Source organism: Rutidosis leptorrhynchoides, chromosome 3 (genome assembly GCF_046630445.1).
Source record: "Rutidosis leptorrhynchoides isolate AG116_Rl617_1_P2 chromosome 3, CSIRO_AGI_Rlap_v1, whole genome shotgun sequence".
Taxonomy (NCBI): domain Eukaryota; kingdom Viridiplantae; phylum Streptophyta; class Magnoliopsida; order Asterales; family Asteraceae; genus Rutidosis; species Rutidosis leptorrhynchoides.
This window is the reverse complement of record NC_092335.1, coordinates 511,748,475-511,820,563: the sequence shown is the minus strand read 5'-3', so window position 1 is coordinate 511,820,563 and position 72,089 is coordinate 511,748,475. Positions and strand designations below refer to the sequence as shown.

General features: G+C 34.4%; 1 protein-coding gene across 1 annotated transcript; it reads right to left on the bottom strand.

The window, feature by feature from the left end:
* Window positions 1–49,831: 49,831 nt before the first annotated feature.
* On the bottom strand, window positions 49,832–56,299 carry LOC139898288 (adagio protein 1-like). Its single transcript, XM_071881020.1, has 2 exons — window positions 55,805–56,299; window positions 49,832–51,971 (listed from the first exon to the last, which is right to left on the bottom strand). Exons 1-2 carry the CDS (start codon window positions 56,026–56,028, stop codon window positions 50,363–50,365), a joined length of 1,833 nt encoding a protein of 610 aa, XP_071737121.1. The 5' UTR covers window positions 56,029–56,299; the 3' UTR covers window positions 49,832–50,362.
* Between the last annotated feature and the right edge of the window lie 15,790 nt (window positions 56,300–72,089).

The window sequence follows — 72,089 nt, the reverse complement described above, 5'->3', positions numbered from 1 at the left end:
AACAGATAGGAGATCTGCACTTTCTACCGTAAAGTGCTTCAAATGGTGCTGCGTTGATGCTCGTATGATAGCTGTTATTGTATGAAAATTCTGCCAACGGTAAGTGTCGATCCCAACTGGTTCCAAAGTCAATCACGCATGCCCGTAACATGTCTTCCAATGTTTGTATTGTTCTTTCACTTTGACCATCTGTCTGTGGGTGATAAGCGGTGCTCATATCTAATCGAGTTCCCAATGCTTTTTGTAATGACTGCCAGAAACGTGATGTGAATCGGGTGTCGCGATCAGATATGATAGAGATGGGTACACCATGCCTGGAAACTACTTCCTTCAAATATAGGCGTGCTAATTTCTCCATACTGTCTGTCTCCTTTATTGGTAGAAAGTGAGCTGATTTAGTTAGACGATCAACTATCACCCAAATAGTATCATGCCTACTTGCAGTCCTTGGCAATTTCGTAATGAAATCCATGGTTATTCTTTCCCATTTCCACTGCGGAATTTCTAGTTGTTGCAGTAATCCTGACGGCTTTTGGTGCTCAGCTTTAACCTTTGCACACGTCAAACATTTGGTTACATAAGTAGCAATTTCTGTCTTCATATTAGACCACCAATAGAACTTCTTGATATCGTGGTACATTTTCCCATTTCCTGGGTGAATTGAGTACCTCGTTTTGTGTGCTTCATCTAGTACTAGTTGCCTTAGGTTACCATGTCTTGGTACCCATATCCTACCAGCAAAATACAGGGTTCCATCGGCTTTTACTTCAAGTTGTTTTTCTAACCCTTTGCTCATTTCACCTTTTTCGTTTTCTTCTTTTAAAGCTTCTAACTGTGCTGCTTGAATTTGCTTTGTGAGATCAGTACGAATTGTAATATTCAAAGCTCGGACCCTAAGAGGTTTTACTCTTTCTTTTCGACTTAGGGCATCAGCTACAACATTAGCTTTTCCGGGGTGGTAACGGATTTCACAATCGTAATCGTTTAACAACTCTACCCAGCGACGTTGCCTCATATTGAGTTGTTTTTGATCAAAAATATGCTGAAGACTCTTATGGTCGGTGTACACTGTACACTTGGTGCCATATAGATAGTGTCTCCATATTTTGAGTGCAAAAACTACTGCTCCAAGTTCCAAATCGTGCGTCGTATAGTTCTTTTCATGAATTTTTAGTTGTCGTGAGGCATATGCGATGACTTTTGTGCGTTGCATTAATACACATCCTAAACCTTGGCGTGAAGCATCACAATAGATCACGAAATCATCATTTCCTTCCGGTAATGACAAAATGGGTGCAGACGTTAACTTCTTCTTTAATAACTGGAATGAGGATTCCTGTTCCGTGGACCAATCATACTTCTTTCCCTTTTGAGTCAATGCAGTTAAGGGTTTGGCGATTCTAGAGAAATCTTGAATGAATCTTCGGTAGTAACCAGCAAGACCTAAGAATTGGCGAATTTGTGTTGGAGTCTTCGGGGTTTCCCATTTACTAATGGCTTCGATCTTGGCGGGGTCAACTTTAATTCCATGTTTACTGACAACATGGCCCAAAAATTGTACTTCTTGTAACCAGAAATCACACTTCGAAAATTTTGCGTACAATTCTTCTTTCTTGAGTATCTCCAGTACCAGTCTTAAGTGTTGCTCATGTTCTTCCTTGTTCTTCGAGTAAATCAATATGTCGTCGATAAAAACAATGACAAATTTATCTAAATACGGTCTACAGATGCGATTCATTAGATCCATGAATACTGCTGGAGCATTAGTTAATCCAAAAGGCATGACTAGAAACTCATAGTGACCGTAACGGGTTCTGAACGCGGTTTTAGGAACATCTTCTTCCTTCACTCTCAGTTGATGATATCCGGAGCGTAGATCAATCTTAGAATAAACACTTGATCCTTGCAATTGATCAAACAAATCATCAATCCTCGGTAATGGGTACCGATTCTTGATCGTTAATTTATTTAATTCTCGGTAATCTATGCACATTCTCATAGATCCATCCTTCTTCTTGACGAACAGAATAGGAGCACCCCAAGGTGAAAAACTAGGACGAATAAATCCACGGTCCGATAATTCTTGCAACTGGTCTTGTAATTCTTGCATTTCTGAAGGTGCAAGTCTATATGGAGATCGGGCTACAGGTGTAGCAAAATACGGTTTCACTGTAGCAAATAGTGTTTTACCGTAGCAAATTGTGTTTTACTGTAGCAGAGTAATTTTTACTGTAGCAAATAGGGTTTTACTGTAGGAAAGTCGTTTTTACTTGTATATATATATACATACATATAATTGTTCATGAATCGTCGAGAGTAGTCATAGGTAATTGTATATATGAAACAGTTCTAAAATTTTGAGACTCAATCTAACAGACTTTGTTTAACGTGTTAAAATAATAAATCGTATAGAGAATTGGTTTAAATAAGTCAAAAATTTTCGGGTCATCACAATTAGGGTATCCTATGTCGACATCCACCAATTCCAGTGTTATCAAAACCTGTCGACTACTTGAATTAGTTAACTCACTTAATTATTTCATCACCACACCCGTAACATTATCCATGAAAATCTCACTTTGAACTATCTCTTTCTCTTAATCTTCTTACACACATATAAACTTTACCAGCTTCATGAACAAACACACCATCATCTAGTTTTATCAAACCACCAAAGACCACCCTCTTCCTTCTCCATCTGTCACCTGCACCACCTCCCTACAGCAACCACCATCGAGCATCCACCATCAACACCATTAAATTACTCGAACTATCCCTGACTTCTGTTTTAAATTCTGTCCGAGCCGAACACCATTCACATTCCTATCATTATATTTTTTTTTCTTGTTACTTTGATCGAACCCAACTCAAGAACCCACCATCAATTATATGCCGCCACTCCATCGGTTTTTCTGTTTTCATTCACCATCGACAATCATAATATACCACCACCAAAAGCGACACAAAACACCACCCAGTTAAGAGACGAACAATTCTTTAACCACCGAACATCACCTTTTAATCATCAATCCTCAACATCAATGTGCACTAACACAATACCTCTAACACCATCTTCAACAAGATCACTGAAATGTCCCGTTCTTATTGATTAAAAACGTTCCATATTAATTGATTTCGTTGCGAGGTTTTGACCTCTATATGAGACGTTTTTCAAAGACTGCATTCATTTTAAAACAAACCATAACCTTTATTTCATCAATAAAGGTTTAAAAAGCTTTACGTAGATTATCAAATAATGATAATCTAAAATATCCTTTTTAAACACGACCATTACATAATGGTTTACAATACAAATATGTTACAACAAAATAAGTTTCTTGAATGCAGTTTTTACACAATATCATACAAGCATGGACTCCAAATCTCGTCCTTATTTAAGTATGCGATAGCGGAAGCTCTTAATAATCACCTGAGAATAAACATGCTTAAAACGTTAACAAAAATGTTGGTGAGTTATAGGTTTAACCTATATATATCAAATCATAATAATAGACCACAAGATTTCATATTTCAATACACATCCCATACATAGAGATAAAAATCATTCATATGGTGAACACCTGGTAACCGACATTAACAAGATGCATATATAAGAATATCCCCATCATTCCGGGACACCCTTCGGATATGATATAAATTTCAAAGTACTAAAGCATCCGGTACTTTGGATGGGGCTTGTTGGGCCCGATAGATCTATCTTTAGGATTCGCGTCAATTAGGGTGTCTGTTCCCTAATTCTTAGATTACCAGACTTAATAAAAAGGGGCATATTCGATTTCGATAATTCAACCATAGAATGTAGTTTCACGTACTTGTGTCTATTTTGTAAATCATTTATAAAAACTGCATGTATTCTCATCCCAAAAATATTAGATTTTAAAAGTGGGACTATAACTCACTTTCAAAGATTTTTACTTCATCGGGAAGTAAGACTTGGCCACTGGTTGATTCACGAACCTATAACAATATATACATATATATCAAAGTATGTTCAAAATATATTTACAACACTTTTAATATATTTTGATGTTTTAAGTTTATTAAGTCAGCTGTCCTCGTTAGTAACCTACAACTAGTTGTCCACAGTTAGATGTACAGAAATAAATCGATAAATATTATCTTGAATCAATCCACGACCCAGTGTATACGTATCTCAGTATTGATCACAACTCAAACTATATATATTTTGGAATCAACCTCAACCCTGTATAGCTAACTCCAACATTCACATATAGAGTGTCTATGGTTGTTCCGAAATATATATAGATGTGTCGACATGATAGGTCGAAACATTGTATACGTGTCTATGGTATCTCAAGATTTCATAATATACAATACAAGTTGATTAAGTTATGGTTGGAATAAATTTGTTACCAATTTTCACGTAGCTAAAATGAGAAAAATTATCCAATCTTGTTTTACCCATAACTTCTTCATTTTAAATCCGTTTTGAGTGAATCAAATTGCTATGGTTTCATATTGAACTCTATTTTATGAATCTAAACAGAAAAAGTATAGGTTTATAGTCAGAAAAATAAGTTACAAGTCGTTTTTGTAAAGGTAGTCATTTCAGTCGAAAGAACGACGTCTAGATGACCATTTTAGAAAACTTACTTCCACTTTGAGTTTAACCATAATTTTTGGATATAGTTTCATGTTCATAATAAAAATCATTTTCTCAGAATAACAACTTTTAAATCAAAGTTTATCATAGTTTTTAATTAACTAACCCAAAACATCCCGCGGTGTTACTACGACGGCGTAAATCCGGTTTTACGGTGTTTTTCGTGTTTCCAGGTTTTAAATCATTAAGTTAGCATATCATACAGATATAGAACATGTGTTTAGTTGATTTTAAAAGTCAAGTTAGAAGGATTAACTTTTGTTTGCGAACAAGTTTAGAATTAACTAAACTATGTTCTAGTGATTACAAGTTTAAACCTTCGAATAAGATAGCTTTATATGTATGAATCGAATGATGTTATGAACATCATTACTACCTTAAGTTCCTTGGATAAACCTACTGGAAAAGAGAAAATGGATCTAGCTTCAATGGATCCTTGGATGGCTCGAAGTTCTTGAAGCAGAATCATGACACGAAAACAAGTTCAAGTAAGATCATCACTTGAAATAAGATTGTTATAGTTATAGAAATTGAACCAAAGTTTGAATATGATTATTACCTTGTATTAGAATGATAACCTACTGTAAGAAACAAAGATTTCTTGAGGTTGGATGATCACCTTACAAGATTGGAAGTGAGCTAGCAAACTTGAAAGTATTCTTGATTTTATGAAACTAGAACTTTTGGAATTTATGAAGAACACTTAGAACTTGAAGATAGAACTTGAGAGAAATTAATTAGATGAATAAAATTGGAGAATGAAAGTGTTTGTAGGTGTTTTTGGTCGTTGGTTTATGGATTAGATATAAAGGATATGTAATTTTGTTTTCATGTAAATAAGTCATGAATGATTACTCATATTTTTGTAATTTTATGAGATATTTCATGCTAGTTGCCAAATGATGATTCCCACATGTGTTAGGTGACTCACATGGGCTGCTAAGAGCTGATCATTGGAGTGTATATACCAATAGTACATACATCTAAAAGCTGTGTATTGTACGAATACGAATACGGGTGCATACGAGTAGAATTGTTGATGAAAATGAACGAGGATGTAATTGTAAGCATTTTTGTTAAGTAGAAGTATTTTGATAAGTGTCTTGAAGTCTTTCAAAAGTGTATGAATACATATTAAAACACTACATGTATATACATTTTAACTGAGTCGTTAAGTCATCGTTAGTCGTTACATGTAAATGTTGTTTTGAAACCTTTAAGTTAACGATCTTGTTAAATGTTGTTAACCCAATGTTTATAATATCAAAAGAGATTTTAAATTATTATATTATCATGATATTATGATGTACGAATATCTCTTAATATGATATATATACATTAAATGTCGTTACAACGATAATCGTTACAAATATGTCTCGTTTCAAAATCATTAAGTTAGTAGTCTTGTTTTTACATATGTAGTTCATTGTTAATATACTTAATGATATGTTTACTTATCATAATATCATGTTAACTATATATATAACCATATATATGTCATCATATAGTTTTTACAATTTTTAACGTTCGTGAATCACCGGTCAACTTGGGTGGTCAATTGTCTATATGAAACCTATTTCAATTAATCAAGTCTTAACAAGTTTGATTGCTTAACATGTTGGAAACATTTAATCATGTAAATATCAATCTCAATTAATATATATAAACATGGAAAAGTTCGGGTCACTACAGTACCTACCCGTTAAATAAATTTCGTCCTGAAATTTTAAGCTATTGAAGGTGTTGACGAATCTTCTGGAAATAGATGCGGGTATTTCTTCTTCATCTGATCTTCATGATCCCAGGTGAACTCGGGTCCTCTACGAGCATTCCATCGAACCTTAACAATTGGTATCTTGTTTTGCTTAAGTCTTTTAACCTCACGATCCATTATTTTGACGGGTTCTTCGATGAATTGAAGTTTTTCGTTGATTTGGATTTCATCTAACGGAATAGTGAGATCTTCTTTAGCAAAACATTTCTTCAAATTCGAGACGTGGAAAGTGTTATGTACAGCCGCGAGTTGTTGAGGTAACTCAAGTCGGTAAGCTACTGGTCCGACACGATCAATAATCTTGAATGGTCCAATATACCTTGGATTTAATTTCCCTCATTTACCAAATCGAACAACGCCTTTCCAAGGTGCAACTTTAAGCATGACCATCTCTCCAATTTCAAATTCTATATCTTTTCTTTTAATGTCAGCGTAGCTCTTTTGTCGACTTTGGGCGGTTTTCAACTATTGTTGAATTTGGATGATCTTCTCGGTAGTTTCTTGTATAATCTCCGGACCCGTAATCTGTCTATCCCCCACTTCACTCCAACAAATCGGAGACCTGCACTTTCTACCATAAAGTGCTTCAAACGGCGCCATCTCAATGCTTGAATGGTAGCTGTTGTTGTAGGAAAATTCCGCTAACGGTAGATGTCGATCCCAACTGTTTCCGAAATCAATAACACATGCTCGTAGCATGTCTTCAAGTGTTTGTATCGTCCTTTTGCTCTGCCCATCAGTTTGTGGATGATAGGCAGTACTCATGTCTAGACGAGTTCCTAATGCTTGCAGTAATGTCTGCCAGAATCTTGAAATAAATCTGCCATCCCTATCAGAGATAATAGAGATTGGTATTCCATGTCTGGAGATGACTTCCTTCAAATACAGTCGTGCTAACTTCTCCATCTTGTCATCTTCTCTTATTGGCAGAAAGTGTGCTGATTTGGTGAGACGATCAACTATTACCCAAATAGTATCAAAACCACTTGCAGTCCTTGGCAATTTAGTGATGAAATCCATGGTAATGTTTTCCCATTTCCATTCCGGGATTTTGGGTTGTTGAAGTAGACCTGATGGTTTCTGATGCTCAGCTTTGACCTTAGAACACGTCAAACATTCTCCTACGTATTTAGCAACATCGGCTTTCATACCCGGCCACCAAAAATGTTTCTTGAGATCCTTGTACATCTTCCCCGTTCCAGGATGTATTGAGTATCTGGTTTTATGAGCTTCTCTAAGTACCATTTCTCTCATATCTCCAAATTTTGGTACCCAAATCCTTTCAGCCCTATACCGGGTTCCGTCTTCCCGAATATTAAGATGCTTCTCCGATCCTTTGGGTATTTCATCCTTTAAATTTCCCTCTTTTAAAACTCCTTGTTGCGCCTCCTTTATTTGAGTAGTAAGGTTATTATGAATCATTATATTCATAGATTTTACTCGAATGGGTTCTCTGTCCTTCCTGCTCAAGGCATCGGCTACCACATTTGCCTTCCCCAGGTGGTAATGAATCTCAAAGTCGTAATCATTCAATAATTCAATCCACCTACGCTGCCTCATATTCAGTTGTTTCTGATTAAATATGTGTTGAAGATTTTTGTGGTCGGTATATATAATAATTTTGACCCCATATAAGTAGTGCCTCCAAGTCTTTAATGCAAAAACAACCGCGCCTAATTCCAAATCATGCGTCATATAATTTTGTTCTTGAATCTTCAATTGTCTAGACGCATAAGCAATCACCTTCGTTCGTTGCATTAATACACAATCGAGACCTTGCTTTGATGCGTCACAATAAATCACAAAATCATCATTCCCTTCAGGCAATGACAATATAGGTGCCGTAGTTAGCTTTTTCTTCAATAACTGAAACGCTTTCTCTTGTTCATCATTCCATTCAAATTTCTTCCCTTTATGCGTTAATGCAGTCAAGGGTTTTGCTATTCTGGAAAAGTCTTGGATGAACCTTCTGTAGTAACCAGCTAGTCCTAAAAACTGGCGTATGTGTTTCGGAGTTTTCGGGGTTTCCCACTTTTCAACAGTTTCTATCTTTGCCGGATCCACCTTAATACCTTCTTTGTTCACTAGACCGAGGAATTGAACTTCTTCCAACCAAAATGCACACTTTGAAAACTTAGCGTACAATTCTTCCTTCCTCAATACTTCTAACACCTTTCTCAAATGTTCACCGTGTTCTTGGTCATTCTTTGAGTAAATAAGTATGTCATCAATGAAAACAATGAAAAACTTGTCAAGGTATGGTCCACACACTCGGTTCATAAGGTCCATGAACACAGCTGGTGCATTAGTTAAACCAAACGGCATGACCATAAACTTGTAATGACCGTAACGTGTTCTGAAAGCAGTCTTTGGAATATCATCTTCTTTCACCCGCATTTGATGATACCCGGAATGTAAGTCAATCTTTGAATAAACAGACGAGCCTTGTAGTTGATCAAATAAGTCGTCGATTCTCGGAAGTTGGTAGCGATTCTTGATGGTAAGTTTGTTCAACTCTCGGTAGTCGATACACAACCTGAATGTACCATCTTTCTTCTTAACAAACAAAACAGGAGCTCCCCACGGTGATGTGCTTGGTCGAATGAAACCACGCTCTAAAAGTTCTTGTAATTGGCTTTGCAGTTCTTTCATCTCGCTGGGTGCGAGTCTGTAAGGAGCACGAGCTATTGGTGCAGCTCCTGGTAAAAGATCTATTTGAAATTCAACGGATCGATGTGGGGGTAATCCCGGTAATTCTTTCGGAAATACATCGGGAAATTCTTTTGCGACGGGAACATCATTGATGCTCTTTTCTTCAGTTTGTACTTTCTCGACGTGTGCTAGAATAGCATAGCAACCTTTTCTTATTAGTTTTTGTGCCTTCAAATTACTAATAAGATGTAGCTTCGTGTTGCCCGTTTCTCCGTACACCATTAAGGGTTTTCCTTTTTCTCGTATAATGCGAATTTCATTTTTGTAACAAACGATCTCTGCTTTCACTTCTTTCAACCAGTCCATACCGATTATCACATCAAAACTCCCTAACTCTACTGGTATCAAATCAATCTTACATGTTTCGCTAACCAGTTTAATTTCTCGATTCCGACATATATTATCTGCTGAAATTAATTTACCATTTGCTAATTCGAGTAAAAATTTACTATCCAAAGGCGTCAATGGACAACTTAATTTAGCACAAAAATCTCTACTCATATAGCTTCTATCCGCACCCGAATCAAATAAAACGTAAGCAGATTTATTGTTAATAAGAAACGTACCCGTAACAAGCTCCGGGTCTTCCTATGCCTCTACCGCATTAATATTGAAAACTCTTCCGCGGCCTTGTCCATTCGTGTTCTCCTGGTTCAGGCAATTTCTAATAATGTGGCCCGGTTTTCCACATTTATAACAAACTACATTGGCATAACTTGCTCCGACACTACTTGCTCCACCATTACTCGTTCCGACTCCATTTGTTCCTTTCGTTCTATTAACCCCTGGTCCGTAAACCTCACACTTCGCCGCGCTATGACCATTTATTTTACACTTGTTGCAAAATTTGGTACAGAACCCCGAGTGATACTTTTCACACCTTTGGCATAGCTGCTTCTGATTGTTGTTGTTGTTGCGGTTATTATTGTTGTTGGGATGATTGTTGTAGTTGCTGTTGTTGTTGTTGTTGTTGTTGTTGGGCCGTTTGTTGTAGTTGCGATTAATGTTGCGATTGTTGGGATAATTGTTGCGATTATTGTTGTAATTGCTGTTGTTGTTGTATTGGTGATTCTTATCACCGTTTTCCTCCCACTTTCTTTTGACTTGCTTCACATTGGCCTCTTCAGCAGTCTGTTCTTTAATTCTTTCTTCAATCTGGTTCACTAGTTTGTGAGCCATTCTACATGCCTGTTGTATGGAGGCGGGCTCGTGTGAACTTATATCTTCTTGGATTCTTTCCGGTAATCCTTTCACAAACGCGTCGATCTTCTCTTCCTCATCTTCGAACGCTCCCGAACACAATAGGCATAATTCTGTGAATCGTCTTTCGTACGTGGTAATATCAAATCCTTGGGTTCGTAACCCTCTAAGTTCTGTCTTGAGCTTATTGACCTCAGTTCTGGGACGGTACTTCTCGTTCATTAAGTGCTTGAATGCTGACCACGGTAGTGCGTAAGCATCATCTTGTCCCACTTGCTCTAGATAGGTATTCCACCATGTTAACGCAGAACCTGTGAAGGTATGTGTCGCGTACTTCACTTTGTCCTCTTCAGTACACTTACTTATGGCAAACACCGATTCGACCTTCTCGGTCCACCGTTTCAATCCGATCGGTCCTTCGGTTCCATCAAATTCCAAAGGTTTGCAGGCAGTGAATTCTTTGTAGGTGCATCCTACACAATTTCCTGTACTGCTAGATCCAAGGTTATTGTTGGTATGTAGCGCAGCCTGTACTGCGGCTATGTTTGAAGCTAGAAAAGTACGGAATTCCTCTTCATTCATATTCACGGTGTGTCGAGTAGTCGGTGCCATTTCCTTCAAAATAGTCAAATGGAACAAGTTAATCATACAGAATATTAAGAGTAGTTAATAGTATTTCGTAGCATAATATGAACTCATTTATAAAAGCTTTTTCTTCATATTAGCGTTTTATAAGTTTAAATTCGGGTAGTACCTACCCGTTAAGTTCATACTTAGTAGCTAATATACAATTCAACTACTACAATTCTATATGAAAAACTAATTATAATAATATTTCGCGTTCAAACTTTTACACAATATTTTACAAACTTACAATACCGCTTATTTTACATATAGCATGAAATATAGCACACAATAAATTTGATACAAGATGGTTGTGAAGATAATTCTAGCTAGTACACAAGTCGTTCAGCAAAGGCAATAAAGACACGTAATTCATATGTCCAGAAACAAGTCATGCATTCTGGTTTTACTAGGATTACTTCCCATCCTTGGTCTTGTGGAACATAACCGTTATGGCCGTTGATAAGACAGTGTGTTGTAACGTCGTCAAAGGGACGAGGGTTACGTAATGTCCAACAGTCCCGTAACAATCTAAAAACCTCATTTCTTACCCCAATTACCGACTCCGTCACTTGTGGGAACGTTTTGTTTAATAGTTGTAGCTCGATGTTCTTATTCTCACTTTGGTGAGAAGCGAACATTACTAATCCGTAAGCATAACATGCTTCTTTATGTTGCATGTTAGCCGCTTTTTCTAAATCACGAAGTCCAATATTCGGATATATTGAGTCAAAATAATTTCTTAACCCATTGCGTAAAATAGCATTTGGGTTCCCCGCAATATATGCGTCAAAGTAAACACATCGTAACTTATGGATTTCCCAATGTGATATCCCCCATCTTTCGAACGAAAGCCTTTTATAAACCAAGGCATTCTTGGAACGTTCTTCGAATGTCTTACAAACTGATCTCGCCTTAAATAGTTGTGCCGAAGAATTCTGACCGACTCTAGACAAGATTTCATCAATCATGTCTCCGGGTAGGTCTCTTAAAATATTGGGTTGTCTATCCATTTTGTGTTTTTATACTGTAAAATAGACAAGAGTTAGATTCATAAAAAAATACTTATTAATACAAGCAATTTTTACATATATCATAAAGCATAAGCACACTATATTACATATATTACACCACACGAATACAACTATCTTATTCCGACTCACTTGTTTCTTCTTCTTCGATTTTGGTTCGTTTTGCCAAGTTTCTAGGGATATATGATGTTCCCCTAATACGAGCCGTCGTTTTCCACATTGGTTTAGAAAAACCTGGTGGTTTAGAGGTTCCCGGGTCATTGTTACAACTTAAGGACTTCGGGGGTTGACGATACATATAAAGTTCATCGGGGTTGGAATTAGATTTCTCTATTTTATGCCCTTTCCCTTATTATTTTCTTTTGCCTTTTTAAATTCAGTTGGGGTAATTTCTATAACATCATCGGAATTCTCGTCGGAATCCGATTCATCGGAGAATTGGTAATCCTCCCAATATTTTGCTTCCTTGGCGGAAACACCATTGACCATAATTAACCTTGGTCGGTTGGTTGAGGATTTTCTTTTACTTAACCGTTTTATTATTTCCCCCACTGGTTCTATTTCTTCATCCGGTTCCGATTCTTCTTCCGGTTCCGATTCTTCTTCCGGTTCCGACTCTTCTTCCGGTTCCTCTTCAGGAACTTGTGAATCAGTCCACGAATCATTCCAATTTACATTTGACTCTTCATTATTATTAGGTGAGTCAATGGGACTTGTTCTAGAGGTAGACATCTATCATATAATATCAAACGCGTTAAGAGATTAATATATCACATAATATTCACATGTTAAAAATATATAGTTTCCAACAAAATTTGTTAAGCAATCATTTTTCAAGTAAACACGGTCGAAGTCCAGACTCACTAATGCATCCTAACAAACTCGATAAGACACACTAATGCAAAATTCTGGTTCTCTAAGACCAACGCTCGGATACCAATTGAAATGTCCCGTTCTTATTGATTAAAAACGTTCCATATTAATTGATTTCGTTGCGAGGTTTTGACCTCTATATGAGACGTTTTTCAAAGACTGCATTCATTTTAAAACAAACCATAACCTTTATTTCATCAATAAAGGTTTAAAAAGCTTTACATAGATTATCAAATAATGATAATCTAAAATATCCTGTTTACACACGACCATTACATAATGGTTTACAATACAAATATGTTACAACAAAATAAGTTTCTTGAATGCAGTTTTTACACAATATCATACAAGCATGGACTCTAAATCTCGTCCTTATTTAAGTATGCGACAGCGGAAGCTCTTAATAATCACCTGAGAATAAACATGTTTAAAACGTCAACAAAAATGTTGGTGAGTTATCGGTTTAACCTATATATATCAAATCATAATAATAGACCACAAGATTTCATATTTCAATACACATCCCATACATAGAGATAAAAATCATTCATATGGTGATTACCTGGTAACCGACATTAACAAGATGCATATATAAGAATATCCCCATCATTCCGGGACACCCTTCGGATATGATATAAATTTCGAAGTACTAAAGCATCCGGTACTTTGGATGGGGCTTGTTGGGCCCGATAGATCTATCTTTAGGATTCGCGTCAATTAGGGTGTCTGTTCCCTAATTCTTAGATTACCAGACTTAATAAAAAGGGGCATATTCGATTTCGATAATTCAACCATAGAATGTAGTTTCACGTACTTGTGTCTATTTTGTAAATCATTTATAAAACCTGCATGTATTCTCATCCCAAAAATATTAGATTTTAAAAGTGGGACTATAACTCACTTTCACAGATTTTTACTTCGTCGGGAAGTAAGACTTGGCCACTGGTTGATTCACGAACCTATAACAATATATACATATATATCAAAGTATGTTCAAAATATATTTACAACACTTTTAATATATTTTGATGTTTTAAGTTTATTAAGTCAGCTGTCCTCGTTAATAACCTACAACTAGTTATCCACAGTTAGATGTACAGAAATAAATCGATAAATATTATCTTGAATCAATCTACGACCCAGTGTATACGTATCTCAGTATTGATCACAACTCAAACTATATATATTTTGGAATCAAACTCAACCCTGTATAGCTAACTCCAACATTCACATATAGAGTGTCTATGGTTGTTCCGAAATATATATAAATGTGTCGACATGATAGGTCGAAACATTGTATACGTGTCTATGGTATCTCAAGATTTCATAATATACAATACAAGTTGATTAAGTTATGGTTGGAATAGATTTGTTACCAATTTTCACGTAGCTAAAATGAGAAAAATTATCCAATCTTGTTTTACCCATAACTTCTTCATTTTAAATCCGTTTGGAGTGAATCAAATTGCTATGGTATCATATTGAACTCTATTTTATGAATCTAAACAGAAAAAGTATAGGTTTATAGTCGGAAAAATAAGTTACAAGTCGTTTTTGTAAAGGTAGTCATTTCAGTCGAAAGAACGACGTCTAGATGACCATTTTAGAAAACATACTTCCACTTTGAGTTTAACCGTAATTTTTGGATATAGTTTCATGTTCATAATAAAAATCATTTTCTCAGAATAACAACTTTTAAATCAAAGTTTATCATAGTTTTTAATTAACTAACCCAAAACAGCCCGCGGTGTTACTACGACGGCGTAAATCCGGTTTTACGGTGTTTTTCGTGTTTCCAGGTTTTAAATCATTAAGTTAGCATATCATACAGATATAGAACATGTGTAGTTGATTTTAAAAGTCAAGTTAGAAGGATTAACTTTTGTTTGCGAACAAGTTTAGAATTAACTAAACTATGTTCTAGTGATTACAAGTTTAAACCTTCGAATAAGATAGCTTTATATGTATGAATCGAATGATGTTATGAACATCATTACTACCTTAAGTTCCTTGGATAAACCTACTGGAAAAGAGAAAAATGGATCTAGCTTCAATGGATCCTTGGATGGCTCGAAGTTCTTGAAGCAGAATCATGACACGAAAACAAGTTCAAGTAAGATCATCACTTGAAATAAGATTGTTATAGTTATAGAAATTGAACCAAAGTTTGAATATGATTATTACCTTGTATTAGAATGATAACCTACTATAAGAAACAAAGATTTCTTGAGGTTGGATGATCACCTTACAAGATTGGAAGTGAGCTAGCAAACTTGAAAGTATTCTTGATTTTATGAAACTAGAACTTTTGGAATTTATGAAGAACACTTAGAACTTGAAGATAGAACTTGAGAGAGATCAATTAGATGAAGCAAATTGAAGAATGAAAGTATTTGTAGGTGTTTTTGGTCGTTGGTGTATGGATTAGATATAAAGGATATGTAATTTTGTTTTCATGTAAATAAGTCATGAATGATTACTCATATTTTTGTAATTTTATGAGATATTTCATGCTAGTTGCCAAATGATGGTTCCCACATGTGTTAGGTGACTCACATGGGCTGCTAAGAGCTGATAATTAGAGTGTATATACCAATAGTACATACATCTAAAAGCTGTGTATTGTACGAATACGAATACGGGTGCATACGAGTAGAATTGTTGATGAAAATGAACGAGGATGTAATTGTAAGCATTTTTGTTAAGTAGAAGTATTTTGATAAGTGTCTTGAAGTCTTTCAAAAGTGTATGAATACATATTAAAACACTACATGTATATACATTTTAACTGAGTCGTTAAGTCATCGTTAGTCGTTACATGTAAATGTTGTTTTGAAACCTTTAGGTTAACGATCTTGTTAAATGTTGTTAACCCAATGTTTATAATATCAAAAGAGATTTTAAATTATTATATTATCATGATATTATGATGTACGAATATCTCTTAATATGATATATATACATTAAATGTCGTTACAACGATAATCGTTACATATATGTCTCGTTTCAAAATCATTAAGTTAGTAGTCTTGTTTTTACATATGTAGTTCATTGTTAATATACTTAATGATATGTTTACTTATCATAATATCATGTTAACTATATATATAACCATATATATGTCATCATATAGTTTTTACAAGTTTTAACGTTCGTGAATCACCGGTCAACTTGGGTGGTCAATTGTCTATATGAAACCTATTTCAATTAATCAAGTCTTAACAAGTTTGATTGCTTAACATGTTGGAAACATTTAATCATGTAAATATCAATCTCAATTAATATATATAAACATGGAAAAGTTCGGGTCACTACAATCAACCAACACCAAACTCGTTTTGATTTTTAAACTTTTACTACTACCCTTAAATATACCATCCACCACCTTTCTTTTTTCTTATTCTTCTAGGTTCACAAGTTTGAAGTTTAGGTCAAATTGATGAATCGAATGTATATATATCGTAATTTATTATGAGTGGGACTAGTCTCACATAAATGGCCGACAAGTTGGAACGTGCCTTATTATCTATATTTTTTTTTTTTTTTTGTAAACTAATCATAACAACAACTAAGTGGTGGGTATTGTGTTAAAGTTATGAAATTTTGTCTAGTGGGGATATACTTGAAATGGTACACGAGGTATAAGCTGAAGTCATATTTTTTTTTTTTACTTCGGCCGAGGGAAGTGGATACAGACAGCCACGATTAGCCGATTCTTTTTATTTCCCTAGTAATGGACTTTTATTGTTGAGCCGGCATTCGTGAATTGGGCTTAGACAAATTGTTGGGCCGAGTTCTTTGTGGAGGCTGAATTTATGGGTTAATTGTTATTAGAGGGATAGTAATCTCAGAATTGAATAAATGGAAGATTGGTGAGGAGTGATGTGTGTAACCGGGAGGTCTTGGGTTCGAACCTGGGCAATGGTGCATTCTTTTTAAAAGTCATTTTCTTCAAAGGTAGTCATTTTTATTATTATTATTATTATTATTATTATTATTATTATTATTATTATTATTATTATTATTATTATTATTATTATTATTATTATTATTATTGTTATTGTTATGTATTAATAATTATTGTTATTAATTCATGTATTGTTATTATTATTATTATTATTATTATTAGCATTATTATTTTAGAAACTATTAGTATTAACATTATTATTTTTATAAGTATTATTATTATTGTTAATATTAGTTATTATTATTATTATCATAACACTAACTACAATTATAATTATTACTAACAAAAGTATTCTATTAAGATTACCACGAATAATAAGATTGTTATAATTATTAGTATCAAGAAATAAGTATTAATGTCAGGAATTAATAACTTTCATTAGCTTTATTATTAAATTATTTAGTTTATTAAAAACTACTGATACAATCTTTATTATGAGATTTATTAGTAAAATTACCATTAATATTCGTATTAATAAAATTATAAATAATATCATCATATTTATTAGTATTATCACCATCAACATTTCAAATATTAGTTTAGTATTACTAATGTATTGTTTTAACAAATAAATGAAAATATTATATATATATATATATATATATATATATATATATATATATATATATACATATATATATATATATATATATATATATATTACATATAACATAACCAAAAATTAATATTTTTATTTTACAAAATAAATATATGAAACATATATATATTATTAATATAAAAGGATATAACTAATACGGCTACATATTTACGTGTTCGATCACAATTATGTATATTAATAAATATACAAATGATATAGGTTCGTGAATCTGAGGCCAACCCTGCATTGTTCAATATAATCATATGTATTTTTACTACAAAATACATTAGGTAAGTTTCATTATTCCCTTTTTATATATATTTTTAGGCTGAGAATACATGCAATGTTTTAATAACTATTTTACAATATTTATATGCGTGAGTTTCATTTGCTCCCTTTTTAAATGCTTTTGCAATATATATTTTTGGGACTGAGAATACATGCGCTGCTTTTATAACTGTTTTACGAAATGGACACAAGTAATTGAAACTACATTATATGGTTGAATTATCGAAATCGAATATGCCCCTTTTTATTAAGTCTGGTAATCTAAGAATTAGGGAACAGACACCCTAATTGACGCGAACTCTAAAGATAGATCTATCGGGCCCAACAAGCCCCATCCAAAGTACCGGATGCTTTAGTACTTTGAAATTTATGTCATGTCCGAAGGAGGATCCCGGAATGATGGGGATATTCTTATATGTATATTGTGAATGTCGGTTACCAGGTGTTCAATCCATATGAATGATTATTTTTGTCTCTATGCATGGGACGTATGTTTATGAGAAATGAAAATCTTGTGGTCTATTAAAATTATGAAATGATTATTTATGATAAACTAATGAACTCACCAACCTTTTGGTTGACACTTTAAAGCATGTTTATTCTCAGGTACGAAAGAAATCTTCCGCTGTGCATTTGTTCATCTTAGAGATATTACTTGGAGTCATTCATGACATATTTCAAAAGACGTTGCATTCGAGTCGTTGAGTTCATCAAGATTATTATTAAGTCAATTATAGTAAGATATATTACGAAATGGTATGCATGTTGTCAACTTTCGATGTAATGAAAGATTGTCTTTTCAAAAACGAATGCAATGTTTGTAAAATGTATCATATAGAGGTCAAGTACCTCGCGATGTAATCAACTGTTGTGAATCGTTTATAATCGATATGGACTTCTTTCGGATGGATTACGACGGGTCTCTACAGTTGGTATCAGAGCGGTGGTCTTAGCGAACCAGGTCTGCATTAGTGTGTATAACTGATAAGTCATTAGGATACATTAGTGATAATGCTATGAAATATATGTTCATTTTTAGCATTATCAATGGTTTCAAGAAATTTTATTTTCAGATGATTAAACGCTGATTGTAATCGTCAACGGATCTAATGGTCGACGAATAGATGTCGTAAATGATAATTTCAGTTGTTTGATGTGATAATTCATCATAGAATACGAATGATTATAATTCAGGAATGTAGTGATCTTTAGGAAGATAACACTTGCTAAAGCTTTGATTGGATTCTGATATGTCAAAATATGTAGTGGTTGTTCTTTAGTGAACAGATACATATATCTTGTGGATGTATAGTTACTGACTATTGAATCAGAATTTGTAGAATGTACGATGTAACATATTAATGTGAAATCTAAATATTTCTTGGGTATTACCTACCCGTTAAAATATTTTCACAATTAACAGTTTTTACAAAAGAGTTTTAAATACAGTCTTTATGAATATATACATTCATATATATTTTCCTTCAGATGTAATCATGGATTTAATGAGTTAATATAATATTAAACTCATTTGATTTACGGTTGAAACGAGAATGAATAATCTTCAAAACCTTAGAGATTTCAAAATTGTCGCGAAATATTTCGCTAATGAAGTTATGAATCAATACATTCATCGTTACACTTGATTTATTATGAAATGGAGTTTATTGTGTTGAAGCAGTGATTAACGACTGTTAAGTCATTTAACGAAGGATGTACATCATAGCATATTAGTGATATGAATTAACCAAGTAGTACATACTAGTTAAGATTCACACGTAATAGCTTAGTACGAAAAGATTTATTATTGTTCCAATTCATATATATATATATATATATATATATATATATATATATATATATATATATATATATATATATATATATATATATATATATATATATATATATATATATATATATATATATATATATATATATATATATATATATATAATGTATACATATATAATTCTTCAGGAAGAATGAGTCAATACATCTTAACTCATTATTACTAATATTCCTTAGTATCTAGGGGGCGTATGATGTTGATGTTTGAGGTACTGAGTGTGATGTTGAGTCGTGGAATGCAGATGTTGTTGTTAATGAAGTTGATGTTGTTGGTGGTGATGCTAATGGTGATTATAGTGCTTGCGGTATCGGTGATGTTAGTGGTACTGATGGTACTAGTGGTGTTGGTTATGTTGCTGGTGTTGCTTGTGGTACTTGGGTAGTAGGTGTGAGCCTAGCTTCCAAATCGTGTACTGTTTTCTCCAGGGTTTCTACTTTACGCTCGAGTCTATGGATTTGTTCTACCCATTCCTCCGTAAGGTTTGTCAATTCTTGATATTTAGTTCGAAGTCTTCTAACTTCTTCTAGTAATCCTATCTGATTAGAATTTGGGAGTAGAGGACGAATACTATCTTTGACTACGGTGAGACGACCTTCGAGGCGGAAAATCCTTGTGAAAAGAGTGAAAACGGTATTGCGAACAGGTTCGCCGGTAAGTGAATTGAGTACTCCGACGTTTGGTGGTAAGTTTGGCTCGTTATAAGGAGTACCTTCTTTATTTCTCCATAGGGTGAGTATTTCGCGAACCCATCTCCATTTTCTGAAGAAATCACGGTAATTGATCGGTGGGTGTGCTCCTGTCACGCTATCTTCGGAGCTAGAGGAACTTGAGGAATCAGGTGTGAAATCCATATTATGTGATTGGAATAAGGTTTTTGATATGAAATGGGTGTTGAATACTGAACGATGTCTTCATTTCCTAGAATACGTATATATAGCAAAAAGATTTCCGTAATTTACGAAGGAAATTTAGGAAAAGTGTTTGACAAAGTCTATTGAGATAGATATGATAAGATATGATTTGTCTATACTCCATTTATGCAATAATTGCAGTATGACGTGTCGAGATAAAAATGATAAGTATGTATTCAGATAAACTTTCGATTAAATATTTTTAATTCGTAATGACCTATTCAGGTCTAGGGGCTTGAGCTATAGGATCCTTTAAATCGGTAATCCAAACCCTTCCATTCTAGAGTTTCGTAGACGCTATTCGTCAAGAAAATTCAATGATCAAAATAACGAGAAGGCAAAGATTTTGAAAGTTATGAATATGAATAGTAGAGATTTCAAGAATTATGGATAACATTTCATATAATACATATATAATATACAAAACCATGATAGATAACAAATGAATGTCGAGAATTTCAGAAATCATGGTGTCGCATTTAAATGTGGGGGCGGAATTGGATAGTACTTAGGAGAATGAGCAGAGTTCTTAGATTGGCTCGGCATTCTAAGATAAGTAAAGTTTCTAAAGTATAGTGTAGCATTTAACAGTTAAAGGCAACAATTAAAGGCACTATGGTCAAGGATAGTTGTAGTCCTACATTGCTAAGGTACCTAATTGTATAAGACACACTTAAAATGCAATCCTGGTTCTCTACAACAATACTGCTCTGATACCATTTCTGTCACACCCCCAAATAGGGCATGGGGTATTTGTGACTAATTATATCAAATCACACTTGTATAAACGAGAACGACTCTATATGAGACGTTTTATTGAGTTTTGCAGCGGAAGATAAATAGATTACATTGTATTTAGAGCATTAAATGTCTTTAATTAATATGATATGTAATGAAGACTCCAAGAATAGCAAGCAATCATCATCAAAGCAGCAGATATACAGCGGAAGCAATATTTAAGTACCTAAGAATAAACATGCTTAAAAAGTCAACACGAGGTTGAGTGAGTTCATAGGTTTATCATAAATCAATAGTTCAGTATAGCATTAGACCACAAGATTTCAGTTTAAAGTTGATTGATACCAAATATATCAATCGAAAGAGTTGCTGTTTGTAATATCGCGACTAAACAAAGTTACCCCATGACACTTGTTATTTGTGTCATTGAATCATTATTATGTAACCAAAGACCATCAGTCAAATAGTTAGAGACGTCACTCTCGGTAGCGCTACTCACAATAACTAAGTTTGCATCTTATACCTCAGCAATTAATGATATTACGATGGGGATTTAGCACGCCAAAGCACGTATATAGCATAAAAGTTTGAGTACTTGTGTCTAACGTGTAAAACAGTTATAAAAGTTGGGCATGTATTCTCAGCCCAAAAATATATATAAAAAGGGAGCAGATGAACTCACGATACGATACGATAGTTTGTAGTAAATATGTGTATGACGGCACTGAACAAATGTAGAGTTATCCTCGGATTCACGAACCTATATCAAGTATATATTAACACATATACTCGTAATCGAATAAGTTTGTATATGTTATTTTAATTGTTATATATTTCTGTAGTTATATTAATATATATATATATATATATATATATATATATATATATATATATATATATATATATATATATATATATATATATATATATATCTATATATGTGTGTGTGTGTGTGTGTGTGTGTGTGTGTGTGTGTGATTGGTATTATATTAAAAATACCTAATTCGTTATATATGAACATTTATATAAAAATGTTAATATGTTTGATATATAATTATATGAAATATAATTGTAGAAATAGGTGTATTCAATGTACAGAATATTTATTTGTAAAAATAATAGTTTCGGTAATAATGATTTACTAATAATTATATTAATAATGGTAATAATAGTAATTTTAATACAAATGATAGTTTTACTAATAATTATAAAGTAAAGATGATAGTTTTAATAATAGCAGAAACGATAATTTTTATAAAAATGATAATAACGGTAATAATTTTAATAATAACAATACTAATAATAATAATTACACTTATGTTAAAAATGATAATAATTGTATTATTAATTATAAAATGATACTGATACTAATATTAATAAATTGTGTTATTTTCATAATAATAATAATAATCATAATAATAATAATAATCATAATCTTAATAATATTTAAAATGATAAAATTAATAATAATACAATAACAATACTACTAATAATATTAGATAATACTAATAAATTTCAAATGAAAATACCAGTAATGATAATAATATTAGTAATAATGATAATAATAATAATAATAATAATAATCTTACTTGTAAATATAATTATGATAAATGATAACTAATACTTTTTCAATAATAATATTTATAATACTTTGTAATAATAATAGTAATAATAGTAATAATAATACTAATAACAATAATAATAATAATAATAATAATAATAATAATAATAATAATAATAATAATAATAATATTAATAATATTATTAATAATAATAATAATAATAATAATAATAATAATAATAATAATAATAATAATAATAATAATAATAATAATAATAATAATAATAATAATAATAATAATAGAGTGCTACCTTAAAAGCTTTCACAAATTTTTTTTTGCCATGAACGGGATTCGAACACGAGACCTCTCACTAACCCGCAACACACCTCAAACCACTCGACTATATCTGTTTTTCTGTTCTATAACCAACTAATTTTTATTTAACCCTTAATTCGTGTTCTTCATCTTCTTCATTATCAAATCTAGTCGACTATTATTCCCAATCATCATAACAGCAACTTTTACAGGTTCGAATTAATGTGGAATCGAAACAGAGATAACCAGTTGTGGAATATTTGGATTAACAACAAAAATAAAATGAAATTACTGCTGCTGCCGTCGTGGGTTTTTTAAAAAAAAGTTATTGATTTTTGATTTAGAGAATGTTTTAGATAAAGCTTATAAAATGAAATATGTTTTAAATCGTTCCTATAAACTTTTGAGATCCTCAATTGAACCGAAAACTTCAACAAAATTACGAATTTTGCTAAGAACAAAATGGTTGACTTTTTATTTGAAAACTTTGACTCTCAAATTCGAAATCAATAGAAGGAATTGGGTTTTGAAACTTTACAGATAGTTTGATTACATGATTCCTTACAAGACTGCATTAATAGATTTCAAAAATGAATACGAAATAGAGTTTTTGATTTATTTTTTGTTCAAAACAGAGATATCGAGCTTTTTTTTATTTATTAAAATTTCTGTTTTAATTCATGAAGTGTAGTAGTGGATAGTTGTAATTGATAATGGGGATGAAGAATTGAATGGGATTACTTAGCAACTGGAATTCAATTTATTTATAGCAATGTGGTCGACTGGTTCATCAGGTAGAAGAAATAAAAAAATAAAATAAAATAAAACTCAATCAAGATTAAAAAGCAGATTGTGATGTTTAACCAATTTTTATGGATCAGTGACTCGATTCCAACTGTAAAGCCAGATTAGAGACAAAAACCGAATGAATCGGATTAGGTATTTGTTGTTTTCACTTTTTATTTATTTATTTTATTTTATTTTATTTTATTTTTTATTTATTTATTTAAAATTAATAATTAATAATTATATTAATTAATAATAATTATATTAATAATTATTATTATATTAATAATAATAATAATACTTTTAATATAATAATAATATAAATAAGAATAATAATGTTAATTTTAATAATAATATCATTAATATTAAATGATAGTTTTTATAATAATACTTATTTTAATAATGATAATAGTAATTATAATTTTAAATTATAATATTGATATTAATAATGATAACAATAATACGAGTAATAATATAACAATTTAAATGTATCACATTTCATTATATATTGCAAATACTAATATAACTAATACACTAATACTGATAATAATAATAATAAAAGTAATAATATAACAACGATATTATCTTGTATAAAGTTTTACATTTTTTTTAGTTATAACAATTAAGTCAAGTTTATATATGTATATATATATATATGTATATATATATATATGTACATATATATGTATATATATATATATATGTATATATATATATTTATTTATTTATTTATTTAAAATTATTCGTTCGTGAATCGTCGGAAACAGTCAAAGTTTAGTTTAAATTTAATCGGAAATTTTCCGGGTTATCACAGGGTGATATTACGTTAAGTTAGTTACCAAGTGCCCACGGTTGAACATATACTTTTCATACTATTTTGAAACACTGAAATCTCGTGGCCTACCTTACATTACTATTATACTTAAACTATAGCTCACCAACATTCGTGTTGACGTTTTTAAGCATGTTTTCTCAGGTGCTTAGAGGTTTGATGCTTCCGCTGTAGTTGTCTTGCTGTGTAGACTCTCGCTACCTTTGTTAGAGATGTCTCTGCATGAAACGTTTACCTTGCATTCAAACTATGTTACTTTTGAAACAATGAATTTGTAATGACGTACGGGTCTCGTACTTATGTTAATTGCTTCTATTCATAGAAGCATACTTTCATTTGTAAAACTTATAGCGTTGGTTATGACGTCACCTTTTCTTATGAATGCAAACTTATTTTAAAACAGCATATAGTGTTTGACCTTGTAATGATCCTGTTGTTGATGATCCGTACACGTTAATTTTGTACGGGGCATCACATTTGGTATCAGAGCATTGGTTGTAGGGAATTAGGTTGCATTAGTGAGTCTAGACCGGACTGAGTAGGATTCACTAATAGGACTAATCTACAACTTGCTAGTTTACTTGTTTCTGCAGAACTTGCTGCATGCTGCTGCTTACTTTTACTGCTATATGTCGTATACTGCTATTTGTTTTCACTATTGCATGATACTATCTGCTTTCGATTGCATGATACTTCTGTAGGATTTGTTATTATTACCATGCTACTTACTGCTATAGATGATCTAGACTGTCGTAGTTACTTTACCTAATACGTGCTTGCTATATGACTTACTGACATGGAAAAAGTTATTTTTCCTTGTTCAGATGTCGGATATCCCGCTCATTATCATTGACTAGGAGAGCGACTCAGATTCATCTGCCACCTCGCCTGCTACTGCTGCCGACTCACAGATCCCGTCATCGCTACCCTCCAGTGACTCTGGCGATTCATCCTCTGGGGACAGTAGCCACGCACCTGACCTGAGGATCATCTCAGACGGAGATGGGGACCCAGAGGAGATTCCAGCTCCACATAGCCCAGGACTCCCGGAGCCACAGCACCATTCCGGTGGTGCTGTGATTCCTGGGGAAAATGGGGACGATCCTTTTCGTAATGAGCGAGGACATTGGGTTAGACGCCTTGCTGATGGACGTGTCGTGCCAATCCCGCCTAGCAGATATCAACTGATGACCACCGGTCGAGTAGATCCACCCTCAGATGATTTGGACGACTCATCATCCGATGACTTCATCGAGGAGGATTCCGACGAGGATTCCGACGAGGACCCTGAGGAGATGCTCGTGCAGTCGCCGTCTACCCCGCCGAAGAAGCGGTATCATTTCGATGGTACTGTTATTCCAGGGGTTAACGGAGGTAGACCGTTCGTGGACGCACGCGGACGGTTAGGGTTACCGCCCGTAAGCAGGTTGTGCCTTACCCTGCCGATCCATTCGTGCGTAAGGCTTCCCATTACGCACCATCTACTTCTGGTGCTGGACCGTCTGCACCACCAGCTCCACCAGCATCATCTGCACCACCAGCTCCACCTGTACCGTCTGCACTTCCTGCCCCACCAGCATCCCCCGTCGTCGAGGAACTGACGAGGGAAGTGCATATCCTCCGTGCTCGGGTAACTGAGCTCGAGGACCAGGTGTCCCACATGATGGACATCCTTTACCCACCGTCACCCTAGGGCTATTGTATTAGATTTCATTATGTAATCCCATTTGTAGTTTCATATTTTGCTAATGTATTGTACGAACCTTATGCGGATGTATGTCACTTTCTTATTAATGAATGGAACTTGGTGTTGTTTAATTTCTATACGGTGTTCTATTTACATTACTATATGATAATTTTGTGGTATCTGTATCTAGTTGCATTACTTAATTAACATGCGATATGTTGATTCCATGTTGGTTACCATATACCGTATTATTATTTATTGAATGCTGGATTTTGACTTAAGTCGAAATTTCTGTTTCGAAGATCAATGGCAAACGGAAGATCAACGCCCACAGCAGCACAGATTGAGGAGATGATAACTGAACGAATAGCCGCAGCAATTGCGAATGTCAACCCCCAAGCTCCACCTATTAACCAGCACAATCATAATGGGTGTACCTATAAGGAATTTCAAAGCTGCAAGCCCCACAATTTCAGTGGTACTGAGGGGCCGGTTGGACTGACGAGGTGGTTTGAGAAATTGGAAGTTGTGTTCCGTGTGAGCAACTGTTCATAAATGAACAAAACTAAGTATGCCTCCTGTACACTGTCGGACGGCGCTTTAACCTGGTGGAGCACACTTACTCAGGCTAAGGGTATTGACGAGGCTTATGCTACACCGTGGGAGGAATTTAAAGGGGCTATGATCGAGGAGTACTACCCCAGAACGGAGATTCAGAAAATGGAAACTGAGTTTTGGGAGTTGAAGGTTGTGGGAACCGATCTTGATAGTTATAACCGGAGGTACTTGGAACTAGCTTTGATGTGTCCCACGATGGTTACCCCGGAATTTAAGCGAATGGAACGGTATTTGTGGGGACTTCTTAAGTCCATTCAGGGAAATGTCACCTCTTCAAAACCAGCTGATGTCCTGGAAGCTATGCGCATGGCGCACACCCTGATGAACCAAATTACCAGCAAAGAACCAGAAAGGGGAAATCCGAATCGGGAGCTAGTAATGAGAAACGTAAGTAGGACAACAACAAGGGAAGGGTCTTTGATCAAAACCCAGGTATGAGGCATGAAAGTTTCAAGGGAAACAACTCTAACCCGAACCCTAGCTCGAACCCTAACTACAAGGGTAGTTTCCCGCAGTGCAAGAGAAGCTACAAGCATCATACCGGGTACTGCAACGTAGTCTGTGAAAAGTGTAAAAGGACTGGGCATATTGGTAAAGACTGCAAGATCACTACCCCAACTGTGAAGACAAACCCTACTGGACCAAGGAAATGCTATGAGTGTGGACAACAGGGCCACTTCAGGAATGAATGTCCCAACAAGAGAAAGGACGGCGGGCCAGCGCGTAGAAGAGCTTTCAACATAAACGCAAGGGATGCCCATGAGAACCCCGACTTGGTTACAGGTATATTCACTATCAACAATCTATTAGTTTCTGTCTTATTTGATACTGGTGCCGATAGGAGTTATGTATGTAGACACTTTTGCTCTAAGATAAATTGGTCGTTAGTTCCTTTAAAGGAGAGTATGCTTGTTGAGGTAGCCAATGGAAAACTTGAGAAAGTTGACCAAATTAGCCGAGGAGGTATTATCAACATAGCTAGTGTGGATTTCGAGATTGACTTAATACCCATCAAATTGGGAAGTTTTGATGTGATTGTCGGTATGGACTAGTTGACCAAGGTTGTAGTGACCCGAACTTTTCCATGTTTATATATATTAAATGAAATTTATTTTTACATGATTAAGTGTTTCTAACATGTTAAGCAATCAAATTGTTAAGACTTGATTATTTGAAATGAGTTTCATGTAGACAATTGACCACCCAAGTTGACCGGCGATTCACGAACGTTAAAACTTGTAAAAATGACATGACGATATATATATAAATATACATATAGTTAACATGAGATTATGATAAGTAAGTATCTCCATAGGTATATTAACAATGAGTTATATACATAAAAATGAGACTACTAAGTTAAGAAACTCGAAACGATATATATAACGATTATCGTTATTACAACGTCTTACTAAATACATATGTATCATATTAAGATATTGTTACACTATATTTAACATGATAAAATGATAATTATATATATCATTAAGTATGTTAACAATGAACTACATATGTAAAAACAAGACTACTAACTTAAGGATTTCGAAACGAGACATATATGTAACGATTATCGTTGTAACGACATTTAAATGTATATATATCATATTAAGATATATTAATATATCATAATATCATGATAATATAATAATTTAACATCTCATTAGATATACTAAACAATGGGTTAACAACATTAAATGAGATCGTTAACTTAAAGGTTTCAAAACAACACTTACATATAACGACTAACGATGACTTAACGACTCAGTTAAAATGTATATACATGTAGTGTATTTAGATGTATTAATATACTTTTGGAAGACTTCAAGACATATATCAAAACACTCATACTTAACAAAAATGGGTACAGTTACATTCCCATTCTTTTTCCATCAAGAATTCTAGTCGTATTCATACCCGTATTATACACAGCTTCTAGACATATTTACTATGGGTATATACCAATAGGAACTAGCATGGGATTCCACTCTTGATTATGTCATGTACGACTAATTAATTTTAACTTCTACCATGAACTAGTCAACTAACTAGAACTCCTTTTAACCCCACTCACCACTCACCACTCACCACTCACCACTTACCACTCATCATTCACTCCATTTCACTTCCAATTCTCTTTCTAATTTTCTCTAAACACACACACACACACACTTATGAATGAATTTTTCCAGTAGCTAATCATCATCTTCATCAAAAATTACTTCAAGAATCAAGCTATAATCATCTTAGGAAGAACACTTCGAAAATCCTTTCAAGTTTACTAGTTTACATCCAAGCTTTCTAATCTATTCCAAGTAATCATCTAAGATCAAGAAACCTTTGTTATTTACAGTAGGTTATCTTTCTTATACAAGGTAATATTCATATTCAAACTTTGATTCAATTTCTATAACTATAAACTATCTTAATTCGAGTAAAAATCTTACTTGAACTTGTTTTTGTGTCATGATCGTACTTCAAGAACTTTCAAGCCATCCAAGATCCTTTGAAGCTAGATCATTTCTTGTCACTTCCAGTAGGTTTACCTACTAAACTTGAGGTAGTAATTATGTTCATAACATCATTCGATTCATATATATAAAACTATCTTATTCGAAGGTTTAAACTCGTAATCACTAGAACATAGTTTAGTTAATTCTAAACGTGTTCGCAAACAAAGGTTAATCCTTCTAACTTGACTTTTAAAATCAACTAAACACATGTTCTATATCTATATGATATGCTAACTTAATGATTTAAAACCTGGAAACACGAAAAACACCGTAAAACCGGATATACGCCGTCGTAGTAACACCGCGGGCTGTTTTGGGTTTGATAATTAAAAACTATGATAAACTTTGATTTAAAAGTTGTTCTTCTGGGAAAATGATTTTTCTTATGAACATGAAACTATATCCAAAAATCATGGTTAAACTCAAAGTGGAAGTATGTTTTTCAAAATGGTCATCAAGACGTCGTTCTTTCGACTGAAATGACTACCTATTACAAAAATGACTTGTAACTTATATTTCTGACTATAAACCTATACTTTTTCTGTTTAGATTCATAAAATAGAGTTCAATATGAAACCATAGCAATTTGATTCAATCAAAACGGATTTAAAACGAAGAAGTTATGGGTAAAACAAGATTGAATATTTTTTATTGTTGTAGCTACGGGAAATATTGTAACAATTCTATACAAATCATATCCTAGCTAACTTATATTGTATTATTCATGCATTCTAATATATATTATGTAATCTTGGGATACCATAGACACGTATACAATGTTTTGACATATCATATCGACCCATCTATATAATATATTTTGGAACAACCATAGACACTCTATATGCAGTAATGTTGGAGTTAGCTATACAGGGTTGAGGTTGATTTCAAAATAATATATGTAGTTTGAGTTGTGATCTAGCCTGAGGCTTGTATACACTGGGTCGTGGATTGATCCAAGATAATTTATATTTATTTATTTCTGTACATCTAACTGTGGACAACTAGCTGTAGGTTACTAACGAGGACTGCTGACTTAACAAACTCAAATCATTAAAACGTAATAAAAAATGTTGTAAATATATTTTGATCATACTTTGATATATATGTATATATTTGTATAGGTTCATGAATCGACCAGTGGCCAAGTCTTACTTCCCGACGAAGTAAAAATCTGTGAAAGTGAGTCATAGTCCCACTTTTAAAATCTAATATTTTGGGATGAGAATACATGCAGTTTTATAAATGTTTTACGAAATAGACACAAGTAAATGAAACTACATTATATGGGTGAATGATCGAAGCCGAATATGCCCCTTTTGCTTGGTAGCCTAAGAATTAGTAAACCGATCTACTAATTGACGCGAATCCTAAAGATAGATCTATTGGGCCTAACGAACCCCATCCAAAGTACCGGATGCTTTAGTACTTCGATGTTGTTTTTATCATGTCCGAAGGATTTCCTGGAATGATAGGGGATATTCTTATATGCATCTTGTTAATGTCGGTTACCAGGTGTTCACCATATGAATGATTTTTATCTCTATGTATGGGATGTATATTGAAATATGAAATCTTGTGGTCTATTATTATGATTTGATAATATATAGGTTAAACCTATAACTCACCAACATTTTTGTTGACGTTTTAAGCATGTTTATTCTCAGGTGATTATTAAGAGCTTCCGCTGTTGCATACTAAAATAAGGACAAGATTTGGAGTCCATGCTTGTATGATATTATGTAAAAACTGCATTCAAGAAACTTATTTTTGATGTAATATATTCTTATTGTAAACCATTATGTAATGGTCGTGTGTAAACGGTATATTTTAGATTATCATTATTTGATAATCTACGTAATGCTTTTTAAAACTTTATAGATAAAATAAAGGTTATGGTTGTTTTAAAAATGAATGCAGTCTTTGAAAAACGTTTCATATAGAGGTCAAAACCTCGCGACGAAATCAATTAATATGGAACGTTTATAATCAATATGAACGGGACATTTCAGTTGGTATCAGAGCCAGGTTTGATCTTAGAGAACCAAAAAATTGCATTAGTGTGTCTTACCGAGATTGTTAGGATGCATTAGTGAGTCTGGACTTCGACCGTGTTTTTCTTCAAAAACGATTGCTTAACATTTTTTTTTGTTGAAAACTATATATTATTAACATGTAAATATTATGTGATATATTAACCTCTTAATGTGTTTGATATTGTGTGATAGATGTCTACCTCTAGTACAAATCCCATTGATTCACCTAATAATAATGAAGAGTCGAATATATTTTGAGAAGATTCACAAATTCCCGAAGAGGAACCAGAAGAGGAGGAACCGGAAGAAGAGGAACCAGAAGAGGATGAATCGGAAGAGGAGGAACCAGAAGAAGAAGAGGTTCCGGAGGAAGAAATAGTGATACCTACAGTAAATCATTTAAATAAAAGAAAATCCTCAACCAACGGACCAAAGTTAAAAATGGTCAATGGTGTTTCTGCCGAGGAAGCAAAATATTGGGAAGATTACCAATTTTCTGATGAATCGGATCCCGATGAGGATTCCGATGATGTTATAAACATCACCTCGACCCAATTTAATATAGCAAAAGAAAATAATAAGGGAAAAGGTATAAAAATAGAGAAACCTGATTCCAACCCCGATGAGCTTTATATGTATCGGCAACATCCGTATTTCCTAAAGTGTAACAATAACCCGGGAACCTCTAAACCACCAGGTTTTTCTAAACCATTGTGGAAAATGACGGCTCGTATTAGAGGAACACCATATATCCCTAGAAAATTAGGAAAGCGAACCAAGTCCGAAGAAGAAGAAACCAGTGATTCAGATTAGGGAGTTGTAATCATGTTGTGTATTATATGTATTGTAGTGTGCTTATACTTTTATGTTCTATGTAAAAATTGCGTGTATTGTTTGTTAATTATCTTTTATGAATCTAATCCTTGTCTATTTTACAGTATAAAAACAAAATGGACGTTAAGGGTAGACAACCGAATATTTTAGAAGACCTACCATAGGATATGATTGAGGAAATCTTGTCTAGAGTCGGTCAGAATTCATCAGCACATTTAGTTATGGTGAAATTAACTTGTCAAACATTTGAAAGACTTTCCAGAAATGTCTTAGTTTATAAAAGGCTTTCCTTTTATAAAAGGCTTTCCTTTGATAGGTGGGGTATATCACATTGGGGAGACCGTAAGTTACGCCGTGTTTTCTTTAAAGCATTAAATGCGGGGAACCCAAATGCAATTTTACGCTACGGGTTAAGAATCTATTTTGACTCAACATATCCCAACATAGGATTTCGTGAGTTAGAAAGAGCTTCTAACATGCAACATAAAGAAGCATGTTATACTTACGGGTTAGTGATGTTCGCTTCTTACCAAAGTGAGAAAAAGAATATCGGATTACAACTTTTAAATAAAACCTTTCCACAAGTGACGGATTCAGAGTTGAGGTGAGAAACAAGGTTTTTAGATTATTACGGGGCTGTTGGACATTATGAAACCCTCGTCCTTTTGACGACATTACAACATGCTGCCTAGCCAATGGTCATAACGGTTATTTTCCACAAGACTAAGGATGGGAAGTCGTCTTAGTAAAACTGGAATGCATGACTTGTTTCTGGACTTATGAATTACGTATCTTTATTTCCTTTGCTGAACAACTTGCGTATTAACTAGATTTATCTTTAAAACTGTCCTGTATCAAAGTGTACTATATTTCATGTTATATGTAATATAGCGAAGTTGTAATTTTGAAGAATATTTGTATGTTATATATAATTATAATCAGTTTTTCATATGGAATTGTAGTAGTTGAATTGTATATTAGCTACTAAGTATGAACTTAACGGGTAGGTAGTACCCGAATTTAAACTTATAAAACGCTAATATGAAGAAAAAACTTTTATAAATGAGTTCATATTATGCTACGAAATACTATTGACTACTCTTAATATTCTGTATGATTAACTCGATTCAGTTGACTATTTTGAAGGAAATGGCACCGACTACGTGACAAACCATGAATATGAGCGAAGAGGAATTTAGTACTTTTCTTGCTGCAAACATAGCTGCAGTACAGGCTGCGCTACATACCAACAATAACTCTGAATCTAGCAATGCAGCTAACGGCTCAAAAAATCGTGTAGGATGCACCTATAAAGAATTCACTGCCTGCAAACCTTTGAAATTTGATGGAACCGAAGGACCAATTGGATTGAAACGGTGGACCGAGAAAGTCGAATCAGTGTTTGCCATAAGTAAGTGTACTGAAGAGGACAAAGTTAAGTATGCTACGCATACCTTCACAGGTACTGCGTTAACGTGGTGGAACACCTATCTTGAACAGGTAGGACAAAATGCTGCTTACGCACTACCGTGGTCGGCGTTCAAGCAATTGATGAACGAGCAGTACCGTCCTAGAAACGAAGTCAATAAACTCAAAGCAGAACTTAGAGAGTTACGAACACAAGGGTTCGATGTTACCACATATGAACGACGATTCACAGAGTTGTGCCTATTGTGTCCGGGAGCATTTGAAGATGAAGAAGAGAAGATCGACGCGTTTGTAAAAGGGTTACTAGTAAGGATTCAAGAAGATGTAAGTTCACACGAGCCCGCTTCTATACAGAAGGCAAGTCGAATGGCTCATAAACTCATAAATCAGATTGAGGGAAGAATTAAAGAGCAGGCGGCCGAAGAAGCCAACACGAAACAACTCAAGAGGAAGTGGGAGGAAAACGGTGACAAGAGTCACCAGTACAACAACACAAACAATTACAATAACAATCGCAACAACTATCCCAACAACCGCAACAACAATCGCAACAATAACCGCAATCCTAACAATAACTACAACAAACATCCCAACAATAACAACAACTACAACAACCGTTTCAACAACAATAACAATCCCAACAACAACCTCAATAACAACAACGGCAACAAAAACCAAAAACAGCCATGTCATAGGTGTGAAGAAAATCATCAGGGGTTTTGCACGATATTTTGTAACAGGTGTAAAAGAAATGGTCATAGCGCGACAAACTGTGAGGTCTACGGACCAAAGTTTAACAGAACTAAAGGAACAAATAATGTTGGAACAAGTAATGCTGAAACGAATAGTGTCGGAGCAAGTAATACCAACGCTGTTTGTTATAAATGTGGAAAATCGGGCCACATTATTAGAAATTGCCCGAATCAGGGGAATACTAATGGGCAGGGCCGTGGAAGAGTTTTCAATATTAATGCAGCAGAAGCACAGGAAGACCCGGAGCTTGTTACGGGTACGTTTCTTATTGACGATAAATCTGCTTATGTTTTATTTTATTCGGGTGCGGATAGAAGCTATATGAGTAGAGAATTTTGTGCTAAATTAAGTTGCCCATTGACGCCTTTGGATAGTAAATTTTTACTCGAATTAGCAAATGGTAAATTAATTTCAGCAGATAATATATGTCGGGAGAGAGAAATTAAACTGGGGAATGAAACGTTTAAAATTGATTTAATACCAGTCGAGTTAGGAAGTTTTGATGTAATAATTGGCATGGACTGGTTGAAAAAGGTGAGAGCAGAGGTCGTTTGTTACAAAAATGAGATTCGCATTATGCGTGAAAAAGAAAAACCTTTAATGGTGTACGGAGAAAAGAACAACGCGAAATTAAATCTTATTAGTAGTTTGAAGGCGCAAAAACTAATAAGAAAAGGTTGTTACGTCATTCTAGCACACATCGAGGAGTTAAACCTGAAGAAAAGAACATCAGTGATGTTCCCGTCGCAAAAGAATTTCCCGATGTATTTCCGAAAGAATTACTGGGATTACCCCCACATCGATCCTTTGAATTTCAAATAGACCTTGTACCAGGAGCTGCACCAATAGCTCGTGCTACATACAGACTCGCACCCAGCGAAATGAAAGAATTACAAAGTCAGCTACAGGAACTTTTAGAGCGTGGTTTCATTCGACCAAGTACATCACCATGGAGAGCTCCTGTTCTATTTGTTAAGAAGAAAGATGGTACATTCAGGTTGTGTATCGACTACCTAGAGTTGAACAAACTTACCATCAAGAACCGTTACCCATTACCGAGAATCGACGACTTATTTGATCAATTACAAGGCTCGTCGGTTTATTCGAAGATCGATTTACGTTCTGGATATCATCAAATGCGGGTGAAGGAGGATGATATTCCAAAGACTGCTTTTAGGACGCGTTACGGTCATTACGAGTTTATGGTTATGCCGTTTGGATTGACTAACGCACCAGCTATGTTCATGGACCTCATGAACCGAGTGTGTGGGCCATATCTTGACAAGTTTGTCATTGTTTTCATCGATGACATATTTATTTACTCGAAGAATGATCAAGAGCACGAAGAACATTTGAGAAAAGTGCTAGAGTTGCTGAGAAAAGAAAAACTGTACGCTAAGTTTTCAAAGTGTGCATTTTGGTTGGAAGAAGTTCAATTTCTCGGTCACATAGTGAACAAAGAAGGTATTCAGGTGGATCCAGCAAAGATTGAAACCGTTGAAAAGTGGGAAACCCCGAAAACTCTGAAACACATACGCCAGTTTTTAGGACTAGCTGGTTACTACAGAAGGTTCATCCAAGACTTTTCCAGAATAGCAAAACCCTTAACTGCATTAACGCATAAAGGGAGGAAATTTGAATGGAATGATGAACAAGAGAAAGCGTTTCAATTGTTAAAGAAAAAGTTAACTACGGCACCTATATTGTCATTACCTGAAGGGAATGATGATTTTGTGATATATTGTGACGCCTCAAAGCAAGGTCTCGGTTGTGTATTAATGCAATGAACGAAAGTAATTGCTTATGTGTCTAGACAATTGAAGATTCACGAGCAGAATTATATGACGCATGATTTGGAATTAGGCGCGGTTGTTTTTGCATTAAAGACTTGGAGGCACTACTTATATGGGGTCAAAAGTATTATATATACCGACCACAAAAGTTTTCAACACATATTTAATCAGAAACAACTGAACATGAGGCAGCGCAGGTGGATTGAATTGTTGAATGATTACGACTTTGAGATTCGTTACCACCCAGGGAATGCAAATGTGGTAGCCGACGCCTTGAGCAGAAAGGATGGAGAACCCATTCGTGTAAAATCTATGAATATAATGATTCACACTAACCTTACTACTCAAATAAAGGAGGCGCAACAAGGAGTTTTAAAAGAGAGAAACTTAAAGGATGAAATACCCAAAGGATCGAAGAAACATCTTAATATTCGGGAAGACGGAACCCGGTATAGGGCTGAAAGAATTTGGGTACCAAAATTTGGAGATATGAGAGAAATGGTACTTAGAGAAGCTCATAAAACCAGATACTCAATACATCCTGGAACGGAGAAGATGTACAAGGATCTCAAGAAACATTTTTGGTGGCCAGGTATGAAAGCCGACGTTGCAAAATATGTAGGAGAATGTTTGACGTATTCTAAGGTCAAAGCTGAGTATCAGAAACTATCAGGTCTACTTCAACAACCCGAAATCCCGGAATGGAAATGGGAAAACATTACCATGGATTTCATCACTAAATTGCCAAGGACTGCAAGTGGTTTTGATACTATTTGGGTAATAGTTGATCGTCTCACCAAATCAGCACACTTCCTACCAATAAGAGAAGATGACAAGATGGAGAAGTTAGCACGACTGTATTTGAAGGAAGTCGTCTCCAGACATGGAATACCAATCTCTATTATCTCTGATAGGGATGGCGGATTTATTTCAAGATTCTGGCAGACATTACAGCAAGCATTAGGAACTCGTCTAGACATGAGTACTGCCTATCATCCACAAACTGATGGGCAGAGTGAAAGGACGATACAAATGCTTGAAGACATGCTACAAGCATGCGTTATTGATTTCGAAAACAGTTGGGATCGACATCTACCGTTAGCAGAATTTTCCTACAACAACAGCTACCATTCAAGCATTGAGATGGCGCCGTTTAAAGCACTTTATGGTAGAAAGTGCAGGTCTCCGATTTGTTGGAGTGAAGTAGGGGATAGACAGATTACGGATCCGGAGATAATACAAGAAACTACCGAGAAGATTATCCAAATTCAACAACGGTTGAAAACCGCCCAAAGTCGACAAAAGAGCTACGCCGACATTAAAAGAAAAGATATAGAATTTGAAATTGGAGAGATGGCCATGCTTAAGGTTGCACCTTGGAAAGGCGTTGTTCGATTTGGTAAACGAGGGAAATTAAATCCAAGGTATATTGGACCATTCAAGATTATTGAGCGTGTCGGACCAGTAGCTTACTGACTTGAGTTACCTCAACAACTTGCGGCTGTACATAACACTTTCCATGTCTCGACTTTGAAGAAATGTTTTGCTAAAGAAGATCTCACTATTCCGTTAGACGAAATCCAAATTAACGAAAAACTTCAATTCATCGAAGAACCCGTCGAAATAATGGATCGTGAGGTTAAAAGACTTGAGCAAAACAAAATACCAATTGTTAAGGTTCGATGGAATGCTCATAGAGGACCCGAGTTCACCTGGGAAGGAGAATATCAGATGAAGAAATACCCGCACTTATTTCCAGAAGATACGACAATACCTCCAACTGCTTAAAATTTCGGGACGAAATTTATTTAACGGGTAGGTACTGTAGTGACCCGAACTTTTCCATGTTTATATATATTAAATGAAATTGATTTTTACATGATTAAATGTTTCCAACATGTTAAGAAATCAAATTGTTAAGACTTGATTATTTGAAATGAGTTTCATGTAGACAATTGACCACCCAAGTTGACCGGCGATTCACGAACGTTAAAACTTGTAAAAACGACATGACGATATATATATGAATATACATATAGTTAATATGAGATTATGATAAGTAAGTATCTCTATAGGTATATTAACAATGAGTTATATACATAAAAATGTGACTACTAAGTTAAGAAACTCGAAACGATATATATAACGATTATCGTTATTACAACGTCTTACTAAATACATATGTATCATATTAAGATATTGTTATACTATATTTACCATGATAAAATGATAATTATATATATCATTAAGTATGTTAACAATGAACTACATATGTAAAAACAAGACTACTAACTTAAGGATTTCGAAACGAGACATATATGTAACGATTATCGTTGTAACGACATTTAAATGTATATATATCATATTAAGATATATTAATATATCATAATATCATGATAAGATAATAATTTAACATCTCATTAGATATAATAAACAATGGATTAACAACATTAAATGAGATCATTAACTTAAAGGTTTCAAAACAACACTTACATGTAACGACTAACGATGACTTAACGACTCAGTTAAAATGTATATACATGTAGTGTATTTAGATGTATTAATATACTTTTGGAAGACTTCAAGACATATATCAAAACACTCATACTTAACGAAAATGGGTACAGTTACATTCCCATTCTTTTTCCATCAAGAATTCTAGTCGTATTCATACCTGTATTATACACAGCTTCTAGACGTACTTACTGTGGGTATATACTAATATGAACTAGCATGGGATTCCACTCTTGATTATGTCATGTATGACTAATCAATTTTAACTTCTACCATGAACTAGTCAACTAACTAGAACTCCTTTTAACCCCACTCACCACTCACCACTTACCACTCATCATTCACTCCATTTCACTTCTAATTCTCTTTCTAATTCTCTCTCAACACACACACATACACACTTATGAACGAATTTTTCCAGTAGCTAATCATCATCTTCATCAAAAATTACTTCAAGAATCAAGCTATAATCATCTTAGGAAGAACACTTCAAGAACACTTCGAAAATCCTTTCAAGTTTACTAGTTTACATCCAAGCTTTCTAATCCATTCCAAGTAATCATCTAAGATCAAGAAACTTTCGTTATTTACAGTAGGTTATCTTTCTTATTCAAGGTAATATTCATTTTCAAACTTTGATTCAATTTCTATAACTATAAACTATCTTAATTCGAGTAAAAATCTTACTTGAACTTGTTTTTGTGTCATGATCCTACTTCAAGAAATTTCAAGCCATCCAAGATCCTTTGAAGCTAGATCATTTCTTGTCACTTCCAGTAGGTTTACCTACTAAACTTGAGGTAGTAATGATGTTCATAACATCATTCGATTCATATATATAAAACTATCTTATTCGAAGGTTTAAACTCGTAATCACTAGAACATAGTTTAGTTAATTCTAAACTTGTTCGCAAACAAAAGTTAATCCTTCTAACTTGACTTTTAAAATCAACTAAACACATTTTCTATATCTATATGATATGCTAACTTAATGATTTAAAACCTGGAAACACGAAAAACACCGTAAAACCGGATATACGCCGTCGTAGTAACACCGCGGGCTGTTTTGGGTTTGATAATTAAAAACTATGAAAAACTTTGATTTAAAAGTTGTTCTTCTGGGAAAATGATTTTTCTTATGAACATGAAACTATATCCAAAAATCATGGTTAAACTCAAAGTGGAAGTATGTTTTTCAAAATGGTCATCAAGACGTCGTTCTTTCGACTGAAATGACTACCTCTTACAAAAATGACTTGTAACTTATATTTCCAACTATAAACCTATACTTTTTATGTTTATATTCATAAAATATAGTTCAATATGAAACCATAGCAATTTGATTCACTCAAAACGGATTTAAAACGAAGAAGTTATGGGTAAAACAAGATTGGATATTTTTGATTGTTATAGCTACGGGAAATATTGTAACAATTCTATACAAATCATACCCTTGCTAACTTATATTGTATTATTCATGCATTCTAATATATATTATGTAATCTTGGGATACCATAGACATGTATACAATGTTTTTACATATCATATCGACCCATCTATATAATATATTTTGGAACAACCATAGACACTCTATATGCAGTAATGTTGGAGTTAGCTATACAGGGTTGAGGTTGATTCCAAAATAATATATATAGTTTGAGTTGTGATCTAGCCTGAGGCTTGTATACACTGGGTCGTGGATTGATCCAAGATAATTTATATTTATTTATTTCTGTACATCTAACTGTGGACAACTAGCTGTAGGTTACTAACGAGGACTGCTGACTTAACAAACTCAAATCATTAAAACGTAATAAAAAATGTTGTAAATATATTTTGATAATACTTTGATATATATGTACATATTTGTATAGGTTAGTGAATCGACCAGTGGCCAAGTCTTACTTCTCGACGAAGTAAAAATCTGTGAAAATGAGTTATAGTCCCACTTTTAAAATCTAATATTTTGGGATGAGAATACATGCAGTTTTATAAATGTTTTACGAAATAGACACAAGTAAATGAAACTACATTATATGGGTGAATGATCGAAGCCGAATATGCCCCTTTTGCTTGGTAGCCTAAGAATTAGTAAACCGATCTACTAATTGACGCGAATCCTAAAGATAGATCTATTGGGCCTAACGAACCCCATCCAAAGTACCGGATGCTTTAGTACTTCGATGTTGTTTTTATCATGTCCGAAGGATTTCCCGGAATGATAGGGGATATTCTTATATGCATCTTGTTAATGTCGGTTACCAGGTGTTCACCATATGAATGATTTTTATCTCTATGTATGGGATGTATATTGAAATATGAAATCTTGTGGTCTATTATTATGATTTGATAATATATAGGTTAAACCTATAACTCACCAACATTTTTGTTGACGTTTTAAGCATGTTTATTCTCAGGTGATTATTAAGAGCTTCCGCTGTTGCATACTAAAATAAGGACAAGATTTGGAGTCCATGCTTGTATGATATTATGTAAAAACTGCATTCAAGAAACTTATTTTGATGTAATATATTCTTATTGTAAACCAATATGTAATGGTCGTGTGTAAACGGTATATTTTAGATTATCATTATTTGATAATCTACGTAATGCTTTTTAAAACTTTATAGATAAAATAAAGGTTATGGTTGTTTTAAAAATGAATGCAGTCTTTGAAAAACGTCTCATATAGTGGTCAAAACCTCGCGACGAAATCAATTAATATGTAACGTTTATAATCAATATGAATGGGACATTTCAAAGGTAAGGGCCGACATTATCTGTGGAGATAAAGCTATTCGTATACCACACAGAGATGGTCAGCCAATGAGTATTTACGAAGAGAGATGTAACTCGAAGCTGAACCTCATAAGTTGCATGAAAGCACAAAAGATCATGAAGAAAGGACGTCTTGCTGTTTTAGCACATGTGAAAACATTAGAAACCGAGGTGAAGAGCGTGGATGATGTATGAATTGTGAACGAATTTCCCGATGTCTTTCCAGAAGAATTGTCTGGATTACCGCCATCGAGAGCAGTGGAGTTTCAGATGGATTTAGTGCCAGGAGCTGCACCTGTAGCTCGCGCACCTTATAGACTCGCACCTTTCGAAATGCAAGAGTTGCAGAATCAACTACAAGAACTGCTAGACCATGGATTTATTCAACCAAGTTCATCGCCTTGGGGCGCACCTGTTTTATTTGTGAAAAAGAAGGACGGATCTTTCAGCATGTGTATCGATTATCGTGAGCTGAACAAGTTGACGATCAAGAATCGGTATCCCCTTCCCCGAATTGACAATCTTTTCGATCAGCTGCAAGGCTCAAGCATTTACTCTAAGATTGATTTGCGATTCGGTTATCATCAGTTGAGGGTGAAGGAGAGTGATGTGATGAAAACTGCGTTCAGAACCCGTTATGGTCATTATGAGTTTCTCGTGATGCCATTCTGTTTAACCAACGCACCTGCCGTGTTTATGGATCTCATGAATCGTGTATGCAAGCCGTACCTGGATAAGTTCGTTATCGTCTTCATAGAGGATATCATCATCTACTCCAAAAGCGAAGAAGAACATGAGCAACATCTTCGACTAGTGCTTGAACTCTTGAGACAAGAGCAACTCTATGCCAAATTCTCCAAGTGTGAGTTTTGTTGAAGGAAGTCCAATTCCTGGGTCACATTGTGAGCGATTAAGGTATCAAAGTTGATCCCACAAAGATCGAAGCTATCAGCAAGTGGGAAACCCCCACTACTCCGACTCATATCCGCCAATTCTTAGGTCTCGCCGGTTACTACCGAAGATTTATTGAAGGTTTCTCTCTGATTGCGCGTTCTTTGACCGCGCTGACTCACAAAGGGAAAAAGTTCGTTTGGGAAACCGAACAAGAATCAGCATTTCAAACCTTAAAGCAGAAATTGACCACCGCGCCTATCTTATCACTCCCTGAAGGCAGTGATGATTTCGTCGTATATTGTGATGCCTCAAAAAATGGTTTTGGTTGCTTATTGATGCAAAGGACGAAGGTCATTGCATATGCTTCTCGTCAACTGAAGATTCACGAGCGAAACTACACTACTCATGATCTCGAACTTGGAGCCGTTGTTTTTACGCTCAAATTGTGGAGACACTATCTTTATGGAACTAAAAGTACTATCTTCACCGACCACAAAAGCCTCCAACACATATTCGATCAGAAACAACTAAACATGAGACAGCGACGATGGATCGAGACGCTGAACGACTATGATTGTGAACTTCGTTACCATCCTGGCAAGGCCAATGTTGTAGCCGACGCTTTGAGCCGAAAGGAGAGGATGGCACCTCTTCGTGTCCGCACCTTGAACATCACCATTCATTCGAATCTCAATAGCCAGATCTAAGTAGCCCAAGATGAGGCTCTCAAGGAGGAGAATATTTCTCATGAACACTTGAAAATTCTCGTCTCTCGATTCAAGGTTAAGGAGACTGGACTCCGATACTTTGCCGGAAGAATTTGGGTGCCTAATTATGGGGATTTGCGAAGCCTCATTCTGGACAAAGCCCACAAGTCAAGATATTCGATTCATCCAGGAGCCGATAAAATGTACCACGATCTCAAGGAACAGTATTGGTGGCCTAATCTTAAGAAGGATGTTGCAACTTATGTTGGGAAGTGTTTGACTTGCTCGAAGGTTAAGGCCGAAAATCCCGCAATGGAAGTGGGAAAGAATAACGATGGACTTCATTACGAAACTACCAAAGACGGTGGGCGGATACGATACCATCTGGGTTATCGTTGACCGTCTTACCAAATCTGCACACTTCTTAGCCGTGAAGGAAACGGATACGATGGAAAAACTCGTTCAACTATACATAAAGGAAATTGTATCTCGTCATGGTGTGCCCTTATCGATTATTTCAGACCGAGATGCCCGTTTTGCTTCCAGATTTTGGTGTTCTTTGCAAGAAGCCTTGGGGACTCGTCTCGACATGAGTACTGCGTATCACCTACAGACCGACGGATAAAGCGAACGCATGATTCAGACTTTGGAGGACATGTTGCGTGCTTGTGTTATTGATTTCGGAAAGGCTTGGGAAAGGCATTTGCTGCTAGCCGCATTCTCTTATAACAACAGTTATCATTCGAGTATTAATGTCGCACCTTTCGAAGCGTTGTATGGTCATAAATGCCGTTCTCCTATTTGTTGGGCCGAGGTAGGCGAAAAGCAAATCACCGGACCCGAGTTAGTCCATGAAACAACCGAGAAGATTATCCAAATTCAAGCGAGGCTCAAGACAGCCCGTGATCGCCAAAAGAGTTATGCCGATCTTAAATGTAAAGACTTCGAATTCAACGTGGGTGACCGTGTAATGTTGAAGGTCGCACCTTGGAAAGGTGTGATCCGTTTTGGAAAACGTGGGAAGCTCAACCCGCGATACATTGGTCCTTTCGAAATCTTGGAGCGTGTTGGACCCGTTGCATACCGTCTGGATCTTCCGACTCAATTGAGCTAAGTTCATCCTACCTTCCATGTATCGAATTTGAAGAAGTGTCTTGCTGAACCGGAACTTGTCATACCACTGGAAGAACTTACGATTGATGACAAACTTCACTTCGTGGAAGAACCTGTTGAAATTATGGACCGTGAGGTCAAAACATTGAAACGCAACAAGATTCTGATCGTCCGAGTCCGATGGGATTCCAAACGAGGACCCGAGTTTACCTGGGAACGAGAGGATCAAATGATGCAGAAGTATCCTCACCTTTTCCCAACTCCTCCATCTACCTCAGCTTAAAATTTCGGGACGAAATTTTCTTTAACAAGTGGGTAATGTAACGACCCTGGATTTTCCGACTTATATTATTAATATTTATTATTAATACTTGCGTGTTAATAAATGTATTCTTATACATATTATTTGTTACCGTATTTGACTTTCCAATGTCCCGACTTGTCTTTGTGACACACGCTTTTCACGAATAATATTTTGAATATTATTTACGTACATAATTAATTATTATTAATTATTTCTAATTAACTAATGCAAGTAGTTAATTACTTGGGCTTTTATTAATTTATTGCTTACTTATATTTGGGCTTATATTATTGGACTTGGAAGCCCATCCTACACCACTTAATGGACTACTAGTAAGCCCACTATTATGCTAACGATTCTTTAAGACTAAACATGGATTAATTAGTTAAATGAGGAGACATAAATGTTTCAAGCATGCATGACCATCTTCCCATGTATTTAACTTTATACCTCATACTAGCATTCACCACCTTCCAACACTTGAAAGAACAAGTTTACCACCCCCATTTGGGAGCCTAAACCGTCGGCCATATGCAAGTGGGGAGGGAGTTCAATTTTTTTTTTTTTTTTTGTTATTACTTATATGCTAGCATAAACTTCATTTCACCCACTTCATTCTTGCACTACTTTCACTCTTTCTTTTTCTCTCTAAATTGTAAGTAACAAACTTTATTTTTTCTTCTTCTTTTTCCTTTAAAAATCACCAAGTATCATCATCAATTTACTAGTTTGTTGTTTGTTGTTAAAGATCAAACTTACTAGTTTGTATCTTCATGTAATCTTGCTTCTTCCATCCTTTGTTTGATGAGAAGTCAAGAACAAAAATCTAAGCTTGTTAGTTTATGGTTCTGGGAAGTATTATAAAGATCTAAAGTTCATAAGCTTTAAGATCTTACTTGTGTTCATGTTTTGTAAACTTAAGGTTTATTTTCTTAAGATCCAAGTTTTGGCTTGAATCTTCTTAAGTATGAAACAAACATGAACTTTTTACTTGTAACTTTAGTTGATTACTTTATTTTTTTTGTTTTAAATTCATGATTGTATAATATTGGTCAAGTATTACTAGTTAAACTTAATCTCATTTTTCTTGAAACTAAAGTTAAACTTTGTAAGTTCAAGAACATGGAAGTTTAACTTTTTAGTTATAACTTCATACAGTTATGTTGGATCTAAGTTTCTATAGCTTATGGTCTTCCAATTTTGTTGTAAACAAAAGCTTATGAGCTTAACTACATTCTACAAGATTAAAATCTAAGTTTCATAACTTATGGTTTTATTAAAGTGAAGATCCAAGTTCTATAACTTAGGATTTAACTTAAGAACACTAGATCTAGACTTTTTAGTCTATGATCTTTAAGATCTAACTAAGATCTAAGTTCTACAACTTAATATCTTGTTTATTTAGTTTACTTTCAAGTTTATAGCTTAATATTACTACTAGAACTCATGTATGTGTCGGATCTAAGATCTTGATGTAACTTTAGTTCATCAACCTACTTGCAACCCTTAAATGAGTTGTGCTACATATCTTAGACATACACTAGTGTCATGATGGTCAAAACTTGGTAAAGATGATGCAAACACATCAACGAGTTGTACACTTGAAGCTATAAGCATCAAGGATGAGAACCGTGATGAGCATCAAGCACCAAGAACCCACCGGAACACTTTGCTTACTGTTTTTGGGATCTTATCAGTAACCTGGGCTACTGGAAAAGTTAATTTCCAGAATGTTCAGTTCGAGTAGATGACTTTTCGTTTAGGACTCGTCTTAATCCGATTTACGGTTTAGGATTTATAGCCTTCCGAAAGTCACTACACCTTTGTAACGTTATGCTGAAATTTCTGACCTACTCACACTTAAACCGTCGCCACGGTCAAACGAAGACGAGTTTGGTTCTGAAAATTGGTCAGTGATTGGAGGACTCACATACGGAGCCATAGCCACTAACTATGCGTCTTTTCGATTTGTATAGAGGACGTAGCAGCTGAACGAAGTCAGCCTTTGTTTAGATCTCTATTCTTGATTGAAAACTTACTTTACTTTTTACTTATGTTGTTGATGATGATGATACTTAAGACCTAATTTACATACTTTTAAACCTTTGGGAATGATTTACTGACTTAGTAACTTTTGACTTAGGTTGAGGACCTTTCGGACCAACTACTTGCTTACTTATCTCGTACCGACTTTACTACTTTTCACTGTGAGTTATAGCATCCCTTTTTACTTTAACTATTTTGGGAACTGAGAATACATGCGCGTTTTACGTTTTACATACTAGGCACGAGTACTTAAACTTTATATATGTGTGGGTTATACAACGGCATAAACTTTCCCCTTAGCTCGGTAACGTTTAGTCATTGGTCTTTGAACCGGTGAACGCGAATCTTAGATATGGATCCATAGGGTTTGACATCCCCACTCGGGCTAGTAGCGCTAGCATTTAACGGGTGTTTAATACTTCGTAAACTTACGCGCTCGCCAAGTGTACTTTTAGGGGGTGATATTACGTTAAGTTAGTTACCAAGTGCCCACGGTTGAACATATACTTTTCATACTGTTTTGAAACACTGAAATCTCGTGGCCTACCTTACATTACTGTTATACTTAAACTATAGCTCACCAACATTCGTGTTGACGTTTTTAAGCATGTTTTCTCAGGTGCTTAGAGGTTTGATGCTTCCGTTGTAGTTGTCTTGCTGTGTAGACTCCCGCTGCCTTTGTTAGAGATGTCTCTGCATGAAACGTTTACCTTGCATTCAAACTATGTTACTTTTGAAACAATGAATTTGTAATGACCTACGGATCTCGTACTTATGTTAATTGCTTCTATTTATAGAAGCATACTTTCGTTTGTAAAACTTATAGCGTTGGTTATGACGTCACCTTTTCTTATGAATGCAAACTTATTTTAAAACAGCATATAGTGTTTGACCTTGTAATGATCCTGTTGTTGATGATCCGTACACGTTAATTTTGTACGGGGCATCACAGAGTACCACTTAACTGGCGAGAGAGTAGGAGGAGTTTTGGCAGAGGCGGCAGTATATGACCTGAGCAGAACCATAACCACCGGTAGCCACCACCAATAGGGTGATGGGCCACCGGAGACCATCATTCCAACAATTTCGGAGAGTTTAAACCACTGACGATGAAAGCAAGAAAAGGCGAGCAAAGGAGATCAGGAACACGTAGTCGGACCCACCACAAAAACGGTGATGGAGATGATCGAAAGCATGTTTCTTATCGTATTGTATGCATGTTATTTATCTACTAAGATGCTTGTACAATATCTTCAAGGTATGTAATGATTTCTATTATATACCTATAGGCTATAGCTATATCTATATCTACTGTATGCATATCAATGCTTTTGTTATGTTACTTTCGCCGGACGTCAAGCAGTATCTCTATTCTCAAATAGATTGATGGCTTTTTTTAACCACGAGTGGAGAAATGATTTTCTCTGCACGCTGGTGTAGAAATGACTTCCCTTATTATTCGAGGGTGGAGAAATGATTGTCTACACCTCTCTAATACCCCACTTTCGTAAAATCTAGTATTGGTGCTATTTTTATTACTCAATTACTAATCACATCTTACAACACTCCCCCCAACATTCTCTCACTAACACAACTATAAAGACCTCTTTCCCATAACATTATCACGTCACCACAATTCCACCCTACAATACAACAACACACTATCCGATCGTTGCCCAATCACTTGAGATCAGGCTTTAAACATGCCGGAATTAAGCCATTGGACCTCACAGGACCATCTTTAACTGGCTTTTGACCAGATACAGTACAGGCACTACCCCCAAAATGAAAATACATAATCCACAACTCTAAGATAATACAACCTTGATATTAACACTTGACAAGACAATAACTTTATAAATAAAATAAACTAGCAATAAACTAAAAATACACCGATTTCAATAAAGTTTTAGCTTATAAACCACTTAATGCTAGTTCTATAAACTTCAAAGTAAGTGGATAAATCTTTAAAAAAAAACTTGAACTGAAACCTACATAAGAAATAGCAACTCTGGGTCACACACACACTCACGCGCGCGGGCGAGCACATCTCTTATAAAACTTGTTCTGTTAAACTGTTGTGACAATAACTTCAATAAAAGAATCTATAAGTTGCATACTTGCATTTGCATGCAGCATGTATCAAAGATTTAAAATACTTTTTGAACAACATCCAACACCATTACATTTTTTTTTTTAGGTTTATATGTTGGAGATTATAAAAAAAGAAAAAAGAAAAAAATAGTACCATCTCCAATTAAATGACCAGTAATGACAAAAGGTATCCATTATTGGCTATAATGTACGTAGTAAATCTTTTACCTGGTATGCTAATCATATAATAGGTTCGATTTCGATCACCTTATGTCATATAAGGTTGCAAAACTCGCTACTCAATGAGTACTTGGCCGAGATTTTATAAGGAGTAATCGCCAACTCAGGAAGTAATCGAGGAATAATCGGATTAGACTTTTTATAATTTAAATAATTAATTTTAAAATCATGTGCATATATACAAAAAAAAACCATAAACATAAACTATTAACATATTTGTCTAAAAACATAAATATAATTCATTTTTTCAAAAACTCTAAAATTCTAATTTAGATTTAAATTTTTGATAAAATATTGAACAATATTGATTTTGATTTTAACCGATTAACTAAAACCGATTTTGACACATTAACGTCGTTGACCAATCATTACTCGAATATTAGAAAATCGGCTCGGCCGGTTCCAAAACGGAGTACTTTGAAAATACTTAGGCATTAATCGTGAGTTCTACAACACTAATGTAATTGGCTCCCATAGAGATTAGAGACATCCATCAACCCAAAAAAAAACTAGCCTGGTGATTGGGGACACCGTCCCCACCGCGATGGTAGCATGGTGATTGAGGACATGTAACATAAAGCGAAAGTCATGAGTCCAATCACAGCCCATGTCCCTTTAGTTACGCAATTTTCCTCACATATTGGCTCTGGGATCAGTCGGCGTGAGGCCGCCAGAGGGTCGGTTTACCGCTTTTTATATAAATAGGGGACACTATAGATCTATCGACTAACCTGACCAAAAGCATTAAAAAACACATCACTACTCTAAAGCCACAGCATGATCCAGAAAATTAATGTCAATGTATAGTACACATAGTGTTGAATGAACCATATAAACCCTGAAAAAAGCCAACAAGCCAAACCCATATCCTACTAACGCCTTACCCGTGTAAGGCAGCCGACATCCACAACCAAAGAACCAGCCAGTTCATGTACAAACAGATGCGAATAGGTTCCTGAATACAGCTTTAAGTACAATGTTAAGGACAAATTTGTCATTTCCTATATACAAGCACCATCAACACATTTGTTTTCTCCACCTTGGGTTCGAAACACACAACATTACATGGGCATACATTATGAAAATAAGACCTAAGTATATTATACCCTACCAAATCTGTCAATTACTGATTACCAAAAAGCTTAGGGAGTCACCAAAGTATTAGGTACAAAGCAAACACTTTTCTGCACAAATCTGAAGAAAAAAAATCGTACCGTTACTCCGAATACCCTCTTGAGATCTCCACACATATTTGATGTATCCTGTGCGTTGACCCGACAAACCGCACATGCTGACCATCATTGCATTTCAAATAACGGAGCTCGCTAAAGATAGCTCGTGAAGCTCACTTAGCATCCATTCCTCACCAGTTTGACCTCCAAGAACAATGGCCCGTGTACCACCCACGACACACGTGCTATGACCCCATGCGAACCGTGGTGGCCGACCTGGTACATTCAATATCCTCCATGTAGGTTTCTCCTCGGTGGGGTCCAGAATATAAAGCTGTGAGGCTGAGTGAAGACCAGCAACTGACCCACCGAACACAAGTATCCTGCCACCAGGAAGGCTCACAGCTACATGGTCAAGACGTGGCGGTGGACCTATGCCACCAGGATTACCTGCACCCGGCATCCCACTTCCGGTGACCGATCTCCAACACGGTTCATCCTCACTTAAATCCATAGTAAAAACATCGCTTGACCGGAACCTTAGGGGTCCACTTTTGGCAAGACCACCAAACATCAATATTTTCCTACCACCATAGACTGATAACGTGTGACCTAAACGAGAAGGTGGGGTCCACGTGACTGGTATCTCTCTCCAAATCGGTTTCTCCATCGAAAGGTCAAGTAAAAACGTGTCACTTAAAAGTACACCAGAATCTGCACAGCCGCCAGATACGATCAATTTTGTTCCGTCGAGTGTACATGAACTGTGCCATGAACGTGGAAGTGGAGGGGCTAATCCGGAAATTTCACGCCAAGAAGGTTGCTTAGCATCCAAATCCAAAACAAATACATCATTAAGTAACCCTTGGGTCCCACATCCTCCAAAAACCACTAAATTAGAACCATTAACACACGAAAGTGTATGACCCCAACGACCTGGCGGCGGTGACCCCACTTTCACATGTTGCCATTCGGGTTTAGTAGAATTCAAGTCGAGTACAAAAGTATCATTCATTGGTTGCATATTGACACCCTCACCGCCAAAAAGAACCACCCGGTTCCCAACAGCACATGCACTGAAATTACACCGAGACGGCTCAACAGCACCACCAACGGTTAGCTTCCGCCATGCAGCCGCTTCAAGTGTGGTCAACTCTCTAGCTAACCGACCCCAACCCAATCTCTTAGCCCCAGGGACCGTTTCGAGAACCCGAGTCGTTTCGCTACCCCACGCGTTTTGACAGACCATTCTCCATAAGTCCTCGTTTTTTGCCACCTCATAGAACCGCCTGCAAACTGAACCGACAGATGCAATATCTCTAGGAGTCAACAGTGAAAGAATCTTTAAAGATATTACTTCATCACTTAACTGTAGAATCCCACAGAGTCCACGAGAAGAATTGTGCGTCCGGTCTGGAGTTAGCCGGCAAGAGAGGAGGCTTGATCGAAATCGGTCAGATGTTTTAAAGTTCCCATTTGTGGTGGACCCGGGTAGTGGACCAAGATCAAGATCAACTTCTGTAAAGAACTGGATACCAATAATATGGGTGATTACCTCATCATCACCATATATCGGGGTCATACGCAATCGGTTCATTAATGGGGTACCATCCTTGGTAAAATTTAAGAGTTCGCCTTTGAATTCAACTCCAACCTCAAGACATCTTCTAATTTCTGAAACTACAGTGGAGTCTACCAACGGGTGTCTTCTTTTTGCATATGGACCTCTGCATTGTAAGAACCGGCTGAAAAAAGATATACAAATTAGAGGGATGAAACCAGTGTACTAACTCATTGAGGAAATTATAATTATGTAGCATTCAACTTCCTTGAAAAAAATATATATATAATAAATTACAACATAGTGCAACATTGAAAAACTAGGTGATAATTTCACCCTATTTATATGAGAACAGGTAATTTTTGTTGTATATGGTTTCATAACAGGTCCAGCAGACTATAATATATAAAAAGGTAGCTAAAAGTGAAGCAAGTCAAACAGACCAAACATATTTCGCAGGTCAAAAATCATAAAAAGTTTGTTCAAATGCTTACAACGCACTAACTTGTTCCATTAAAAAGCGATTATACTATTGCTTTTATAATCATACCGACAATTATTATTATTATAATTATTATTATTATTTTATCATTTATATTTATATAAAGTAAGGGATGTCAACCCGACGCAACCCTTTTTGAAGCGCAGATGAACACATCTGGACCTGAATTCATTTTCATACATTACCAACCCGCCTAAACTCCCATTTCCCCACATTTAAAGAACACTAACATCATAATGACCATTCTACATTGTTGTTGCACAGGTGCAGAGACTGAGAGAACGCATAAATAATTCATTTATACATACATATGAACTTTGCATATTGAGCAGAATAGTGCAAACAGACTAGTTCAGTTACCATCGTATGATGATTTATGTTTCTCCATCTTAATGCAGGATTAGTTGTGTATTTATAAACACAATGTCCTAAGCCGTAATGTAGGATGTTTTTGCTTGGGCCCAGAATAAAATGTGACGATAAAGTTAATTAAAACAAGTGTCAAGTAATCATAGCAGCTGTAAAATGTTATATGGCGCACAAATTTGAGGCATCAAGCTTAAGAACCATATGTATCTCCTTAGATAATCTATGTTCAGAAATAAATTCGACAGTACCCCCACCTCGTTTATAATAGAAACGTCTAACATTATCGTACAAAGAGACCTTTCAGCTAACAGGTCAGTGAAAACTCATTGGCATTAGTAAACATTCATCACATTATTGTATCACGCAATACGTAAGCAAAATAGAACATAATCATCGCTAACAACTTGTAAAAATTCATTTATGTAACTACATTTAGAGTGACCAATTAACCAATTTGGCACCCACAGGTCAACCAAGGACTCCTCTTTCTTACTCAGTTCACTAAAATACTTATAAACAAAGGCATAATAATCAAATACGACTTACCATAGGACTATATTATTTCACTTTTTTCTCTATCTCGCACTGAGAATGTAAAATTTGACGCGAAGTATATAGGTATTATACAGCAGATAGTTAACAAGCTCAGTATATGTAGCAGTATAAAGCAAGCATGATATGTGTACAAGTACCAAGGCTTTCAGGCAATAATCAGCGATCTTGAGCTTTAAGGCTTCAATTTACACAAACCATCTCAATAGCCGAGTTCATCTACCTTTACGTGTATCAGATTTTCATCTTTATCTGTCATCTTCTACTACTTTAACTTCCAACTTGAACATATGTAATATGTAATAATGCAATTAAAAGGAAACTAATAACCAAGCTAGCCAACTTGGGAAGAAACCATCTAATGAACCATAAAGCACCGCAAAGAGATATGTTAGGTAACCCTAACCAATGTGATTAGAAGCAGATGTGCTTTATTACCTATGGGAAAACTTATTAGCAACCGTAAAACAAAGAGTATTCAAAACATATTAACCATAACCACAACATATATACATCTGATCAAGAACTAAAACTATCATAAAAAAAGATTTATACGTTACCATAGTGATAAGTACAGATTACATTCAAAGAGAAAATGAGAAAAGTAAAGATATTAAAGCTGATGGACCTAAAATACTTTCCTTGCAGTAATAGACTTCCTTGCCTTCTGGTCAACTCATCAAACATTATTACCAGAAGATTAAATGTAAGTGATCAACTTGTAAAACATGTTAGTACCTGATGAATAGTAGGTAAATACTTTTGTTGGCATTTTAGCAATGATTCAGTTATAAGGCTAGCACCTGTATTCTCCCGGTATCAGGATTTTACTTTTCATCTACATCAGAGTTTAGATGATCAATCTTCAACCATTCCAAAATAACCTAGTGGTTGACATCTAATATCCTCACATACGGTCTCATGTTCAAATCTCAATAGGAGCTTATGTTGAGTGGCAAGCATATATTGAGTGGCCAGGGAAAGAGGGAAAGGGTTGGAAACAGTCACGGGATAAACCGGTTAGGCCGCGCACATCTTAGTTAGAATACTCACCAAGCCTGAACAGATAAAACCTCATCTTTTTCTATAATCGATCTTCCAAGTTCCAATGCAGGAAGGGTAGAAGTCAACAGATGTCAATTAATGTTATCTAAACAAGATATCTGATATGATAGACATGAAACTACAAAAAACCTCTAATTCATGACTCGTTAAACTTGATGACAAATGTCAATCTTTTTGCTCACCTCTATGCTTCCTAATTTGAGGCTGGCAGCAGTCTTTAGCAGTATATCAGGATTTAATTTTGTTTACTTTATCCAATCAATCTTCCAGCACCACAAGATTAAAAGCCTACAGATCTTAGCTGATATTATCAGAACCACCAGCAAAATGTCTAATCTATTCCTCATACTCTATAATTTGCATAAACTGTATGTTCGTATACACAATAAACCCCATAACAACTCTCTATTTCCAAAAAAAATATTAAGCTTCAATTAATTAACTTCTATATTATGTTTCCATTGGGCTGTTAACCAAAATGTGGTTGTATAGAGTACTGGAACTAGATACTGATCAAATTGCTACTTCATAAGATTACACATGATGTTAAAGAAGTTTCAAGATCAGATCAGTAAAAAACTAGTGAAAGCAAATAGTCAAAGCTGTTCACTCAATAACTTAACGAGCACCTACCCCAGTTACTATGGCTTTGATAAAATAGTTGTGTCAAGACACGGATGTGACTACATGAGTAGTTCCATAACATTATCGTCCCTTAATATACTAAGAGACAAGTACAGTTGGAAAGCTGTTGAATATAAATTCAAACTTTCTTCAGTATTTGAAAGGAAGCCTACAGAAAGTATGTAGTCACATCAGACTAAGACCAACTCAGTAACTCCAATTTCCCATGTAGTCATAACAATTAGAGCTTTGTCCCGCGTAACATATATGCTAATGAAAATACCCTTTAAATTCAACTACTCCGTAGTAAATAAAATTAGAAAACAACTTGTCAATTGTCATTCGTATTTTTTTCTAAAGGTGGGGTAATGAGCTATAACAACTAACAGAAAGTAAGCTAAACGCCATACTACATTAACATTCAAAGAAGACCTTTTTCCATTTGTAGTAAACATTATAGCAGCATAATACTGTGGTAGTAACATTAGCCATCCATTAATGCCCAAGTTTCTTACTGTCATAATGTCATGTTCTTCTTTAATATTAAAAATCCCTAATCCCCTACACGTACTCACCAAAAGCATAACGCTTCCAAATACAACACTAAAGAAAAATACTATTTCGATTAGGTCCGAAGTCATACACCCCTACTTATATATACACATAGTTATACCCAAAACAAATCATCAAATATTACCTTGCATGTGTTGGACTTTCAATTTTACCAATTAATGCAACAGAGTTTCAATTCACAACTAACTTTACGTGACCTCCTATAACTCATAAACCATGTACAAGGCACGAATCTTGATGACGTAACAAGTTAAACAGCAGGCACTTCAGCTAAAGAAACATGAAAAAAATCAATTAATTAATAACATCTAAGTCAAAGAATCGAAACTTACCAATTACGACCGAGTACTTCTTCAGCACGATAACCGGTTACGATTTCAAAAACAGAATTAACATAAATAATAGGATGATCAGGCTCCAAAGCATCTGTAACAACAAATCCACACGGTGCAGGTTGAAGCAAACTATCAACGGGGAACGGTAACGGACCTCCATCATTCAGTAAGAAGCCTTCCTCGTCACCGCTCAGATCAGAATTACTACTATCCCACTCCATAAATTGAAAGAACCAAGACAACTAATAAGCTCACCCCATTCGAAACCCTAGATATTGAACAACAACTGGGAACGGGAATCGAACGATTGCGTAATTGGTTGAGTTCGGGATGAAATTGTAAAGAGAGTGACGTGAATTGATGTGATTTTGAGATGAATTTGTGAAATTAGGGTTTTGGTGTGTTTGGGGATTTTTTAGGTGAATATGGGAATGAGTGGTGTGGACGAAGTTTGGCGAATAACCGACCTATGTATGGATGTCTAGGAGAAGTGGTATGTGCTATAATTCAGTAGGCTTATAACTACCTTTAGTGATCTGATTCTTGACTGTGGACTATTGATAATTATTAGAAGATAGAGAGAAAGAGAGTACATAGGAAAATATATCTCAAGAAGTGTATATTATGTAATATCACATGTACATATAATTACTATTCAATTTTGGATTCTTATGATAATTGGCAGCCATCACTTTTGACAAGTTCATAACACTCCCCCTTGGATGACTGCTAAAGAAAACCCAGTGGGATAAAACTTTAGCTAAGGGAAAAAGAGTGCAGCATAGAGTTGACTCCCCCTCAAGTAGACATCGCTGAGTCGTCACATCTTTTGAACTTGCCTTATGCCAATATTGTGAACGTATGTTTTGAAAACAGCGATTGACAGTGCTTTGGTATAAAGATCGGCAGAGTTGTTGATTGAACGTATCTCATTTTAATCTGGTTGTCTTTTACAAAATCTTGAGTATATGAGAAGAATCTGAGGTTTTCATCTGAAACTGTATCATCTAAATCTTTTATGTACAAGTTTAGCCCATGTGATTTGTCTACAGTCTCCTTCATGGTTTGCTCAAACCCTTGTTTCAATTCCTATTCCCTTTTAGTCTTTTCTGAGCCTTACCAACATACCATTCTTTTCCATCAAACTTATGACCGTTAAGACCGTCTATGGCTTTGGCACCTCGTCAGCATTTATATTTTGTTCTGTCACTTTTGATACTCTTCTTTCATTTGTATTATGCAAGCTGCATTATCTTCATAGTTGTTGGTGAAGATAGTTGTTGGTCTTTTATAGCGTTCTAGTCCACAAGAATCAATAATGATTTGTTTCATTGATCTCAATCAAACACATTTTCGAGTAGTTTCATATAATGCAATCACTTCGTCATGATTTGATGATGTTGCAACAAATGTTTGTTTTAAGAATGCCATGATTGTGTGGTACCTCCATTTAGGAATACATATCGAGTTTGAGATTTATCTTTATGAGGATTTGATGAATGACCTGCATATACATAATCAACCAAATCTTGTTTTGAAGCGTTAGAATAAAATAATTTTAAATCAGTAATTCCTCAAGGGTATCAAAATATCTGCTTGATCCCATTTTAATGTCTTTTTGTATGAGTTGAGTTAAACCTTGTCAACAAATTAACTGCAAAAGAAATGTCAGGTCTTGTACATTTTGTAAAATACATAATAATAACCCCAATTGCACTAAAATATGGAACTTCTGATCCGTAAAGATCTTTATAATCTTCACGGAGATGAAATGGATCAGTGTCAATATTGAGTGATATATCAACCAATGGTTTTGTATTTAAAAATGTTTTAAAATCTTTTCGGTATAAGTTGTTTGATGTACAAGTAAACCATTAGGCATGTGCTCAATTTGCAATCCAAGTCAATACTGATCTCTTTAGTTGTTCATATGATGTTATGATCATTGACATAAACAACTTACAATCACATATCCGGACATTGTTTTCTTAATAAGAACACATGTGCAAATGAGATTATTTGTATACCCTTTTTCTTATCAAGTAATCACTTAATCGGGTATACCATATGCTATGCGATTGTTTCAACCCATATAAAGACCTTTGTAGTTTAATTGAGTACATTTCTTTGTGTTTTGCATTTGATACTTCTGATACCTTAAACCCTTCATGGATATTCATGTATATATCACTATCAAGTGCTTCTTTTAAATAAGTAGTAATAACATCTATGAGATGCATTTCTAAATTTTTAGAAACTGTTAGGCTGTTAAGTATCTAAAAGTAATTGCATCCATAACAGGAGAATAAGTTTTCCTCATAATCCATTCATGGTCTTTGAGAGAAATCTTGAGTTACAAGTCTAGCTTTATCTTGTAACCTCATTTTTTTCTCATTTCTTTTTCGGATAAAAATTCATTTTTTATCTCATACGTTTCACATCTTTAAAAGTGATAACGATTGATCCGAAAACTTTTCTTTATTCAGTGATTCTTATTCAGCTCGTATTGCTCCTATCCATTGAGTCCAACCATGTCTATTTTGACATGCAATGACATATTTTGGTTCTAGATCATCATCTTTATTCATGATGTCATTGTAAGATTATATGAAAAATTCTTATCAATATTTTGTCATTTCATTTCGGTTCCATATTAATGCATAATTTATTGCAATTTATGTATTTATATTTATCAATATCCTCTGCAGAAGGAATATTAATTTGTGGTTCTTCTTGAACACTTTCTTTTACCTCATTATCAGCTGATTTTCTTTTCGAGGATTTTTATCTTTGGAACCAATTGGTCTCCCACGTTTCAGACATGGCAAAGACTCATGAGTGACATTATTTCCAACTTTTTGAATTTCAATTCAAGCTGAAGTATTTCCTGTTATTATATATGATTTAGTCACTCTTTTTGTATCTATAATGCATTAAGTAATCGATTTGCAAGTTCTTGCATATGCATTATTGTTGAACTTTCTTTTCGCATTCTTTTGTGCGATGATCAAGATACATTAATTTATGTTCACACCATGAAACATCTTTTTCTTTATTTTGCATTTCTTCCCCTAATCTAGGGAACAAATTTTTCATTATAATGACAATCAACAAAATGTGTCGTAAAAACATCACCCGTCATGAGTTCAATATATCTTATAATTGAAGATGTTTCATATTAAATATATATATCCCCATCCTCCTTTGAGGATCCATTTTAGTGTGTTGTGGTTGTGCAACCAGAACACGCACTGCACAATCAAGTGTTCTAAGGCGGGAAATATTTGGCTCTTGGCCAAAATCAAGTTGGTAATGGAGAATATTTATGACTTGCACTTGGTTTAATGCGAATTAATGTCGCATGTAAATTTACATGTCCCCATATAAATATTGAGAGTTTTGTACTCATTACCAATTGTCTAGTTCTTAGCTACAAGCGTTTATCTATTGATTCAGCTAAACCAATTTTGTGTATGCACATGAGCAACTGGATGTTCAACAACAATCCCTGTAGACATATAATAATCATTAAATGCTTGAGATGTTAACTCACCAGCATTATCAAGTCTCATCCTTTTAATGGTGCAATCAGAATAATGTGTTCTCAATTTAATAATTTGTGCAAGAAACTTTGCAATGCCATATTGCGGCTTGATAATACACAAACATGAGACCATCCGCTAGATGCTTCTATTAGAACCATGAAATATCAAAATGGTCCATATGATGGATGAATTGGTCCATATATATATATAACCTTTAATTCTTTCAAGAAATATTGGTGATTATTTCTCAATATTCTTTTCATTAATCACCATATGTGCTTTTCATTAATCACCATATGTGTTTTTTTTATTAATCACCATATGCGCTTTTCATCATATATCCTTTTCACCATATGCGCTTTTAATCGTATGCGCTGCGCTTTTTATCATATGCACTTTTCATCATATGCGCTTTTAATCATATGCGCTGTGCTTTTAATCATATGCGTTGTGCTTTTCATTATATGCACTTTTCATCATATGCGCTTTTAATCATATGCGTTGCGCTTTTAATCATATGCGCTGTGCTTTTAATCATATGCGTTGTGCTTTTCATTATATGCACTTTTCATCATATGCGCTTTTAATCATATGCGTTGCGCTTTTAATCATATGCGCTGTGCTTTTCATCATATACATTTTTCAGTGCTACATAGGTATTTCTCATTTCCGGATATCATTGACTGATAATCATATCCATTATGATATATATCAGAGAAACTTAACAAATTTCTCTTTGATTTGGGAGAAAACAAAGCATTGTTTATCAGAAAATTCGTACCATATGATAATATGAATTTTTGCCTTTTTCGTTCCTTATATCAAGTTTGCAAGACCTGATATAGTATTTATGATTCATTCATTTGATTTAAATCAATGAAATATTTCTTATATTTGATTATAGTGTGTATGCTACCATTATCTACAATACATAGGTCTTTACACTTTACGCTATATTATATGCAAAGAAATTGAGAGTGGAATTAATCAAGGACTTGTGGTTCTAACTTTAATCAATGATACGAAGTCTATTATGAGGACAAAGGCTGCTGCGAAGAGGGATCGATCAACACACACACGAAGCAACAATACTTTGCTCATGTGTTTTCTTATTGTTGAAAAATGTATGGTTAAATGGATTTATGTGTTTCAAGTTTTATCAATATTTTATTTTGGGATTTTTTTTTATTTATTTGGACAGCCCTCTTAAACCATGTGCACAAAAAAAAATATTTTTAAACTTTGAAACAGGTGCATTGATGTACTTAGTTTACACTGATCAAAATTTTTTTAAATGTAACAGCAGATACATGGACGATCCATGTAATTTTGTCTTATTATTATTATTATATTATTCTTGGAATGGAAGGAATATATGTGTGTGTGTATATATATAACTAGAAATAGGAGGTGCGCTTCGCTGCGCTCTGCGATTTTTTTACAGCATGATGTTTAATATGCAAATATTACGATACTGTATAGATTCTCATGACTTAAAAATTAAAGAATTAATTAAAATATTTGAACTACTTATCCAGTATTCGTGCAGTTCTATGTTTCATCAAAGAATGTACAAATTATATTGAATAATGTACATGCTTGTTAGTATTATTTTAAAAAATTATATTGAAAGGTTCATCTCATACCGCTATTCTTTATTTTTTTTACAACAGTAAAACAAGTTAATTATATATTTATATGTAGAGGTGGAGCTTTATTTGAGTAGCGTATGTATTTACAACAACAAAACCCGTTAATTATCTTCTGGGTGAAACTTTATTTAGGCAAAGGAGGGGCTCTCATTTCTTCTAAAATATAGATAAATAATGAATTATTTAGCTCTTTGATTTTAGGCTTTTGAATCTGAAAATCGAATCATGATGATCATGGGATCATGATGATCATGGGATCATGATGTTCAATTGTGGTTGGCTCATGGATTAGGAAGGTGTAAAATGATTGATTGATGTTGTAAAGGGGTGTCCCATGATGCTTGTTTTCAAACATGAAAACAAAATGTATCAGTAAAAAAGTAAAAAAGTAAAAAAAATATGAGTGGGTCAAAATAGAAATGAATTTAGATTATATCACCTTTGGGCCACCACCTACCATTTTTGACCATGGAAAAAAGTTGTTTAAACGACAAATAATTCCTAGTTGTCTCCCTTTTTGTATTTGATGTAAAGCGGAAAACGACTTTTATATATATATATATATATATATATATATATATATATATATATATATATATATATATATATATATATATATATATATATATATATATATATATATATATATATAGTCATTACATTAGCAATAATTCATTCTTGCTTTATTCCCTTCAATGATTGTTTTAATAGTACTAAGTTGAAGAGGTCTCAGGTTCGAATCCCGTCTAGGGCGAATATTTAGTGGTGGCCAGGGATGGGTTAAAAACAGCCAGAGAGTAATCCTGCTGGGCTGCGTACATTAGAGTATGGGGTCGGATTACTCGCCCTCCCGGGTAGCCCGAACAGGAAAAACCTTCTACCTTTACCTTTACCTTTACCTTTACCTAAGTTGAAGATGAAACAACTTTATCATACATACTTCATATTATTCTTAAAGAAGCACCAAGTTGAGAATTTTGTATAGCCAATAAACAATCTTTTTTGCTCCTTTATCTATAATTCGCAATTTTTTTTTTTTTCGGTTTGATCATATGTTCATCATTTTGTTAATTTTTTTTTTTTAGAAAGAAGGAGTAAATTCTTATTAAAGAATGGTGTACCTACTGATTACAATCGATAGCATAAATAATAAATTTTAAGAATAAATATTAGTATGCATGAAATAAATAATGATTAATTGCATAAGTAATCATAAATATTAGATAACATAAATATAAATGTTAGTGAAATTAAGAGTTAGATTACAGAAATATAATTCAGGCGGTATAACCGACCATATATAACTTAAATAACATAAATATAAATGTTAGTGAAGTTAATAAAAGTTAGATTACATAAATATAATTCAGGCGGTATAACCGACCATATATAACTTAAATAACATAAATATAAATGTTAGTGAAGTTAATAAAAGTTAGATTACATAAATATAATTTTACTTATGATGATAATAATATTTACCTTACTAATAAATAATAGAAGATATCGTTAAAGAATTTTTTACCTTGATTAGTGACTTGTGCTTGCTTAGATAAACCTTGATTATACGGAGCACTTCGTGCTGATAACGTGTTATAATTCAGTAGGCTTATAACTACCTTTAGTGATCTGATTCTTGACTGTGGACTATTGATAATTATTAGAAGATAGAGAGAAAGAGAGTACATAGGAAAATATATCTCAAGAAGTGTATATTATGTAATATCACATGGTACATATTTATAGTACATATAATTACTATTCAATTTTGGATTCTTATGATAATTGGCAGCCATCACTTTTGACAAGTTCATAACACTATGAAGGTTGTTAGCCTAGTGCTGTTTACTACTACTTTTATTACACTAGAGTTTTCTTTTTTAGTACTCGTAAAAAGAAAATGTTAGCAATATAATAAGACAAAATTTTTACTTTTGGTCCTTCAACTTTGTATGAAACGTTATAGGTGACCTTAAACTTCTTTTTTTGAGTTTGTTGACCTCCGACTATCAACATATCTCACAGATGACCTTGGAGATAACGAAAGTTAAATTTTGGCCGTTAAGTTAAAGCACGTGCACAACACATGAGAGTATTTTAGTCAGTACGCTAATAACTAGGGATGATAATGGATGTGCCATCCGTGGACATCCACCCGATCCAATCCATTTATAATGGATATGGATGATGTAAATGGAAGATTAACGGATATGGATATAGATATGGATGATCTAAATATTTCATGGATCGGATATGGATGACAATTTATCATCCACGGATATATCCATTATCACCCAAAATACATCTATATATACATATATACGTACTAAAATATATCCATATACATCTAAATATTTTTGGGTAAGCAAGGAAACTCTTCTATAAACGAGCACATTGGCTCCCCCATAAAAGGTAAAACCTCGGGTAATGAAGCCTCCCGAGCGCGAGACCTGGTACCGGGTGAATTGCGCATTATCAATATACATATACATATAAACTACATATTCTTAAATTATCAATGAAAATAAGGGTTGTGATAGTCACAAGTATTAAATTATTACTAACAATATTCAAAGTTACATATTTAGATTAGTTTAAACATATATTTACTTATATTATAACGTATTTTGCTCAATTAAATTCACAATCGACGATAAATTACAATCAAAACATGTGTAACAAATCAAAAACATAAAGATTAAATATTTACATTTGTTATAATCTATATTAAATTGATAAAATCATCGTTATATTAACATTTCATTTGATATCCGGCGGATATCCGTTAACCCGCTTAATCCATCGGATATGGATATGGATATGGATATAGACGGATGAACTGAAATTAAATAGATATGCATGATCAAAAATTAAATGGATATGGATATGGATATGGATATGGCATCATCCGATCCATATCCGATCCATTGTCAACCCTACTAATAACTTCAAGCAGCCAACCAATAATTTCATCTCCTCTAGGAGTTTCCCTGAAAGTGGTTAATGTGAATTCAATTCATATGTTTAAAGTTCCAATGCTAACCGTATAAATGTCTCAGTGAATTTGAAATATCCAGCATTGTCGACTAACACATGTGTTGTTTTCATATGTTGTTCCATGTATTCCAATATAAGTAGATCAACCTCAGTGGAAGTATTTTATTCACGTGGCAATTTCAACATATTTACATATAAGTTAATCGAACTTGGGTAAATTTCTTTTTCTATAACTAAGCGAGGTGGGATAAAAGTCACCCAATTTTCTAAAGTTGATGTATTTAACCTTCTAAACATGTATTGTAAAAATTAGGTTATTATGGAGTGGAAGTAAATGATAATAAATGATATGTATTATAACAATAACAATTTAACAAGTAAAGCTATGAAGATAATGGAGATATTAATTTGTAAAAAAAAAAAGTAAACAATTTTGGGAAATTGACAAATAAACATTTTGGGGAATTGACAAACAAAAGATTAAGTGATTGGAAACCGGTAATAGAAAAGTTCATTAATAGATTATCGGATTGGAAAGCTAGAGCGATTTCTTTTGGAGGAAGGTTGACTCTTGTGAAGTCGGTTTTGAATAGTCTTCCATTGTATTATTTCTTGATCTTTTATGCCCCGTCATGTGTTATTAAAGAGTTAGAGCGTGTGAGGAGAAAAAATTTTTGAGTTGGGAATAATATCGATATAAAAATTTCGTAGGTTAAGTGGGATAAAGTTTTACTACTATTCGAGGAGGGAGGTCTAAATATCGGATCTCTCAATTGTAAAAACTTGACTTTATTATGGAAATGGAGATGGCGGTTTCACACCGAACCCGACTCATTATGGACCAAGCTCATTATGAGCTTATATGTCCAAATGGTGGGTTTGATGTTGATCACAATCATCGACATTCCCCTTCACGTGGAACTTGGAAGGATATTGTTTTTGCAGGTAACAAGTTATATAGCATTGCCATACCTTTTAGCGCATCATTTGTTAAAGCTGTTGCAAATGGAGCAAATACGTCTTTTTGGGACGATCTATGGATTGGTGGAGAATAACTAAAACAAAGGTTCAAGCGATTGTATCAATTGGAGGCTGTGAAAAATGTTACCGTGCAAGATAGAGTTTCAAGATTCGAGAATAACTGTGGAAGAACGTGGTGCTGGAAGCGAAATCTATCAGGTCGTGTAGTGTAACGACCCCGACAAATCGTCAAGTGACGGCGTCGTCTACATGGGTCCCATCACCTGGTCATAAGTCTTTATGACAACGTTTGACCAAAATATGTCGCCTTCATTTCAAAATAAAGATTGTTTCCAAAGTTTACAAGAATTGTTCAACCAGAAGTTAAGTTACAAGGTTATAAGTACAAATGAAATCTAGACGACACGGTTTAAAGTAAAGTCAAAAGACGCTCCATGAAATGCATGTATACTCGACATCCAATGCAAGTATCAAATAGTAAGCGGAAGCATGTTTCACATATCGTGCAATCCCTGAGAAAAACATAGAAATCTGTCAACGAAAACGTTGGTGAAATCATAGGTTTAAGTAAGTAAGTGAGTAAAAGTAAGTAAGTCGAACCACAAGGTTTGAAAAGTTGAAATAATAGTAATACATTCTAAAAGTTAATATTCACGAGCATCCAATTATCAAAGCTTAACATTCCATCCATTGTATACCCCATCCATAGTGCTAGAACAAACACTGATTCTCGAAAATATATTTCATCTGTAGACGGTAGCGAACCGTCAAAGATGAGGGTTGTCAACCCATATGGCCATATAACATAAGTTCTCTCTTACACCCGTCAAGTGTAACTAATGATAATCGAATTGAGGATTTTTGTTCTAAACTCGTATGTAGAATGTTTGTTTTCCCGTTCTTGTGTTCACTTAGTTTAAAAGAATCGTTTATGTTTTCTCATCCCAAATATAAGTTCAAAAAGAGTAAAAGTGGGACTATGATCTCACCTTGCGTGCAAGAGTTAATAAAGTACTTCAACAAGTAAACGCGTGCAAAGACAAAGCTAGTCTTGACCTAAACATATAGGTTATATCAATAACGGTAAACACAAACGGTCAAAGATGTTCAATTAGTCCTATGGCTCGTTACGACTCGATTATGTAGCATGTGAATCAATTAGTCAAGTTTCATGCACGATACAAGTAATTAAGCATGTTAGAACGATCGTATAATTGTTTGGTTAAGTTTGACTAAAAGTCAAACTTGGTCAAAGTCAAGGTCAACGGGGTCGGGTCGGGTATCCGACAATTTTCCCATGATGAGAAATCATTTATGAGCAGAATGGCCAAGTTTCATGTTAATCGGAGTTACGGTTAAGCGGGAAACATTTTGTGAAAGGAAAAATAAAAACAAAAATGAGCTGGGCATATGCGCGGCGCGCTATGGGTTGCGCGGCGCGCACCCTAGTGTAAATCCGGGTCAGAACTCAACTAAAGGGGGCAAATATCTGGGATTTCTGTTTTGCGCGGCGCGCTGAGGTTGCACGGCGCGCATACCTGGAATTTTTGCTGTTTGCAGAAAAATAGACCAAGTCACGAACCAAAACTCAAATTAACATATTTTATGAACCGAAAACATCCAAAATGCATACTATATATCGTTGGAAAGGTAATTTGACAAGGAAAACAACTAAACACGTTTCATCAAACAAAAACATCAATTTCAATAACCGATTTTCCGTCAAGTGATCATTAAGAATCCATTTTCAAAGTTTCAAGTTCATCAAATGCATTTTAAGTTTCGGGAATCCAATTCACACATGTGATATGCCGTTTTGAAGGTAATGAAGCATACATTACTACTAAACACTAACAATTAACATTTCATGGCATTCAAGCATCCAAAAATTCATGTCAAGAACTATCAAACCCTAGTCAAACATCTCAAAATCAATAATCATGTTTTTGAAGTTTTCTTAATCAACCTACACATCAAATTGAAGCTAATGACGCTAGTAACACATTTAATACATGAACTTTAACAATTAAACAACTTTTAATCATCCAAAATCAAAGATTTAGCAAGCAATTTTCATAATGAACTAGTTACACCAAAAACAACAAATCGAGCATACAAATTACATACACGACATCACAATGAGCCATAGACACTAATTAACTACTTTATAAGTCAAGAACACGAATTTAAAGAAATCTAGTGATTTTAGAAAGTTACCCAAATGAGATGAAATTGGTATGGAATCGAAGAGGAAGTTGCAAGGATTCCAAATATGTAATTTGTTTGGATTGAAGCTTGACCGATTTGATTTAGATGATGAATCTTCAAAATGGAGAATTGAGAGAAATTATGGAAGTAGTGAAAGAAAAGGAAAAATGAAAATGAAAAAGATGGGAGGTGGGGTTGACTAGTCAAAAGCTAGTCACCTCTTTGTCTTTTTGGCAAAACTAGTCCCTCTAGTTTGTAGTCGGGTGCGGAAATTAACCGAACGAATATTTAACTTCACGAGAGTACGGGGGACGTTATAATCCAATAACGAAAATATTTTAAGAATGTAGCTAAAAGAGGATACGAATCGAGATGCTGAGGATATTAAATAAATAATAAAAAAAAAAGAAAAAAAGACGGCGTTAAAATAATTTAACGGAAAAATGCGGGATGTTACATTATCCACACCTCAAAAGAAATTTCGTCCCGAAATTTAGTTGGAAGTAATAATCGATGCCTCTCACTCGAGACCGGAGATGTCAATGCTATGAATAAGTGAAGGTACGTCCTTGAGTGTTCTCATGAATTTGGATAGTTAGGGTTTCACGTTGTATTAAGGTTTGGTTTTTACGATCCCTGGTTTCAACTGGTTTTCCTATGAAGAGTAGTTTGTCATCGATAGTTGATGTATCTAGCAGGATTGCACGTTCCTGTTCCGCAGGACACGTTTCTAAGTTTGTTACACGAAATGTAGGGTAAACGGAAACTTAATTGAGTCGGAAGTTCTAAACGGTTGGAAGCGGTTCTAATACGCCCCAAGGTTTCAAAAGGTTCAATATTGCGGATATAGCCTTTCTCGATTTCCCAAAATGGATTACACCCTTCCAAGGTGCGGTTTCTCAATATTACGCGGTTACACACTGGGTTTGGTGAGGTTTTCATCTAAGTTTGGTATAACTCTTCTGGCGACAATGGGTTGTCTCGAGCCCTTCTCGGACTTGAACGATCTCAATTGTTGTTTCTTGATGGAGTTCAGATTTCGGTGGTTGATGCTTTGGTTAAATGAACAGGGGTATGACATTAGCGGTCATATAGGGTTTCGAAAAGTGCGTGTGAACACACGAGTGGTATCTACTGTTGTAAGAGTGATCTACTAAAGGTGACAATACGAGTTTGTGACATGTCTTTCCAAGACGTAAATCGTTCGTTTGCTCGGTTCGTCGGTGTAGTGACCCGAACTTTTCCATGTTTATATATATTAATTGAGATTGATGTTTACATGATTAAATGTTTCCAACATCTTAAGCAATCAAACTTGTTAAGACTTGATTAATTGAAATAGGTTTCATATAGACAATTGACCACCCAGGTTGACCGGTGATTCACGAACGTTAAAACTTGTAAAAAAACTATATGATGACATATATATGGTTAATATATAGTTAACATGATATTATGATAAGTAAACATATCATTAATTATATTAACAATGAACTACATATGTAAAAACAAGACTACTAACTTAATGATTTTGAAACGAGACATATATGTAACGTTTATCGTTGTAACGACATTTAATGTATATATATCATATTAAGAGATATTCGTACATCATAATATCATGATAATATAATAATTTAAAATCTCTTTTGTTATTATAAACATTGGGTTAACAACATTTAACAAGATCGTTAACCTAAAGGTTTCAAAACAACACTTACATGTAACGACTAACGATGACTTAACGACTCAGTTAAAATGTATATACATGTAGTGTTTTAATATGTATTTATACACTTTTGAAAGACTTCAATACACTTATCAAAATACTTCTACTTAACAAAAATGCTTACAATTACATTCTCGTTCAGTTTCATCAACAATTCTACTCGTATGCACCCGTATTCGTACTCGTACAATACACAGCTTTTAGATGTATGTACTATTGGTATATACACTCCAATGATCAGCTCTTAGCAGCCCATGTGAGTCACCTAACACATGTGGGAACCATCATTTGGCAACTAGCATGAAATATCTCATAAGATTACAAAAATATGAGTAATCATTCATGACTTATTTACATGAAAACAAAATTACATATCCTTTATATCTAATCCATACACCAACGACCAAAAACACCTACAAACACTTTCATTCTTCAATTTTCTTCATCTAATTGAACTCTCTCAAGTTCTATCTTCAAGTTCTAAGTGTTCTTCATAAATTCCAAAAGTTCTAGTTTCATAAAATCAAGAATACTTTCAAGTTTGCTAGCTCACTTCCAATCTTGTAAGGTGATCATCCAACCTCAAGAAATCTTTGTTTCTTACAGTAGGTTATCATTCTAATACAAGGTAATAATCATATTCAAACTTTGGTTCAATTTCTATAACTATAACAATCTTATTTCAAGTGATGATCTTACTTGAACTTGTTTTCGTGTCATGATTTTGCTTCAAGAACTTTGAGCCATCCAAGGATCCATTGAAGCTAGATCCATTTTTCTCTTTTCCAGTAGGTTCATCCAAGGAACTTAAGGTAGTAATGATGTTCATAACATCATTCGATTCATACATATAAAGCTATCTTATTCGAAGGTTTAAACTTGTAATCACTAGAACATAGTTTAGTTAATTCTAAACTTGTTCGCAAACAAAAGTTAATCCTTCTAACTTGACTTTTAAAATCAACTAAACACATGTTCTATATCTATATGATATGCTAACTTAATGATTTAAAACCTGGAAACACGAAAAACACCGTAAAACCGGATTTACGCCGTCGTAGTAACACCGCGGGCTGTTTTGGGTTAGTTAATTAAAAACTATGATAAACTTTGATTTAAAAGTTGTTATTCTGAGAAAATGATTTTTATTATGAACATGAAACTATATCCAAAAATTATGGTTAAACTCAAAGTGGAAGTATGTTTTCTAAAATGGTCATCTAGACGTCGTTCTTTCGACTGAAATGACTACCTTTACAAAAACGACTTGTAACTTATTTTTCCGACTAGAAACCTATACTTTTTTTTGTTTAGATTCATAAAATAGAGTTCAATATGAAACCATAGCAATTTGATTCACTCAAAACGGATTTAAAATGAAGAAGTTATGGGTAAAACAAGATTGGATAATTTTTCTCATTTTAGCTACGTGAAAATTGGTAACAAATCTATTCCAACCATAACTTAATCAACTTGTATTATATATTATGTAATCTTGAGATACCATAGACACGTATACAATGTTTCGACCTATCATGTCGACACATCTATATATATTTCGGAACAACCATAGACACTCTATATGTGAATGTTGGAGTTAGCTATACAGGGTTGAGGTTGATTCCAAAATATATATAGTTTGAGTTGTGATCAATACTGAGATACGTATACACTGGGTCGTGGATTGATTCAAGATAATATTTATCGATTTATTTCTGTACATCTAACTGTGGACAACTAGTTGTAGGTTACTAACGAGGACAGCTGACTTAATAAACTTAAAACATCAAAATATATTAAAAGTGTTGTAAATATATTTTGAACATACTTTGATATATATGTATATATGTATATATTGTTATAGGTTCGTGAATCAACCAGTGGCCAAGTCTTACTTCCCGGCGAAGTAAAAATCTGTGAAAGTGAGTTATAGTCCCACTTTTAAAATCTAATATTTTTGGGATGAGAATACATGCAGGTTTTATAAATGATTTACAAAATAGACACAAGTACGTGAAACTACATTCTATGGTTGAATTATCGAAATCGAATATGCCCCTTTTTATTAAGTCTGGTAATCTAAGAATTAGGGAACAGACACCCTAATTGACGCGAATCCTAAAGATAGATCTATTGGGCCTAACAAACCCCATCCAAAGTACCGGATGCTTTAGTACTTCGAAATTTATATCATATCCGAAGGGTGTCCCGGAATGATGGGGATATTCTTATATATGCATCTTGTTATTGTCGGTTACCAGGTGTTCACCATATGAATGATTTTTATCTCTATGTATGGGATGTGTATTGAAATATGAAATCTTGTGGTCTATTGTTACGATTTGATATATATAGGTTAAACCTATAACTCACCAACATTTTTGTTGACGTTTTAAGCATGTTTATTCTCAGGTGATTATTAAGAGCTTCCGCTGTCGCATACTTAAATAAGGACAAGATTTGGAGTCCATGCTTGTATGATATTGTGTAAAAACTGCATTCAAGAAACTTATTTTGTTGTAACATATTTGTATTGTAAACCATTATGTAATGGTCGTGTGTAAACAGGATATATTAGATTATCATTATTTGATAATCTACGTAAAGCTTTTTAAACCTTTATTGATGAAATAAAGGTTATGGTTTGTTTAAAAATGAATGCAGTCTTTGAAAAACGTCTCATATAGAGGTCAAAACCTCGCAACGAAATCAATTAATATGGAACGTTTTTAATCAATAAGAACGGGACATTTCAGTTGGTATCCGAGCGTTGGTCTTAGAGAACCAGAAAATTTGCATTAGTGTGTCTTATCGAGTTTGTTAGGATGCATTAGTGAGTCTGGACTTCGACCGTGTTTTCTTTAAAAATGATTGCTTAACATTTTTGTTGGAAACTATATATTTTTAACATATGAATATTATGTGATATATTAATCTCTTAACGTGTTTGATATTATGTGATAGATGTCTACCTCTAGAACAAGTCCCATTGACTCACCTAATAATAATGAAGAGTCAAATGTAAATTGGAATAATTTGTGGACTGATTCACAAGTTCCCGAAGAGGAACCGGAAGAAGAGTCGGAACCGGAAGAAGAATCGGAACCGGAAGAAGAATCGGAACCGGATGAAGAAATAGAACCGGTGGGGGAAATAATAAAACGGTTAAG

Coding starts and splice junctions, on each gene's coding strand:
- LOC139898288 (XM_071881020.1), bottom strand. CDS start 56,028: ATGGAGTGGGATAGTAGTAATTCTGATCTGAGCGGTGACGAGGAAGGC. Junction 51,972..55,804: donor GAAGTACTCGGTCGTAATTG/GTAAGTTTCGAT, acceptor ATCTTTTTTCAG/CCGGTTCTTACAATGCAGAG.